We start from the raw sequence: 60,948 nt of genomic DNA on the forward strand, positions 1-60,948 counted from the left end.
TAATACGTCGGAAGCAAGATAAAACCGTCGTCTAGTGAGAGAAGAACAATCGTTTTGTAAATTTTAAACCACGTCGGTTATTATTAATAACCGACGTAGTTTATACACATTTACGTCATGAAATATATAAAACCATCGTCTTATTTCCATTCATGGTCTAAGAGACTGTTTAATAGGACGTCACTTTTTTAGTGTTACCGTCGTTGTTTTTATTATTACATCGTTTATTTTTAATAACCGACGTTGTTTTCCTTGCAGATTAATCAAAAATGGTTTCGAAATCTCAAAACAAGGAAGCTGAAGCGTCAAAGGCCAAATCAGGTTCAATGGCACAAGGGGATGAACCCAAAACAGTTTCAAAGGCTCAAGTGGAAGTTGAAAAATCAACTCAAAGCAAACCCTCGAAGAGGATGAGATTTTCCTCAACCTCAGAGAAAGACTCGAGCACAGCCACATTTGTTGAGGAGCCAAAATCTGGCCGCGGTATCAGCACAATGCGCCGTGTTGTGAAGAGGAAAATTGAGAAGGTTAAGCCTGTGGTTGAGTTCAATAAAGATGGCAAACCACATGGCAAGGCTGCTGTTGAGATGCAGTCTTTCATTGGTGTTTTGGCACGCACCAGAGTCCCTCTTGTGGACAAGAAATGGAAACAATTACCCAAGGACGTGAAGGAGCAGATTTGGGAAGCTGTTCAAATGTCCTATGTTATTGGGGATAGTTACAAGAACTTGGTCTTGTCGTCTGCCGCCAAAAAATGGAAGGATTTCAAGTATAACATAACTAAGCAATATATCCTTCCATTCGCACATGACAAGGAGAAATTAAAAGAAATCCCATTTCTTTATAAGTTCATAGAGAAATCGCAATGGGATGCCTTCGTAGCTTCAAGGTTAACCCCAGATTTTGAGGCTAAGCATGCTGAGCAGAAAGAGAGGAGGGAGAAATTGGAGTACAACCATAGGTTGTCTAGAAAAGGGTATGTTGGTTTGATGGACCAATTGGTAGAAACCATGCCCGAAGTTGAAGAAATCGATCGAGCTGTTCTATGGAAGAAAGCAAGAGAAGATAAAACAGGAAACATCCCTGATCCAAAGGCTGCAGAGAAGGCAAAAATAATCGTAAGTCTCACTAACTCTGTTCTAAATTTGAAAAACATAGTGTTTTATTTTGGTATAGACGTCGTTTATCTTTAAATAAGCGACGTTATAAAATGAACACCACGACGGGCTTAATTTACGGACGTTTAAAAATGAATAGGATGTCGGTTTTTGAATAAAGTAGACGTCTAGATAGAATTAATACGACGGATTAAATTATTCTATGAACTGCATTTTTGTTTTAAGTTTACTCACTCACACACTCTCCCTCTCTATGTCTATTTCACTGAAATTTGTGGTGCACAATTTCTGGAAAAGAATGCATATTTCAATCGAGTTTTTTCACTTCTTCATTAAAACTTACGACGGTTTTATCTTATCTAAACGTTAGAATGCTTATACAACGACGGTAATTTTGTGCAGCCGTATGGAATTGGACATCTACGTCTGTTTGTTTAATAATCCGTCGTCTTACTTTGAATACTACGATGTTCTTTGATTTATGTTTTAATCTGTTTTATTTTGAATATACGACGTATTTTTATATACCGACGTTGTAAATTATAAACAACGACGGTATTTAAGTACAGACGTTTTAAATTAATACCACGTCAGTCATTTAAGAAAAACCGTCGTTGTTTATTATTTACAACGTCGGTTTATTTATCTGTTTTACGCCCTTCTCAGTTTCTAACAATCTCTCTTTCTCTCTTTTAGCATGATTTGCAAAATCAAGTCTCCGAAGGCACTCTGACTGTCTCCGGGACCAATGATATCTTGACTCTGGCTTTGGGAACCCCCGAGCATGGTGGGAGAGTCAGAGGAGCTGGTGCTGGCGTTACCCCAACTCAGTTCTTCAATTTGCCGAAACAGCAGAGATTGAAATTTGGTGACAAATTGAAGGAAAGTGTGAGGGAGGCAGTCAGAGAAGAGACCTTGAGGATTGAGGCGAAGTCAAAGGAAACTATAATGGAAGCAGTCAGAGCAGAGAGGGAGGCTATGTTGGCATATTTCCGTCAACTTTACCCCAATTTTGATCCCAGCCAGATGCTCAAAACCCCAATTTCTCCAATTCCTCCGATTACTTTACCCCCTCAAGGTCAAAGCCCAAAAAATCCAATGTCTGATAAGGCAAGCTGCTCTGGGGCCACTAATATCAGACCCCTAGCTTTGGAATTAGAAGATCCGAAGCCTGAAGCTGATACTGCTGGAAAAGAGAAAGAGGACACGGTAAAATATCTGCTATTTTCTATTTCTGCTTTTTAAATTTTAAATAGATGTTGCTCCTTTTATTAGCCGACGTTAAAATTTAAAATAACGACGGTATATACGTCTGTTTCTTACAAGAAACGTCATGTTTCGTTAAATACCACGACGCTTTTACTTGTTTTGCAAATTATTAGACATTAAAAATAACGACAGTGTTTTCTGCCGTCGTCTAACTCTTTTATAAACCGTCGTCTATTTCATGATTTCATTAACTGTATTTATATTAGACGACCTTTCTATAGTATTGCGACGTTATAAATTGAATACAACGACGGTTATCTATTTACCGATGTGTATAACCTTTCCTCCGTCAGTATTTACTAGAAACCGTCATTTATATTATATACCACGTCTGTTTTTTGAGTTTAGTTAGAGTCGTTTATTTTAGTTCACACACAAACTAACTTATATTTCTTTATTAATTTCTTTTAACAGGATCTCTCAAAGCTAGACATGCCACCTCCTCTGTTAGCCTTATGCCAACATTTCCAGACCAAGTTGTTGCCTGGTAACGAGGCTCTAACAATTCACATGCCCAAGGAAGTGTTTGGCTTTGAGCATGATACCTTCCTCTTCACTGAAGATGTTTTGCAGTTTGGTTCCATGGTTGAGATTGGAACCACAGTGATATCAGTATACATGAGGTAATTCTCCCTAATCCCATTTTGTTTTACATTTTCCTTTCTTTTAAATTAAAATCTCATTTAATTGACTTTCATATATTTAGGTTCCTATTTGACTATTTAAAAATGGCAAATATGGTAAACCTTGTTGGCCTCGTGGACCCTGGGCTAGTGAGCTCTGGAGCTGGATCAATATCAGACCGAATAAAAAACCTGACAAACCGCCTGAATACAGCAGATGAGAATCAATTTTTCTTGGTCCCTTATAATCCAGGGTTAGTACCAGTTAAAGTATTTTCCTGAGCTTCTAATATTTTTCTTTGTAGTACTATTTAACCTATATGAATCATTATGTGCAGGGGTCATTGGGTGATGGTAATTGTGAGACCAGCAACGGAGACCGCCTATTACATGAATTCACTGCCAAAACGCATGGTTGACGACGACATGAGAAATATAGTGAATACGTAAGTTGATTTCTTCTGATTTAAGATTTTTCCTATAAATTATTTAAATAAACGACTATTTTTAATAATACCAACGTTATAATTAAAATATAACGACGGTAAGTTATTACCGACGTGTTAATTTAACTACCACGTCAGTATTTTCTTTAAAACGTCGTTTTAATTTAACTACCACATCGTTTGGGTTTTATTTAAGAACGTTTTAATTTTTTCTGCTCAATTTTTTGTCATACGACGTTTTACTCTTACCGACGTTATAACATTACACAACGACGGTTAGTTTTTACTGCCGTTTTAAACAAAATATCACGTCTTGGTTTAAAAAACTCCGTCGTTTTGACTGATTTACCACAACGGTTACTATTTGTATTTAAATTTTTTGTTTTGTCATTAACACCCTTTGTTTTCTTGTAACAGGTCAATTAAAACGTTTAACATTCATATAAATAAAAATTCACGTAAACAGCGGGCCATTTGGAAAAATCTACACGGCACTCCTGAACAACCAACAAGTGTAGAGTGTGGCTATTACGTGATGCGATTCATGAGAGATATAATTCATGATCCAGACCTAAATTTCGAGAAGAAGGTAAAACGCAACATTTTAGATATACTTTCTTTATTTTACTACGTCATATTTTTGTTTAAAACCGTCGTTTGTATCTTTATAACACGTCGGTTTTTTGGTTTATTTTGCAGTTTGACAAGAAAAAAGATAAACTTCAGTATAAACAAGAGGATATTGACGAAGTTAGGCATGAATGGGCAGAATTCGTGAACAAGCAATTACCGAAGGATAATTGATGTAGATAAATATTTATGAACAATGTTTAGGTTTAATTTAGTTTATTTAAAATGTACATAAATATTTTGTTGTAATCAAGCGAACAAAAATCAAAAAAATTAAATTTTGTTTTAAAACTTGTTTAGTTCCCAAACACCGACGTCTGATTCTACTTTACACGTCTCATACGTGTACACAATGGTCGTCTTGCAGTAACTGGAAATATAACATCGACGGCAATACTTAAAAACGACATGTAATAGCCATAACAACGACGGTTTATAATTAATTCATCCTGAAAAATGAATTTTGTACTTATATACTATGTCGGTTCGTATAACCTTATCGACGTCTTAATAATATACAAAGGTGGATACTCTTAAATATACGCCTTTGTATATTTAAATAACGTCGGTTATATACACTAAAATGACGTGTAATAGTCATAACAACGACGATTTATAATTAATTCATCCTGTATAAATGAATTTGTACACATATACTACGTCGGTTCGTATAACCTTATTGACGTCTTAATACTATACAAAGGCGGATATTCTTAAATATCCGCCTTTGTATATTTAAACAACGTCGGTTATAAAAAGACGTCGTTTTATATTAGTTTTGACGTCAGTTTATTATGTTTAACGTCGTTGTAAAGGGATACAACGTCGGATAGGTCATTTTTAATTTAATTTTTATTGACTTTTATATTTTATTTAATTCCATATTAAATTCAAAACTAAATCCAAAAATTAAACTGAAAACTACCAAGCATTGGAATATTGTCTCTATCCTAAAGCTTTAAAAAATATAATTTTGGAAATATTTTTTTATTGTATTTAATTACTAATATTAATAATATATTTAAAACAAAATCCGAAAAATATACCGGCAAATTCTATGCACTGATTGAGACAATATCTTGCCCGTTAAGGCCTGAAAAATGTAATTTTAGTTTTCAAAGTTCGAATGATAACAAAATTCAAACAAATTTAGAGACAAAGCATGGTACTCCTTATACTTTACATAACATAACCCTAAGGTTTATGTGATCCATTGGTGCCCATAAATTCAAAATTATGAAATCCATATTTTAGCATACTATTGTAGAAGGCAATGTTGTAAGGAATCCATAGCAATTTTCGGTTCATTTTTCTCGTACTTGTGTATCTTTTTAAAATTATTTTAAAATTTAGGGTTTAGGGTTTAGGGTTTTCTGAAACGACGCCGGTTTTCTCCCACTGTTTTTGGTCAACTACATTAACAAAGACTAATTGAATTCGGTTTACGATGTCGGTTATTAAATAGCGACGTCCTTTATGTTTACAACGTCCGTATTTTATAAAAACCGCCGTTGTAAGTAATAATTAGACGTCCGTGTAAGTGTTGACCGTCGTCGTTGAAAAACGCGGTACTTTAAAATTTTTGACCGCGACCTAAAATTTTCAGAATTTCCCTTTAACCCTCAAATAGTTCATTCTCTCTCTTCAACATAAATTTGTCTGAAAGTTTTCGTTCTCCCAGCTCTCTCTCAATATCCATGTAAGTACAACTCTAGTCCCTTTAATCCTAATTCTCACAGCTCTCTCTCAAGCTTTTGTTATATTCTCTCAGCTCTCTCTCAAAGCATTGGGTACTTAGATTCTCCAAGATCTCTCTCAAAGCATTGGGTACGTAGATTCTCCAAGATCTCTCATTGGGTACGTATCCAAGCTCTCTCTCAAAGCATTGGGTACGTAGATTCTCCAAGCTCTCTTTCAAGCAGTTGTTATATTCTCGCAGCTCTCTCTCAATATCCATGTAAGTACAACCCTAATCTCTTCTTAAATCCATAAATGTTTTCGTTGGTAGCTATATTAGGGTTTTGGTGTTTGCAATCTTGTAATAATTGCTCTTTGTTTGGGTTCTTTTATGTTTGTTAGGCCATGGGTTTTTGGAAAAGGAATGGGGATGGGAGATTTAAGCTATTTTTTTTTTTTAACTACCACGACGGTTGAAGGATCAAACCGTCGTCCAAATGTTTATTATACGGCGGTTGTTCATTTACTCCCGTCGTCTGAGTTTGAAGCCGCAACTGGTAGCCTAAAGACGACTGTTTCTCCATTAAACGTCGTCTTTAGGCTACCAGAACACCGTTCAAATTTCTGGGTTTGGGTATCTTAATGACGACGGTGACTATAGATGCCGTCGTCTGAATGTATATTAAACGACGATTATTTTTTTAAACCGTCGTCTTGTACATGTTTTATATTTAATTTTCATTTTGTTCTCTGCTATTTGAATGAGGTAGTGTTTCATTGCTGGTCTTTCCACTTTAATATATATATATATATATATATATTTATATGAATTTGATAGAGTGTGAGATGGATAAGTCATGGATGCATGAGGATAGAAGATCGAAGGCATATGAGTTAGGGATTGAAGGATTTTTGAATTTTGCGTCAGAAAATCTTGGAAATACAACTGAGATTCGTTGTCCATGTGTTAAATGTGGGAATATTCGATTGTTTGGGGTTGGAATTATAAGGGAACACTTATACTTTAATGGAATTGACCAAAGCTATAAGATTTGGAGATGGCACGGAGAACCTTGGGAATGGACTACCAATGCTAGTAGAAATGTGGAAGAAGATGAGCAAAGTAGGTTTAGTTATGTTTCTGAAGAATTAGAGATGGATGATAATGATTTTGCCAATATTGGATCTGATCCTTATGAGTTTGCCAATGTGATTGGGGATAGCGATCAACCCTTGTACCCTGGTTGCAGTAAGTACACGAAGTTGTCGGCTTTGGTGAAGTTATATAATTTGAAAGCAAAACATGGGATGAGTGATGTTTGCTTTACAGAATTATTGATACTTCAAGGAGAATTTCTTCCAGAAGGAAATACACTACCTTCCTCTATGTACGAGGTAAAAAAGACTTTGTCTGCTTTAGGGATGAGTTATGAGAAAATCCACGCATGTCCCAATGACTGCATTTTGTATCGGAAGGAGTATGAGAATGCAACTAATTGTCCTACTTGTGGTATCTCAAGGTGGAAGGAAACCAAGGATGGGTTCTTGAAAGAGGGTGTGACAGCGAAGGTGGTGTGGTATTTTCCTCCAATTCCAAGGTTTAAAAGGATGTTTCAATCACATAAGACAGCTAAGAGTTTGACTTGGCATGCTGCAAGAAAATCAGTTGACGGTTATATGTCTCATCCAGCTGATTCCTCGTCTTGGAAACTTGTTGATGAAAAATGGCCCGAATTTGGTAATGAGCCAAGAAACTTGAGATTGGCTCTCTCATCTGATGGATTCAATCCCCACAGTTCTTTAAGTAGCAGATATAGTTGTTGGCCAGTTATGTTAGTTACATATAATCTCCCACCATGGCTATGCATGAAGCGGAAGTTCATGATGTTGACCTTACTGATTTCCGGTCCTAAACAGCCCGGAAATGATATAGATGTCTACTTAGAGCCTTTGATTGATGATTTGAAATCTCTGTGGGATGGGATTAGAGGAGTGTATGATGCCCACATAGGAGAATACTTTACACTCAGAGCTGCATTACTGTGGACAATTAATGATTTTTCCGCTTATGGAAACTTATATGGTTGTGTTGTTAAAGGATATAAAGCTTGTCCAATATGCGGCGATGATACACCTAGTCACAGGTTGAAAAATGGCCACAAAATTTGTTACATTGGGCATAGAAAGTGGTTACCAATCAATCATCCATATAAGAGGCAACGTGCAACTTTTAATGGGAAACCTGAATATGGCATGCCACCCGAGCCATTAACAGGAGAAGAAGTGCTGCATATGGTTGAAGATATTAATTACATATGGGGCTCGAAAAATGGGGGAAGTGTTGGTGAGAATGATGGTGACAGAGTTTGTTGGAAGAAGAAATCAAAATTCTTTGATCTCGAGTATTAAAAATACCTCCTGTTCGGTTCATTTTTACACATGATTTTTCATGTTATTCACCCACTATTTTGAGTTAGTTCTTGACATTTTATAGCTTTTTACTTCCTTTTTGTGTTTTCTTAGATTTTACCTTGGTTGGGATGAAAATGAGCTAAAAGTGCATTATTAGTTATAAATTCTGTTTTTGTTCATTTTCGTAGGTCAACTTCTTGGCCTGGGATCAACATGCTCTGGTGCTCGGATGAGGTCATGATTTTCATGAGACTTGTTCCAATGGATGTTAACTACAACATATCCAAATTTGAGCTCCATTGGACAAGTATTGCCTATCCAACCAATCCAGCATGTTACCACAGCTCTGGAAATCCGGATTTGGCCAGCTTTTACCTCCTTTGTGTCATCTTAATTTCTTGTTACCATAACTCTTGGTAACAAGGAATTACCTTTGTAAATGAGATATTTTCTGAAGCTTTTGGCATCTTTGTGAAGTCAAAGCTTCATCATGGCAAGGGGACAATGGGCAAAGGCTTTAGAGGAAAGAATGAGTTTTATATTAAAAGTGTGAGCTGGAAATGATGGGCAAAGGAGCAAAGGGAAGTGCAATCTGAAGTGGGAGAGGTTTTGAACGTGGGTAGCCAAGGCATTCTATCATTCCAAACTTTGCAGAGATTTTGAGAGCTAGAGAGCAAGAAGGAGGAGAGCAAGGAGCAACTAAGGGGAGGGAAGAATGGCATAACAATTAGAGAGAACCTTGGGGAGCCTTGAGGCAAGGATCCAAGGGGTTGAAGATGCATTCTCTTTCTCCTCTTTGTTCTTAGTTTCTTTCATTTTATTTGTTTCTTGTAATTTCTTAGTTTCAATGTAACTTCTTATTTAGCTAGGGCTTAGGTTGAAGCCCTAAACATGAAAACCTTATTGTTTTGATGCTTGAGTGTATGAATTTCTAGATATTGTTGATGAATTCCAATTCACCAAATTAATCTATCCTTGATGTGTGTTTTTCCTTGGTTGGCCATCTTTGAAAGCATGCTTCTTGAGGTTGTTGGGATTATGTGTATCTTCATGTTTTCCTAAGCAATAAATGGATGGAGTAAGAACCATCCATGTGAATTGGTTTCTTGAATACCTAATGTAAACACCATGGTATTAGGATTCTTGTGATGTTCATATTCTCTTTGAACTTAATGGGTTTTCCTTGTAATTGAATCGAAGTACGAACCATACCTAGGTTCGGTTATGAGGAGGGCACAAGTATTGTAGCACGAACCATGCACTTTATGTATATTAGAGAGAATCAATGCGTCTTGAGCCACGACCCATGGTCTTGATTGCGAACATCTTCATTAACACGTTTAGAGTTCATCACTTGAGTATTCATGAACATAGGTAGAATTGTTTAGGGTGGATTCCGAAACCCTAGTGTTTGTTACTTGGTACTTTCACATTTTGATAATTCATCTCTGCCATTCTCATTTAAATTCAAAGTCCGTTTACTTTCATGAAATAGAAATAGGTCACTTCAAACAAATCAAACCCCCCCCCCCCCCAATGTGTGTGTGAGTTGCATGTTTGACACGTTATGTGTCTTTGTTACTGAATTTTATTTGTTTCCGTAACTGTTTTTGACATTTGGTTTGCGTTGTGTTCTTCGTTTTTTTGTGCTGAATCCAACCGTATAAAGAACTTGAAATTTGGACAAACGGTTGGAAAGTTATAGGCAAAACACTGGACAGAGGTCGAAACTGGAAAAACAGAGAAACGAATCTGCCCAAAAACGACCGGTCGTTACTGTCCAGGCGACCGGTCACATATGAATCTGTCCCAAAATGACCGGTCATCACTGTTCATGACCGGTCGTACTGTTCATTTTCACTGTTCACGCACTGTTTACAGGTGATAAAAGGGTGATAGAAAGTGTTGTTTCTGTTTTTCTTTGGTTTCTTGTGTTGTTACATTTCTTTACTCATTTTTAGTTTCCAATTTGCATTTGTGCATTTGTGGTGTGTTAAATAAGTGTTCTTTACGTACTCAAATTAGAACTTATAGGAAGCCGACAAGTTCTTCGTGGGATCGACCCCGTACTTACATAATCTATACTTCGATAGATTCGTGCACTTGCGGGTATTTTTAATTGGTTGTTTGCACATTAATTTGTGTCCTTTTAGGAATGCAACACCTCCCTGTGAGGCATGCCCTAGATGTTATGCACATTGAGAAGAATGTTTGCAATAGTATCATTGGTACATTGCTAGAGATCCCTGGAAAAAATAAAGATGGGATTGCTGCTCGGTTAGACTTATTGAACATGGGGGTAAAAATTGACTTGCAACCCGAGTATGGAGAAAGACGTACTCGCTTGCCTCCAGGGCCTTGGAATTTGTCAAGAGCAGAGAAGAGAGCGGTTTGCAATTCTTTTTATGGTATGAAGGTTCCTGAAGGTTATTCTTCAAATATAAAAAATCTTGTATCTTTAAAAGATTCAAGACTTCTTGGCCTTAAATCTCATGATTGTCATACCTTGATGCAACAATTGCTCCCCGTGGCAATTCGTTCTGTTTTGGAGAAGCCTGCAAGGTATGCAATAACTCGATTGTGCTTCTTCTTCAATGCTATATGTGCAAAGACGGTAGATGTTTCCAAGCTAGATAAGTTGGAAGAAGATGTAGTAGTTACTTTGTGTTTGCTTGAGAAGTACTTTCCCCCTTCATTCTTTGATATCATGGTTCATCTAGTAGTACATCTTGTCAGAGAAGTTCGTCTATGTGGGCCAGTATATTTTAGATGGATGTATCCGTTTGAAAGATATATGAAAGTGCTAAAAGGGTATGTTCAGAATCGTACTCGTCCCGAAGGTTGCAATGCTGAGCGGTATATAGCTGAAGAAGCTGTAGAGTTTTGTACCAAGCATTTATCTGATGTTAGTACAGTTGGAGTGCCTTCAAGCCAGAATATGGGAGTTTCAAAGCCATTATCAGGTTGCACAATGAGCTTAGTTGATATGGACTTGTTGAACCAGGCACATCTATATGTCTTGGAGAATACGGAGGAAGTCCTACCTTATATCGAGTACGTATAAGTTTAATTTTTCATATATATGTAGCCATTTTAAATATTATTACTCCTTATGTTTATCTTATATATAAGGGACCGTAATGCGTGTTTTTTTCGTGTCAATTGTAGGGAACATATGATCCACATCAAGACCACTTATCCGAAATTTAGAAAGAGAACAAAGTGGCTACAAGATAAGCACAATAGCACTTTCATTCAATGGCTACGTTTTAGGGTATATATGTTATTGAATGACGTATTGAACTTATTTTAATTTTCTTTCTTTCTATATATATGTTAGATTGAATTAAGATATATGTTTAATTTGCAGGTTCAAAGTGAATTTAATGAGGAAGATTATAATGGCATATCAGAAAATTTGAGGTGGTTAGCAGCTGGTCCAAGCATGGTAGTGCCATCATATAAGAGCTATCTTATTAATGGTGTCAAATTTAGCACCAAGGCACAAGATGATGTGCGAACTGTCCAAAATAGTGGAGTTTATTTACTTGCAAATACTATGCAAGTTGCTAGTGCCAAGGATAAAAACCCTATTGTCTCCAATATGGGTTTTTATGGGGTTATTCAAGAAATTTGGGATCTTGACTACCAAAAGTTTAGAATCCCAGTCTTGAGGTGTGATTGGATAGATAACACTTCGGGCCTTGTAGTTGACGAACTTGGATTTACCCTTGTAGATCTGAGTAAAATTGGACATAGGAATGACCAATTTGTTATGGCTTCTCAAGTCAAACAAGTATTTTATGTTGACGACCCAATGCATCGTGATTGGTCGGTAGTGTTATCAATGCCTAATAGAGAATATAATGATGTTATTGGTGATGATGTGCTAGGTGATATTAGAATTGAGTGTGAGCCATTTTCTAGAGGGATACCAAATGTTGACACATTTGATGACCTAGTGGGTGAGTTTGGGAGTGAGAATGTTAGAGATGGGTGTGAAGATATATGGATTGATTGATTGTTGTAATGTATGACATTAGTTATGCAGTTAATTGTATGACATTAATTCATAGCTCTGTATATCATTTTAATTCCGATCACATTTTCATTCTGCAAGCTTTGGGCACGACAAATCAAAAATTAAAAATAATCGGTTAAAGCTGAAAATACGACGGTCAAGTTACAAAAATCGCAAAAAGAGACGTCTAAAAAACAACCAACGTCGGGTTTTCACAACCGACGTGGAATGACAACGCAAAAATGAAATAAAAACCGCCATTTGAAAAAGAAAACATGTTGGTTAATTATAATTCATTTCAAAACGATTAATATTGTTGTTTTTGACATTTAAAATTATTTAAACGTCTGTGTTTTACTAAAACCGTCGTCTATTATAGTCGAAAGGTCTCTTTTTATGCTTTTATATATCAAATCGACGTCGGTTTTAGTTTTTTTTATGACGTGTAATATATTAACCACGTCGTTTTTTTGTGTTCAAGCCGTCAAAATAATGTTCAACGTCTGTGGTAACCTAAAGGGTCGTGGTTATTATTGTTTTTACGTCAGTACAAGTAAATATATGTCATGTTATATGTTTTAGACGTCAGTTTTTTTGTTTAGTGAACGTAGTATTTATTAACCACGACGGTTTCTAAGTTTTACACGTCGGTTTTGTTTGATTTAGAGACATTGATAAACATATTTACGTCGGTTTTTTAGTTGTTTTTGACATTTAACATTATTTAAACATTTGTGTTTTACTAAAACCGTCGTCTATTATAGTCGAAAGGTCTCTTTTTATGCTTTTATGTATCAAATCGACGTCGGTTTTAGTTTTTTTTATGACGTGTAATATATTAACCACGTCGTTTTTTTTGTGTTCAAGCCGTCAAAATAATGTTCAACGTCTGTGGTAACCTAAAGGGTCGTGGTTATTATTGTTTTTACGTCAGTACAAGTAAATATATGCCATTTTATATGTTTTAGACGTCAGTTTTTTTGTTTAGTGAACGTAGTATTTATTAACCACGACGGTTTCTAAGTTTTACACGTCGGTTTTGTTTGATTTAGAGAAGTTGATAAACATATTTACGTCGGTTTTTTAGTTGTTTTTGACATTTAACATTATTTAAACGTCTGTTTTTTACTAAAACCGTCGTCTATTATAGTCGAAAGGTCTCTTTTTATGCTTTTATGTATCAAATCGACGTCGGTTTTAGGTTTTTTATGACGTGTAATATATTAACCACGTCGTTTTTTTTTGTGTTCAAGCCGTCAAAATAATTTTCAACGTCTGTGGTAACCTAAAGGGTCGTGGTTATTATTGTTTTTACGTCAGTACAAGTAAATATATGCCATGTTATATGTTTTAGACGTTAGTTTTTTTGTTTAGTGAACGTAGTATTTATTAACCACGACGGTTTCTAAGTTTTACACGTCGGTTTTGTTTGATTTAGAGACGTTGATAAACATATTTACGTCGGTTTTTAAGTTGTTTTTGACATTTAACATTATTTAAACGTCTGTTTTTTACTAAAACCGTCGTCTATTATAGTCGAAAGGTCTCTTTTTATGCTTTATGTATCAAATCGACGTCGGTTTTAGGTTTTTTATGACGTGTAATATATTAACCACGTCGTTTTTTTTGTGTTCAAGCCGTCAAAATAATTTTCAACGTCTGTGCTAACCTAAAGGGTCGTGATTATTATTGTTTTTACGTCAGTACAAGTAAATATATGCCATGTTATATGTTTTAGACGTCAGTTTTTTTGTTTAGTGAACGTAGTATTTATTAACCACGACGGTTTCTAAGTTTTACACGTCGGTTTGTTTGATTTAGAGACGTTGATAAACATATTTACGTCGGTTTTTTAGTTGTTTTTGACATTTAACATTATTTAAACATCTGTTTTTTACTAAAACCGTCGTCTATTATAGTCGAACGGTCTCTTTTTATGCTTTTATGTATGAAATCTACGTCGGTTTTAGTTTGTTTACTGACGTGTACTATATTAACCACGTCGGTTATTTGCCGTCGTTATTTCATGTATGAAAAGACAGCGGTCGATTTCTCGTCGGTTGTAAACCATGATACACGACGGTGGATTCCCGTCGTCTATTTCGTTTTTTGTAGTAGTGTTTCCTAATGCTAAGAGGTTAATTAACTCAAATGTTTTATCGAAGTTAGATAAATACTTTAAAATGTAGGTTTTGAGTAAGTGTAATAGTGGCATAGACATTTGAGTTAATTTTGTATTTTTTATATAGTTTTCCTTAAAATATATGTTATTTTAAGTAATTAAGAACAATTAAAAACTAAAATGTAATATTTTTCTTCTTCTTAATAATAAAGCAAGACTTCGTTTCAAATTTGCTAGTAAATCTTTAAAATTTATAGAATGCATATAAACTAGCCAAAAGGTCTTGTCCAATGAAAAATGACATTGAATTGTAGATTAGTGATCTCAAGTTCGAACCCCTATGACACCTTAGTACTTTGTGTGTGTGAGGAATCACCTTCCCTCCTATTGTGGTTTTCATTTTAGATTCAAACAAGAGATAAGTCGTAAATATTTGGCAAACTTGTGTCTATTACACACATAATCCTATATGTTAGCAAACTCATTTTCTGTTAAAAGACAAATTATCAAGTACTATTATGTATCTTCTTGGTTGAAAAGTTATCAAACATCTAATAGTAATTGAGTGTTACTAACTCTTTTTTTTATTTTATATAGAAATATTTTACTTTGGCTGCCTAAAAGTTTTAGCATTATGAGCAACACTTTAATGGGCTCAGCGACGACACCTCTCAAAAATGGAAATTAAAGGCTATTCTAAAAATCTTGTCCAAATTTCTACAATGTCCAACTTCAATTCCCTCGAGATTGCATTCAAGTATTTAAGAAATTAAGTTCATTTTCCCAACTTTTAAGTGGTTAGAATCACACATAATTTTTGAGAAATCATTATGGTAGCAGACGGTTTGGCAATTTCCTCATAATTGTATTTTGGTACTACCTTTAAACAAACTTGAAAATGAAAACAGTTTCAAATATATTTCAATTTTTAATAAGGTAAAAGGGAAAAGGAAATAAATACAATTCTGGTCAAACCGGTATTCCTACAATTACAAATCAATTATAATAAAAGTAATTGTCTATAATTCCTATTATGATTTGGCGGCAAATTCCTACAATTACAAATCAATTATAATAAAAGTAATTGTCTATAATTCCTATTATGATTTGGCGGCAAGCGACGTGTACAGTTTTGGTGTGGTGCTGTTGGAGGTGGCTTGCGGAAGAAAGCCTATTGAGATGGAGGCTGCAGAGGATGAGGTGGTGCTGATTGATTGGGTGAGAGAATTGTATGCAAGAGGGAGGGTACCCCAACCCCGAATATTACAGTTTAGCACCAACCCCACGCAAAGTACAAACTATTCATCACGATATCATGGTTGGCATTGGCAGAAGTGATTCACATCCACAACATCTCTCTTCCCACCATAATTGACCCAGATCTCGTCCTACATCACAGAGAATTTGGAAAGACATTTAAGTCAAGCAAACAAAAAAGAGAAAAATGTTTTCTCAGCAAAGAGATGACAAAATATTACAAGGCAAACCAAGTGAGAAATGAAGTACTTTCTTTTACTACATATATTTCAAATGTTCTCCATTCAAATTTTGATGGCATGTTTGCAAGTGCCTATTAAGGAAGAGCCTTTTAAGTCTTCCCATTTCCTGGATTTAAAATATATCATAAAGATAAATAAAGATGGATTTACCATTCGCTGTAGTAGTGGTCTGATTGCATCTTTGCATCTTTTCTCTGTACCATCCTTATCTTGTTCGGTGAAGAACAGATCTCTTTACTAAAGTAGCGGTGGAGATTACAAACACCCACATGCTTTAGCAGTAGTGGTATTAGAGCTGTCTCTAGTGGAGACTTGCTTTTTAGTAAAGCAACAACTATCAACGGATTTGATATGCCTTTACAAGAACCGTTTGATCTTGGGCTAGATGCAGATTTAAGGTTTCTGCATGAAACTGAGCCATGGGGCTTGAGCTAAAACTCAACTTCATATAGCTTTTGGAGTGCTATACTTCCCTGGAAATAATCGACTTAATATGTCGGCGGTGATAACAGTTGAAGAAGAAGAAGAGAAAAGAGAGAGAATATAGAAAAGAGCTGTGTATATTTTCCTTAATGAGAAAGAGCGTACAGTGCTTTTACTTTATAACAGCCTAACCACTAGATTAGGATAACAACCAATAACAATCTTACACTTGGCACACTATACTAAACTCTTAACTAACAGGCATGTGCTATTCTCACTATCATCCCCCCTCAAGATCAAGTTAGGGTGGCCTAAGCTTGAGATTGCTGCAGTGAAAGTCAAAGGAAGGAGAGCAGAGGCCCTTGGTAAGAATATCTGCAACTTGAAGGGAAGAAGGAACATGCTGCAAGTGCAGCTGACCACAAGTAACCTTTTCTCGGACAAAATGGCAGTCAACTTCTATATGTTTGACGCGAGAGTGAAGGACTGGATTGATGGAAAGTGCCATGGCAGACAGATTGTCACATAAGAGTAAAGGAGGGGAGGACATAGGAAAATGCACATCGCGAAGAAGCTGTTGAAGCCAAGAGAGTTCAGCTGCAGTTGTTGCCATCGCCCTATATTCCGCCTCAGTAGAGGAACGAGATACAGCATGCTGTTTCTTAGATGCCCAAGAAATAGGATTGGAGCCTAGAAACACAACAAAGCCAGAGGTGGAACGACGATCATTGGGATCACCAGCCCAATCAGCGTCAGTGTAAGCCTTCAAATTGAGAGAACCAGGAGAGAATAGGAGACCATAGTCCATAGTGCCCTTAAGATATCGCAGAATGCGTTTAACAGCAAGATAATGTGATTCCAAAGGAGTAGTCATGAATTGACAGACTTAATTAACACTAAAGGAAATGTCAGGTCTTGTAAATGTAAGGTATTGCAGAGCACCAACCAAACTGCGATAATGAGATGGATTAGAAAAGAGGAGGCTACCATCCTTAAGAAGCTTATGATTTGGATGACAGGGTGTGATACAAGGCTTGCAATCCAACATCTGTGCTTTACTCAAAATATCTGTAATGTACTTAGACTGATTAACAAAGATACCACCTGACTGATACTGAATCTGCAGCCTCAGAAAATAATGAAGATCTCCCAAATCTTTCATATCAAACTCCTGAGCAAGCTGAGAAATGACCTCCTTAATAGAGCTCATAGAATTCCCAGTAATGATAATGTCATCAACATATAAGAGAAGCAGAACCAAAGAATCACCCATGGATCGAATAAACAAAGAAGGATCAGCAGCAGAAACTTTAAAATCCAGAGACGGAAGAAATTTAGTAAATCGATCATTCCAAGCACGAGGCGCTTGCTTTAAACCATACAAGGATTTAACCAATTTACAGACATGAGTAGGAGACTTAGAATCAATAAACCCCTTAGGTTGAGTCATATATACCTCTTCATGGAGAATGCCATGTAAAAAGGCATTCTTGACATCCAATTGCTTGAGTTTCCAACCAAAATGAGCAGCTAGAGCAAGAACAAGCCGAACTGTTGTTGGCTTAACCACAGGGCTAAACGTCTCGGAATAGTCAATACCAGCCTCTTGAGAGAAACCTTTGGCAACTAACCGTGCTTTGTAACGAGCCACTGAACCATCAGAATTCTTTTTAATGCGATATACCCATTTGCAGTCCACCAAATTTTTATCAGGAGGTAAAGGGACAAGAGTCCAAGTCCCTTGAGAGTGGAGAGCATCTATTTCTTCCTGCATAGCAGTCTGCCACTGGGAACACTTAGCAGCAGAGGCATATGTAGTAGGTTCAACATCAGGCATAGAAAGAGAAGACTGCTGAGACGGGGCACACAATAAAGCTCGTCGCTTGAAAATACCACTTTTGCTTCTAGTCCGCATAGGATGAATATTCTAAGGAGCAACAGGCAAGACTGCCTGTAAATCCAGGGATTGAGATGAGGAAACAAATAGAGGTAAAGACATAGATGGAGAGGCAGCAACAACAGCTGCACTACTCAGAATAGGAGGAGAAACAGAAGAGGATGCCACAGAGGATGAGGAACCTGACTGAGGAATGAGATGAAGTGAAAAATCATGGGGTGGAAAAGAAAAGGAACCACCAGAAACCGGAGCAGGAGAAACGGTAGGTGGAGACAACGAAGAGACAGACACGGATGCCAGTAATAAAGTGCCGGGAAAAATAGTCTCATCAAAAAGAACATGTCTAGAAACAAGCAATTTCTTGGCCACGGGAAACTTATTGGTAACAGCATACTTCAAAGAAGGATAACAGGCACATCCAAAAATTCGGAGATGAGAGAGATCTGGCGGTGTCTTGAACAACGCCTCAAAAGGAGAGGAGTTGGCAAGATATGAGCATGGCATTCTGTTGATAAGATAGATAGCAATGGCACAGGCATGAAACCAATAGAGATTAGGTAAAGCAGCAGTCTGTAACAAAGTAACAGCAGTAGTAACTAAATGTCTATTCTTCCTCTCAACCAGACCATTCTGCTTTGGTGTATGCGGACAAGATCTATGATGTATCATACCTTTAGAACTCAAGAATTGCTGAAAAAGTGAGCTAATATATTCACCACCACCATCACTTTGAAGAATCTTAATATGAACACCAAACTGAGTGGACACAAAGGCATGAAAGTGAACAAATGTAGAATAAACTTCTGATTTGTATTTTAAAGGAAATAGCCAAGTATACCGAGTACATTCATCAATGAACGTTACATAATACCTATAGCCCTCAAGAGAAACAGTAGGAGCTGGTCCCCAAACATCAGAGTGTATGACTTCAAAGGGGGTATGAGATTTTGACAGGACAGGGGAAAAAGGTAACTTGGTAAATTTGCCTTTCAGACAGGCTTGACATACATGACTGTCTATATCTCTGGAAAAAGAAATGTGAGATTTTGCCAAAGCTAAACTAGTGATAGAATTGGAAGGGTGACCTAATCTGCAATGCCACAAGTCAGAGGTGACTTTATTCCCAAGAAAAGCAGCTTTAGTTGTAGAACTTGCAGAAGAGAGAGCAGGCAGAATATAGAGTCCATTATTGCTGAGTCCTCGAAATAGGGTCTTGCCCGTGATCTTGTCCTGTATACACCAAGAGGAATCATCAAGAATACATCGACACTTGTTTTCCTTGCATAGCTGATTAAGAGATAACAAATTAGCAGATATCTGTGGAACATGTAAGACAGAATTCAATGCAAAAGAATGTGTATGAGTAATAAGAGACGATTTTCCAATATGGGCGATGTGTAGACCTGCCCCATTTGCAGTTGCAATGGTCTCATTAGTGGGATATGGAGCAGCCACAGAGATATTAGAGATATCGGCTGTCATATGGTTGGTTGCACCGGAGTCAGCAATCCAATAACTCTTAACTAACAGGCATGTGCTATTCTCACTATCAGGCGGCTCCATTATCCTTTCCTTTGATATGTTCAAAGACAAATTTAGTTCCATAAGATAATAACTTATCTCGGAAGTTTAACCATATTCGGCTACTAATATCTTCCTTTTCATGGAGTTTGTCATGATATTTGACAATTGCTACGCAATCTGTTCTAATGGTAATTTGGTTTTTGCCCATAATGAATAATTCAAAGGCATTAAGTCCATAGATAATTGCCAGGACTTGTGCTACCATACTTGATAGATTGCTTTTCTCGCGGTATTTGCCGCTAGCATATCTACAGATTTTTTCTGTCTTTTTATCTTTAAATTCAGTGGGCTTTGCTAATAATATAGCTCCCCAACCTTCTTGAGATCCATCCGTTTCTATTACCAGGTAGTCAGATTCAAGAGGTAGCCTTAATGGCTTTATCTTCTGAATTTCTTCCTTTATTTGGGCGACGAGTTTTCTGTCTTCGTCGTTGAATTTTCTCTGGCCATGCTTCCCTAATTTGGAATATAATGGTCCAGCAAGCTTTCCCAAATTTGGAATGAAGCTTCTAGCATAATTTGCTAGTCCCAAGATTTGTAATAATTGATCCGGTGTATTCATACCTTCTGGATCTCTGAGCCTATTCGGCTAGTGGTAATCCACAAATTTCTGTATTCGCTGGGTATTATTATTGCCAATTCTTGCCTTTTTTCAAGGTCTTTTTCTTCTTGCAATCTATTCATTGCGTTCCCTTTCTCTATTAATTGAGATAGGTTGTGTTGTAGCATATTTGCTATGAGTATTATTCTCTCTGTATTCATCTCTGATTTATCTCTCCTTAATCGGGTAGATAGATTGCCTTCTTCAGATCTCGTTCATAAAAGTATAAATAGCTTCTATTGATTTAGTACACACATAATACAGTCCATAGATCTATATTTTTCAGATGCATATGCCACTCATAGATTATTAAGAAACTTAATTGAGATCGTACCTGAGCTTCTAGAATTCTTACCCTTATGGACGGACTTTCCATTAGTAGAGAGATCTCGATGAGCATATCGTACCTTCGGTTCGGCTTTCATACTCTGACGTTTTCCATCCTCGATCGCTCTCGGCTTTTCATATCCATCCCGGCCTTTACCACCTTGAGTCTTACAGCGGGACTTAGGCCCCGTTTGGGATTGCTTTTTTTCGTCAAAAACCTGCTTCACTTTAAAGTTAAGCAGTTTAAGGTGTTTGGTAAAAAGAAAATATCCCGATTATTTTAAAAGCAATGGCCTTTTGACAGCAGCTTTTAAAAGCAGGCTCTGGGTTGCTTTTCAAAGCTGCTTTCAAAAGAAGCAGAGATGAACATTTAATGAATTTTTTTAATTCCCAAAATACCATAATTCATTTTAAAAAATGACACCACCTCCACTTTCACATCCAACTTCACCACTTGCACCACCACATTCACTACCTACACAACCACCGCCACCACATCCTCTTCCTCCTCATCCTCCACCACCACCACCACAACCACCACCTTCTCCTTCACCTCCACCTCCACCTCCACAATGACCACCACCACCACCTCCACAACCAACATCACCACCACCTCCACCACCACCACCACCACCACCACATCCTCCTCCTCATCCTCCGCCACCACCACCTCATCCACCACCTCCACCACCACCTCCTCCTCCAAAACCTCCAAATCCACCACCACCTCCACAACCGCCATCCCCACCACCACCAACTCCACCTTCATCACCACCACCACCTCCACTCCATCACTACAACTACCACCATGCTGCCACTGCCACCACCACCACCACCTCCACAACCGCCATCCCCACAACCACCAACTCCACCTTCATCACTACCACCACCTCCACTCCATCACTACAACTACCACCACATGATTAGTATATAACACTTTTAACATCATGTCTATTTTAGTCATTATTCACAGTTACAACAATTTTATATTAAAATTTACCAAACGCTTTTACACTGCTTTTTGTACTAACAGCACTTTAAAAATATTGTTTACCAAACATGGAGCTGCTTTACTTTACAGCTAATTATTTTCAAAGCACAGCAGAAGCAACTTTTTTTTAAAAGTGACAGCAATCCCAAACTAGGCCTTACAACGGACCCCTTCCTACTATAAAGGCACTTGTACCTATTATAAGATGACAAGTGTCATGTTGTGATTTGTTGAGTTAGTTAGATTGCTTAGTCGAGAAGATTACAATGTAACAATACATAAGAGCAAATCCAGCGGTAAGCTGGGGGGGGGGGATTGGGGGAAAAGTCCAATTTTCAGGGGAGATTCTGCCGAAATTTCGGCCGAAAGTTTCATTTCTTAATAAGTGGGCCCGGCATCGGTGAGATGTCGAAATTTCCACAGAATTTGTCTCGAGTTCCGAGGAATTCGGGGCAGGTCCTGTCAGTGGTTCTAAAGGCATTCTACTGGTATTACTCTTAAAATATCTACTATTTTGGGGATTATATCCTGAATATGATCTTCCGGGTATATTCTTACTACTTTCTTGGGTACCTCCTGTCCTATTATATCTATGGAAAGGAGTTGGCTCTGTAGTCTGCCATTCTTGCTCCTCTTGTTTTATATCTGTTATATTTTACTGGAGTAACTGGCTCTGTAGTTTGCCATTCTTGCTCCTCTTGGCTATGTATTTAGGTCTGTTTCTGATGCGGCTATCATAGCAGAATCTCCTTGATTCCATCTAGAATCAAATATATTAACAAATATTTTAGTTCCTAAACCCATTCTAACTGGACTTTTTACTCCTATGACTACCAGTCCAAAGTGCATCATCTTTGCTCCTGAATTTTTAATCTCTCTATATAATTCATTACTTACTATGGGAAAAGTGGGTGTATGATTATCAGTACATTCTAATATAATTATTTGCTGATCTCTAATAAATCTAGTTCTATCTATCGGATTCCATCTTCTCGAGTATAATTCTCTGGGGTTTAATAATCTTAGTCCATCGGATCTAAATCTGTTTATATCTTCAGACGGAATAAATCTGTTCATAAATTAGTTTTGTAAAAAAGAATAAAAAATTCTTCAAAGTCTCTATTGTTGTATCTTACGAAATAGATGAAGAATACATTCGCTCTTTCTCTGATAAAAAAATAATAATAATTACATTGCGCAAAACAAATAAAATACAAGAAACTAAAAGAAACAAAAAACAAAAGGCACCAAACAGAATAAACCAAAAGTACCTGCAGTTTAAGTATCAGCAGCAGATTTCTTCACGAATTACCAAATACACAGTTACACACTTTTAGAACAAAAGAGATCAAGAGATAATATATACGAAGATGGATGAGTGTGGAAGATGGATGAAACTAATTTATGGGTTTGAGAATTTTGAGTTAACGGAAAAGACTCTAAAACAAAGACTCTGGTAGATAAACAAAACGGAATGCAAATTCCCCAGTCTATACACCAAAGTTACAGAAATTACATAGAAAAAGTAGAATGTTTTTTTATTTATTTTTGGTCAAAATGAAAAGTAGAAGCTGATAATTAAGTTTTGAATCAATAGAGTGTCTGTCTGATTATGTTTGATCCTGACATGGTGTTTTTTAATCTCACTCACATCACACTTGCTTTTGTCCAGCCACATATTATGATTAATTTCACCAATAAATTTTGATGAGGTTGGTCATATTGGTTCTCCCTCATTCTCATCTCATGGAAGTTCAAACGGGCCCTAAGAGCCAAGTGCATGAATTTCCTCATAATTAATATCATTTTAGACCACCAAGTGTGAGAGTCCCTTTTTTTTTAAAATAATGATTAAATAAAAATAATTGTTATATATATATATATATATATATATATATATATATATATATATAGTTTTATGTAATAAATATTTATCTTATTTTATTACATATATTATTCTATTAAGATAAATATCTTATTATATATATATATACAGTTATTCTCTTATCCGGATGTCCGCACGTTATTATCGTGCGGATCCTATTGAAAACTGGCAGGAAAACAGAGAGGGGTAGTACAAAATACACGGCGTCCGCACGATAATAACGTCCGGATGTCCGCATAAGAGAATTTCTGTATATATATATATCTTATTTTATCATAAATATTAGAATATGGAAGATATTTTGTATATCTTACCGTCATTGGTGAGGTAGTTATCCAAAACTTGGATAACAAGTTTGTTGCCAAGCCAATAAGAGAACATTGGTTTGCCGCCTCTTCTTAGTATAAATAGGATAACTATTTCTTGTTTTCATGCATAGAAATGAATGCGAAGAGAGAGAAACAAGAGAGAAAAAGTAGGGCTGAGCACGGGTCGGGTTGGGTCGGTTATGGGCCCAAACAGCACGCCTAACTGAGCCTTGTCGGCAGGCCCAAATGCTAAACCGTGGACCTCCTTTTTAGGCCCATTTTCGACTTAAGTCGAAACCCGATTTGATCGAGCTGGGTTGGTTCGGTTCGGGTATTTGCCAAGGCCCAACAAAGGCAACAATTGAAGGCTTTTTTTTTTTATTTAAGTTTTCCAGGCCCATTCTGTTTTTTTGGTCAGATTTCAACAATTCAAGTTTTGACAGTTTCTGTATAGTTTTTCCAGTTTTGACAAATCTGCATATATGAAGTTTTCATCATTCAAATACTTAAAAAAACCTTAAAACCATAGCAAATCATCATCCACCACACATCTCCAAATACATAAATTAATTATTATTACAGTCCATAACAAATTGTGAGAGTAATCTCAATCACAATTTGCATATTTGCAAAGTTCAAAAGAAAATCCAAATAAAAACAGTTAGTAAACAGATGAATTAATAACAGAGTCAGATTAGATTTGCACCTCTGTCCACCAAAAATCACACCAGAGTCAGATTAGATAAATAGAAAGAATTAACAAAAATTGTCAAATCCCCAAATCACATTATTGAATGATGCAAATTTTCAAAATCCGAAATGAAATCATAAATAACAAATAAAACTACCACAAAAAATAACAAATAAAACTACTGAAAAACACAAATAAATCAAACAACATTGTTCAAAGAAATTCAAGAAAAATCAAGAAATTGGAGAAATCCAGTTGAAGAAAAAAATAGAAATATAACATAAGAAGCCACTAAATTATTCAAACAAATGTTTTATAGAAACCATGCTCAATCTACCACAGTAACGAAAAAAGATAAACTGAGTTTGAAAACTATGGTGAACAGATCACCTCCTACGGAACTTTTTAACTTAAAAAAGGTGCAAAGACATTACTTTCTTTTCTACTTCAAATAACCAAAAAAGAGCCTAATTTATAGCTCCACTTAGACTCATTATGACACATTTTACTTTAGAGAAATAATCAGTGCTTTCTTTTTTATAGAGCAACACAACTTAAAGTTGCTGAAAACCCCATAATGAAAAAAGCAAATTTCCATACAACAGCAGAAGAAGAAGAGAAGAAGAAGAAGAACCCACAGGCTATCTTCCTAGAGAACAAAAAAAAGTTCAAGCTTTTACTCTTCAGAAGGAACAAGAAACCAAAACAGAGAAAGACCTGAAGCTCTTTGAGTAAAACATTGCAGTTGGTGCTTGTACGGACTCTGATGGTAGGACTTCCAAGAGCCAGCATTTTCCACAGATCTCTCTCACTTACTTTCTGTTTCTCTCTCTAGAAATTGAAGTAGAAGCAAGTTTCTTGGTGGGCTTTGAAGTACCCAATAAACCAAGAGAACCCAACAAAAATGAAGCAGAGGTTGGAAGATGCAGAGGTCAAATGAAAAGGCTTACAGATTAGATAAATAGAAAGTGATTGAGAGATCGGGTGAGAGAGAGAGTGACTGAGATCGGGTGAGAAAAATCGTCTGAGAGAAAGAGAGAGAAAACGGGTGAGAAGGAAGAGAAGACAGAGCCGAGAGTGATTGAGGATTGAGAGAGGCAGAGTCGAGAGGGATTGAGAGAGGCAGCGGCGAGAGAGAGTCTGAGAGGAGAAGAGGCGAAATGGAGAAAAAAAAATCGATTCAATGTTTTAGCTTTTAGGGTTTCGCTCTATCCGGTGTAACATAGAGTAGGAAATGATTTTCCCTCGACGAATCATCACTTGACAAGTGTATTGATTATTTTTTTAATAATATAATTATATTACTCGGTCCGGTCCCGTTTTCGCCGGTTTGCAGCTAATTAAAACCGATCCAACCCGATTCTTGGCTGGTTCGGGCGATTTTTTTACCGATTCTCCAATTTTTCAATGTAAAAACCGAACCAAACCACCTTAGGCGGTCCGGTTCGGCCAGTTCGGTGGGGTTTTCGGTTAAAATGCTCACCCCTAAGAAAAAGTAAGAGAGAAATAAGAGAGAGGTGATGAAACTCTTGGAGCTTGCTTTGAGTGATAGTATTTAAAGATAGGTAGATGGGTTGTCTTGCCAATTTATTTTAAGGGCTCTCATTATCGAGGTGAGTGGTTTATGTAATGTGTTCTAAAAGTTCTTATTTTGTTATAAAATATGAAAACCATGAATTGTCGTGGATTTATTCTATTTACAAATATCTCTCTATTTCAAGTCAAGAATGTCTAATTTGGTGCAATCTTTCACACTATATATATATATATATATATATTGATTGGAATATGAAGTATGTATTATTCATGGAACATGAGAACCTCAATTTTGGAGTATCCGAGGGATAGATGTACCACACGGGGACATAGAGCAATGAGGCCAATAGGGGTCACGTGGTTGGTTACATGCTATGAAGGATAACCAAAATATGAAGGGATGATGTGATATGATATGGATTGGTGTATCTTTTTATGATATTTTCTAAAGTGTATAAAGCAGCATTGCTTGACTGACATATTATAGAATCTACTTACTGAGCGGTGGTTGCTCATCCCTCACTATGTTTAATTTTTCAGATGAATTAGTGGGCAAGACAAGGACTAAACTAGTCGATGCTGAATTAGATGAGAGTGTTAGAGCTTTATTTATTAATTGTAAAGTTATTAAGATTTTGGAGCTATTTTTATAAGAAAAGTTTATTTTATGTTTCTGCTTCTTTTTATTTTATTTTACTTTTTATTTTCTCACGCACCGGGCGTGGGATTTCCACCTACCCCCGAGCCCGGGGCGTGACAAAATGGTATCAGAGCATAGGGATTAGACACTCTTGGGAACTGTGGTAGAAGATTAGTGTGACCATATAAGTTTGAATTTAAAGAAGTTAATGACAAAGATCTTTAGGAGTAGATTTTCTTAATTAAGTGCTAGTAAATTTCGAGGACAAAATTTCTTTAAGGAGGATAGATTGTGAGAGTCCCTTCTTTTTTAAATAATGATTAAACAAAAATAATTGTTATATATATATATATAGTTTTATGTAATAAATATTTATCTTATTTTATTACATATATTATTCTATTAAGATAAATATCTTATTATATATATATATATATATATATATATATCTTATTTTATCATAAATATTAGAATATGGAAGATATATTGTATATCTTACCGTCATTGGTGAGGTAGTTATCCAAAACTTGGATAACAAGTTTGTTGCCAATCCAATAAACATTGGTTTGCCGCCTCTTCTTAGTATAAATAGGATAACTATTTCTTGTTTTCATGCATAGAAATGAATGCGAAGAGAGAAAGAAACAGAGAGAAAAAGTAAGAGAGAAAGAAGAGAGATGTGATGAAACTCTTGGAGCTTGCTTTGAGTGATAGTATTTAAAGATAGGTAGATGGGTTGTCTTGCCAATTTATTTTAAGGGCTCTCATTATCGAGGTGAGTGGTTTATGTAATGTGTTCTAAAAGTTCTTATTTTGTTATAAAATATGAAAATCATGAATTATCGTGGATTTATTCTATTTACAAATATCTCTCTATTTCAAGTCAAGCATGTCTAATTTGGTGCAATCTTTCACACTATATATATATTGATTGGAATATGAAGTATGTATTATTCATGGAACATGAGAACTTCAATGTTGGAGTATTCGAGGGATAGATGTACCACACAGGGACATAGGGCAGTGAGGCCAATAGGGGTCACGTGGTTGGTTACATGCTATGAAGGATAACTGAAATATGAAGGGATGATGTGATATGATCTAGATTGGTGTATCTTTTTATGATATTTTCTAAAGTGTGTAAAACAGCATTGCTTGACTGACATATTACATAATCTACTCACTGAGCGGTGGTTGCTCATCCCTCACTCTGTTTAATTTTTCAGATGAATTAGTGGGCAAGACAAGGACTAAACTAGTCGATGCTAAATTAGATGAGAGTGTTAGAGCTTTATTTATTAATTGTAAAGTTATTAAGATTTTGGAGCTATTTTTATAAGAAAAGTTTATTTTATGTTTCGGCTTCTTTTTATTTTATTTTACTTTTTATTTTCTCACGCACCGGGCGTGGGATTTCCACCTACCCCCAGGCCTGGGGCGTGACACCAAGTCTCCTCCAAAGCACGTATGGAGAACACAAATAAGTAAAAGCAGGTAAATAGATGCTTTGTTATATGTATGGTGTCTCCAGTGTTAATATTAGTAGCCGTTTGGTGTCAATATGACCGACTACAATTTCTGGGTATGGAGAAGCTTTTCATCATATATACTATAGTCTCCAACAACAGTTATTTATGTGATGTGATGCATCACATACCACCATTATTACAAATATGGATGCAAGCTGTCCAGCAAAATAAGGACCTAGCATAAAACATGCCCTATTTTACGGTTTAAAGCACAACGGTTGTAGTAGAAGTAGAACTAAGATAAATACATCAATGGCTATAAATTCACATTTGGTTAGTTTAGATATTTATGACAAAGTGATATTCATGAGATAAATACATCAATGGCTATAAATTCATCATTCCCTTAGAGCAATTCCATTAGTTGCCTCTTGCCATGGCAGGGGGGCCGGCTAGGGCAGCCACTATTCATGTAAATAGTGGCTGCCCTTGCAATAAATAATCTTGGTTTCCAACAGCTGCCATGGCAAAGGGCAAACACTATTTATTTTTTTCACAAATTTGTTTACCTAAATAATTAATTTGGACAATATTTTCGGATAAGATTTTTGGGTTCCTACGTGTCAATACTATTCATATCTCATAATTGGATAAAATTTTCGGATAAGATTTTCGGTTTCAAATTTCAAATTTCAGATAAGATTTTCATCCTCTAAAATTGCGCCACGTGTCCTCTTTATCGGCCAAAATTTTTCTATAAAACCAAAGCCTCAGCTCATACCTCTCACACCATATATTCTCTTTATTTTTATTTCTCAAATTTTAGAATTCATACTCCAATGGCAGACATGAACGAGGTCTTGGAGAGGCAAATGCGAGAATTTAGAGAAAGAAGGCGTAGACGAGCTGTAGGCAAAAGGGCGCAGGCAGAACATGATATGCAAATTGTTACAGCAGTGGCTATGCTTGATGAAGAAAACTAGAGCCGCCGTGGTTCACGAGAAGGTCGTGGCCCGAATGTGGACAGACATAGACATTCTTGGGGTAAGAATCTTCTGGAAGATTATTTTATCCCAACTTCTCTGTACTCTGATGTTGATTTTCAAAGGAGATATAGACTGCAACCCTATTTGTTCAATAAAGTCATGCATGATATTTGCAATTATGATGAATATTTTGTTCAAAAGAGAAATACTACTGGAAATTTGGGACTGCTTCCAGAGCAAAAGTTCATAGCTGTTATAAGAATGTTGGCATATGGGTCATCTGCTGATCAGGTGGATGAGATTGCCCGGATGGGGAAGTCTACTACTTTGGAGAGCTTGGTGAGATTTTGTGATGCAGTTGAAACTCTGTATACTATGGACTACTTGCGCAAACCTACGCCCAAGGACCTCCAACGGCTTCTACAAAGAGCCGAAACTTGAGGATTTCCATGAATGATTGGTAGCATCGACTGCATGCACTGGAAGTGGAAGAATTGTCCGACTGCGTGGCAAGGAGATTATGGGAATCGGAAAGGCCAAAAAAGCATCATCCTTGAAGCCGTTGCAGGTTTTGATACGTGGGTTTGACATGCTTTCTTCGGAGTTGCCGGATCTCAAAATAACTTGAACGTCCTGGGTCAATCCCCAGTGTTCAATGATGTTTTGAGAGGTGAAGCCCCAAATATCACCTATCAAATCAACAATACCGTCTACCAAAATGGGTATTATCTAGCTGACGGCATCTACCCGAGGTGGACCGCATTTGTCAAGCCAATTCCACATCCCCAATCCCATAAGCAAAAATTATTTGCTACTGTTGTGTCGATACAGCTGCACCAAAATGGATTCAGTTGCATCCTCAACTTGTGATACTCGCAAGTGCACGAGCCGTTAGGTAGTATAGCATATGTAAGTGCGAGGTCGATCCCACGAGGATTGGTGATTGAATGATCCAATTCATTTCCCTACACAAAACATAAATGAAAACAAAAGGAAATAAATAAAACAAGGAAGAAAGAAATAACTAACTCAAGCAGATAAGTTCCCAAGTTCAATTTAGATTAATGGATTGATTCTAGTTAAAGTATGATTAAGCCATGGTGTGTGGTCATAACCTTGTGTTCCTAATTCCCTAATTTGATCATTTGTTGTCTAACCTAAAATTAAGCATTAGGAACCCATTAAGCATAGAAGAACATTTTAAACAACCAAGTATGTATCTAATCCCTGTTGTCGAATGTCCATACATACTCTTCCTATTCATAGTTCAATTCGAATTAAAGCATGGTGTATACTCTTAATTCAAACCAAGATAGCTAACATGCAAGCCTAAATGGTGATCAATCATTCAAACTAGCATATTAACTTATAAGCATAATGAATAAGAACATGAACCATAATTGAAACTTGGAAACTAATCAAACTTGAAAAACTAAAGAAAAGAATTTACATAACAATGAAAATTAAAGTAGAACTTGGAAAGACTTAAAGGAAAATTTAGTAAAAGGATTTTTGATACAATCAATTGAGAACTAGAAAGGAAAACTAAGAGAATTTGAGGGAGAGAAGGGAAGGGAGCTCTAGAGAAGTGTTTGAGAGCTCCCCCTCTTGGGGTGTGTTTACAAGCTTGGGAAACCTCACTATATATAGGCCTAAGGAAGCTGAAAATCTGAATTAAGTATGGCTAATGCATACAACACTTGTTTTATAAAATCTGAAATGGTTGATGCACTTCACTAATGCATACAACACTTCCATTATAAAATCTGAAATGGTTGATGCACTTCACTAATAAATCCCACCAGCAGCCCTAGCTCATCTTCATGTCACCATGACCAAGCTTCCAACCAGAAATAATAGCTCATCCTGAGGTCAGCATGACCAGCAACTTCAAGGGCTTACGAATTGGGCTTCCCTTAAGCAAATTAAGACTTTAAGCACTCAACCTTGAAGTTCAGAATGTCTTCTTTCCAGCCATATATCATTTGGGCCAATCCAAGGTCGGAGGAGGAAGTTAAGGCCAAAACAAATTGCTAACTCATTTTGCGCGCTGATAAAATCCATCCTGAGCATGGCTCTGTGTTTGCTAGGCAACAGACTCCATATTTATCCAATGGGGCTGAATTTTGGATATGTTATAGTACACACCCATTGGAACAACTTTCATGAAGAATGTGGCCTCATCTGAGCTATGTAGGTTGCTGAAACAAAGCTTGCAATATGACCTACGAAACTGAGCTGGCAGGGGACTGTAGCCAAAATTGAGTTTGTCTTTAAGCTCTTCATCCATTCATCCAAATTAGGCCCTAACATGCTTGAATTGCATGAATTATTATCCTAAGCCCTCATTATTACCTAAAGCTCAATGAACTGAAAGATAAACACAAAAAGGATTAAAAGCACAAGTTTAACTTAAAAACATAACCAAATCATAAGCTAGAAGGGTACAAAATGATATGTAAATATGCACCGATCAGCTACCTATCAAGAGGGGTACAGAAAAGATGTGGAGAGGTGCTTTGGTATCCTCCAAGCCCGATGGGCTATTATTAGGGGTGCGGCACGTATGTTTGATGAGGAGGTGCTGAGGAGCATAATGATGACATGCATCATCCTCCATAACATGATTGTGGAGGATGAGTATGATTACACTTCTGAAGACGTGTACGAACCGGATCCAATGAACACGGTCTTGACACGAATTTATGAAAAACCCATGGGGCCAAATGGAGAACCAGTGCAGCATGAACCGTTGGTTAGCGACGGTCGTGTAATGACCCGTATGATTGATCGATATACGGAGATACAATCGTCTTATATTCATGAACGACGTCAAGTTGACTTGATAGAGCATTTATGGGCGGTGAAAGGCAATGACGGTGAATGAAGTGAAGTGAAGAAGTTTGTTATATTTATTATGTTTATGTTTTATTTTTTGTTATGCTTTCTTGGTTTAATGCTTTGGCTGTGGTTTGTTTATTTTTAATGCTTTGGATGTGGTTTGTTTTTTTTAATGTATGGAATGTATTGAATAAAAAGGTATTTTATTGAATGCATGAATTACAACTAATGTTCAAAATAAAACATTAAAATACAATGAAAATAAAATACATGAATTACAACTAATTTTCAAAATCAAACATTAAAATACAAGGAAAATAAAAGGCAAGCAAACTAACTTAATGGTTTTTATCATTTAACCAATCCGTGTTGCAAGGTCCATCGTCACGAAAAAGTCTTCTTCGTCTCATAACATCCCTTCTTTCTAGCTTCCAAAATTGTTTTGTTTCAGGGGACATATGGCTTGTATCCATGGCCATGGTTTCCCGATCTAGCTTCTCAATGTTTTGCTTGTGTACATAATCCCTTTCTTTTGCACATTCCACATGAAATATCCTCTCATCTTCTTAGTTTTTCCACTCTATTTCAAGTCTCATGGCGCTTACCCTTGCAATTTCCTCCAAAAATTTAGATGAATTAGTAGTAGTATTACTCACTCTCTTCGCCTTCGCCGCCTTTCTCCCAATAGGTCTCGGCTCCTTTTGGATAGGTGAGTCTTCACTCATCGGGGAATCAAGAGGTGAATCCGATGCCGTTGAATTATGGAGTGGCGTCTCGTTCAACACAACGGTCGGATCTGTGGGAATAATTCTGAAACGTTTGCAATCTTTGACTACCTCCGAACATTCATGATGGGAAAAAGATTTTTTTCCTTACCCAGTAGCACCAAACCACATTTGTGCTTGCACAATCTATTTATAAAAAAAAAATATTGGAAATACAAGAAACATTAAAAAATATTGGCAATGCAAGAACTATTAACAAAATATTGGGTATTTATGAACTATTAACAAAATATTGACAATGCAAGAAACATTTATAAAAAAATATTAGGACATTAAAATTAATAAAACAAAAATTACAAATAATTTACCTCATCGGTAAGATTTTCCCCGCTTCTACGGTTGTCGATCACTTTTGTCAAGGCATCTCTCCATTTCCCCAACTCTTTATTGAGAATTTTCCACCTACTAGACAATGCCATTTCCGTATGGTTTGAACTCAATCTTCCACAAAATTCGGAATGAATTTTTTTTCCACATATGACTGAATTTCATCTCATTGCCCGACACGGGACATTGAGAAATTTGGACCCAACACTCACACAACAAAACATCTTCCATGGTGCTCCATGCCCCAACACGATCGATAGAAGAAGCCATAAAGATGATATGGAAATATAAAACTTAAAAATAAATAAAATGTTGAGTAAAAAGTGAATAATAGTATAAGTAGAAGAAAATGTATGAGGATTTGGTGTTGAAAGTGAAGAGTATTGGTAGGTATTTATAGAAAAAAAATTCCAGTATTTTTTGGTATTTTTTAGAATTTTTAATGGATTTTTTTTTCTTCATATTTTTATTGCAAAAATATTGCCTGCCATTGGATTGAAAAGAAAATCACCATCAGAGATGCCAGACGATGACACGTGGCATGCGCCAATGGTAAAAAATTTTAAACTCAGCGCGCTGACGTCAGCCCGCTCTCGTTTTGGACCTAGGGCTAGACATGCCCTTGGCCCAGCCCAATTTGCTGGGTCCCACCTTATGCCCGGGCTGCATTTTGCTGCTGGAAGATGGTTTTTGGCCCAGCCCGCCCACAGCCCCGCCCCCCCCCCCCCCCCCCAAAATCCCTTCTGCTGGAAATGGCCTTACATATTTTTATTAGCTTAAATATTGTTTGGGCCTAAACTCTGCACGCTAGCCCAGGAACAATTTGGCCCGACATGACAGAACAGTCTTTGGGCTTTAGATTTGAAAGAGATTAAGAATCAGCCCAAAGCATTGAAGGAGCCCAGATCAAATCTGGACACTACAGATTAATTCCCATAGTAACAATGGCAGCAGTCACCAGCTTCTCCAACTTCTCCACTACCTACGCTCTCTTTCTCTCTTCACCAAACAACCCTCAGCATTTTTCTATATCCCCAAAAAGCCTCACTCCCACTCTCATTTCCCGCAGTAAAGTCACCATAACTCCCTCCGTCTCATTCACCACCTCCCGCCTCACCCGCTTCTCCTTCATCGCCAGCTCATCCGCCGCATACGGCGGTGGGCCCCCTGCTGGCGGCGGGGTAGGCGGCGGAGGTAACGACAATAACAATCAGGACAACGGTGACGGTGATGACGGCGGTGAGGACCGGGAGCGGAACAAGGTGGAGGCCGTGGCGGCAATAGCGGAGGTGGGGCGGTCGTCGGAGAGCCTGCCCAAGGACTTGGCGGCGGCGATAGAGGCGGGGCGGGTACCGGGGTCTATTGTGAGGAGGTTCTTTGAGCTGGAGAAACGGTGGTGTTCAGGTGGTTGCTTGGGTTTGATGGGTTTAAGGAGCGATTGCTAGCGGATGACTTGTTCTTGACTAAGGTTGCTATAGAGTGTGGTGTTGGAATATTCACAAAGGTCTGTGCTTCTTCTAATTTGCCAATTTGCTAACTTCTAATCTGATAAAGTTATATTTCTTAGAAGAGGTGAAATCTTGACCGTTGATCCATACCTTGGCATCTACAATTCTTATTTGGCACCTCAATGGAAATGGTGTCTCTGTTATGCATTGAATATCTCTTAACTTTTGAATATCGAATACAAATCAGAGTATCTGCTATGTATAGGTAGGTGTAAGCTGAGCTCTTTCCATGTTGCTCATTTTTCAGACTGCTGCAGAGTGGGAGCGGCGCCGCAAAATTTTTACCAAAGAGCTGGATTTTGTTTTTGTGGATGTGGTACGCCTCTCATATAAATAAGATCTTTGATTTTGTTGTGCTGCAGAATGTAAAACTATTGCCTCCAAACTAAGTAATTTTCATTAGCTTCATAGATGAGTAGGTTATACAAGTGATGTTTATAATTGGGCTGAGCGACAGTGTAGCAACCTTATGAATTGGAATCTGGGATATGTCATATGATATAAATATTAAAATTAAATAAGTTAAACTCGAAAATCTGCCTTTCAGTTGAGTTTTGGGTTATGAATTGGAATGGATGCAGAAAACTATCTTTGGGCACATTGAGCTCAATGCCAACTCTTGGTAGCAACCTTATGTGCAATTTGTGCGCTTCCAATTACAGAATCACTAAATGGTATTCGTGTCTTTGGTCATTTTCCTTTGAATAGGAGTTGCTTGATTGTAGGATCCTCAGTTTCCACTCTTGTGTTTTTCTTTCCTTGCATCCTTGCAACTTGATTCTAGGTGTCTTTTTATATTCGTATGATCCTTTTATTTATTTTTGGTTGGCATTTCTGCTATCTGTGCTCTAAAACTGAGCCTGCTCTGCTGGAACTTTAGTTAATTGACTGGTTTAAATTGTTTGCTTCAATTGGAAATTGGACTTAGAATTTGTTAATGGGGTTGCAATGACAATATCAACTGTGTTTCTAAAGTAGAGTTATAAATTGCAGGGATTACTTATCATTTAATTGCATTTTCCTAGTAGGACCTGGTGCAATGTACATCATTTAAATTTGTTTACTCATTTGATTACTCCCCCATACTTACTTTCAGAAGGCTTATTAATCTCAAAGGAAAGTTCCTTTTCTAGTCATAAGCTTTCATATATCTTAAACTTTGTGTTGCTTGGAGTGCAAAAGATCTGCAGCACTTCTTCAACTTCGTAACAACTGGAAGTTTTCCTCAATTTTGATGATAGCTGATGTGTCCCGTTTACCATTTCATGCTATCTATTTCTGCCTTTTTTATCTGTTGGGTTTCTGGTTTCTATTTGTTGCACCTTTTGGCAGCCTTACTGTTAATATGTTTGTTTTTAAATCTCAGGTGATGGCCATTATAGCCGATTTTATGCTTGTTTGGCTTCCTGCTCCTACTGTTTCACTTCGACCTCCTCTTACTGTCAGTGCAGGGCGTCGTCTAAGTTCTTCTATGGGTGTCCTGATAATGCTTTTCAGGTTAGTGCTCGCTTCATTATTTTTGGCCTTTTAAGTTACCACTTTTGTCATATGACCATAACAAGCGAGTCATCACTCCTGTCTGCAGGTAGCTTTGGCTGGAACATCTTACTCACTCTTACAGAGAATAGGTGCAATAGTGGTATGTGCTATCTAACAGTTTAGCAGTCATGTTCATGTCTCATAGTGGTATGTGCATTGGAGTTTTATAGTATTTTGATCTTTTATTCAGAGAAATGGAGCTAAACTATTTGCAGTCGGGACTGGTGCATCTCTGGTGAGTGAAATTTCAGCAATAGCCAAATACTTTCCATACCTATTTTACCCTCTGTAACTAACTCATTATATTATAGAGCATGTACGCTTTAATTTAACGTTGCATCAACCATTACAACATTGATGAACAATTCTATACAGCCCTGGGTTCTTTATATTCTTGTCATATTATTGGGTCTCCAATGCTAACCCTAAAGTATCTTCTGCATGTTGTATTGGAACACTTATACAACATGCATCATAAGCAAGGCTGGATTTTCCTTTTACTTAGCCATAAAAAAATATATATATATATATAATTAATGAGAATATTGTATTTAAAGCCCTGAAGCATCATGCTGTGCAGGAAAAACTATATCAACTTTTGCTCAGCCTCATAAACTAACTCTACTAGCAAATTGTATTGAACACATAGGATACTTATGTAGTATATGTCTATCAAAATGATTCTTTACTAAGCGTTATAATCCTCGACTGTTTCTAATTTAATGATAGTGTACCTTTGGTTGTTTGAGCTTGGCTTATCTAAATTTCAACCTATGCATTTTGGCAAAAAGAAACTACACCATTGGTAGAGCTCCATTGATTTGAATTTTGTATCAACATTCAACAATAATAGAGATGTAAATTTTTTTCTCCAAATAATATACAGAGGCACAAGCTTCTCCAACCAGTCTTATAAATGAATTCTGAGGCTCTAGTGTGCTTTATGGCCATTGAAAGTACATTTCATTTTCAATTTCTGTCTACAATATTATATGCATTTAGTGAAAGAAATGGGAGTATTGGTACATTACTAGATTGTTTTTGTCTCGTGTTATAAGTTTTTCATTGCAGAATGCACATATGAAATCTGCTTCCCACTCATGTGATGGCTATACAGGTGTCATGATGTTATGTGGTTCCCAGTTTGTTATATGCTTGACAGTTTCAGTAGGCTAGTAGCCGTTTGGTGTCATGACTGATTACAATTTTTCAATTTCTTTTCTTTTAGGTTGGTATGGGTGTAACAAATGCATTGATTAATGCACGAAAAGCTATCGATAAATCTTTTGCTGGTGAAGCAGAGGATGTTCCCATAATATCAACTAGTGTAGCCTATGGAGTTTATATGGCAGTTTCTAGCAATCTAAGGTACGGAGGTTTTCTGCAGATTTAAGTAATCTATTTATTATTACTCTAACCTTCATGAACTGTCAGCATAGACCATTACAAACTTTTCAAGACTGACTGAAGAAACTTGGTATTTTAAAGAGTAACTATCATATCCATGGAGAGTAGTATCTATCCAAAAAAACCATTTGTGGCATTTCTGGATGGAACTGGGCCTTTCTAGTTATCGAGAAGCTTTTTATCTAAAGACCATCTCCAGTCATGGGCTATATCCCAAATATAGCCCTAAAATAATGCAAAACCCATCTCCAGCCATGGACTAAATAAAATTTTGGCCAAATTTGGAGGGCTACATTTGGCCCTTTAGCCCTCCAACCAAGCCACATATAGCCCACCTTTAGTCTAAGCCAAATTTTTGTGGGCCCATGCATTTGCTTTTTAAAAGCCAACAGTAAAGCAAGTTGATGTCATAGCTGGATATATATATATTTTTAACAGCCTCTGTTTCAAATGGTGTTGTTGAAGAGAAAAGTATAAAATATGATTGGTCATGAATCAGACCATTGAAACCCATTCTCTCCTCTTTTTTCTTTTTTTCTTTTTAATTTTTTTTTAAATAAATGTGGTGTTTTCAAGTGTTGTTTAAAAAATGTTTTAATTGTGGTCAATTTTAATAAATGTTTTCAAGTGTTGTTAAAAAAAATTATAAAAAACTCTTGGTCATGACCGTTGGAGACCATTGCCACGTGGACGCAAAATCTTATAAGAAATTTTGTTCTTATCAACGTATACGTGTCATATATGGAAGATTGTCTCTAAATAGTATTTTAATTAAATTAAACAATATATAGTTGTGGAATGTATGAGTGTTGTACTATAAATTTTATATATCAATTGTCTACTGTACGGAAATTCCTTTTTAGGCAAGATAATTGATGTTGGTTGGATAAGGGGGATTAAAGAAACATGCATCCCATCTTTAAGAGAAGGACTAGTCAGAAATGATAATAATTTGGCAATGACACTACTATTTAATCATTGCTCATAAATAGTTGAGGCTAGTCAGAAATGATAATAATTTATTTTTGTTACTATTGAAAACATGCATAATGATATACCTTTTGTTTTAAAGGTACCAAGTTCTCGCTGGAGTAATCGAACAACGAATTTTAGAACCCTTGCTACACCAACACAAGATTATACTAAGTGCAATTTGCTTTGCTGTTCGAACAGGCAACACATTCTTGGGGTCCTTGATGTAAGATCTAAGTTCTCCTTGAATCTCATTATGTTAGTTGGTTGTGTTTTCCTCTTCTATTCTCATGATTCTTTATATTGTGGAACAGGTGGGTTGATTATGCACGGTGGGTTGGAATTCAAAAGATGCGAGATTAGAGCATAGGGTAGATTACATGATTGTTGTAAGTAATTTTATTTTTGTGTGGATATTGATTTTGTTTATGGAATTACAATGTGGTAACCTTCTGAGTCTTGATGATAAAAATGCAAGAGATGGGCATTTATAAAATAAACTAGTAACCAAGAGATATCGGCTACATATGCTTCCATCATGGTGGGGTGGACAATCAGATCAGGCATGGTCTTTGCCAATTAACCCACACCGATAGCAGGGACGAGAAATCATTTGAAATTCATTTGTTTTCTTTATTTTCTTTTTGTTTAAATCTTGACATATATGAATTATAATTGACTACACAAATAATTGAACTCTTAGATTCATCCGTCATATATACAATCTCCTATTGATGAACTGTTTACAAATGCCTAGTGAGTTGACATGGCCCAATAAAACAATCCGTCTAGCTCTGAAGGGCAGATCTTTCTTTGAGTCCTTTTTGCACCACTGTCACCTACTGCTGCAAAGGAAGAGGATTCTGCTCTTGAAATTTTGAGCTTGGGCCTATTTGGAGATAACTCCCATTGCTGCTGAAAGTAGCAATGGATGGTTTCAACTCATTCTGCAAAGAGGACAATACCATTGTAGACGTCGCAGTCGAATCAATATCAAGGAGCAAGCAAAACATCTGGAGAGAAAAGGAGCATGAGCCATACGAGTTTACTATTCCCCTGCAGAGGTCTCTTGAGAAGCTTGAAGGGATGGGAGTTTGAAGACTCTTCCGGCACAACATCCGCTTCTGTCATCTGTATATATAGCATCTGAATATTGAAAGCATTCCTGCCAATGCAGAAGCACATTCTTTATACAGAACACGGCAACCTCAATTGTATTTTTCAGCATGATTCACAAGATAATTTGGTAAATCATATAATATCTCAGTGCAAATATCAAGAATTTGTCGATATTTCTGTTTAAAAGAACAAAGAACAACGCTTGGTTATTTGATGTCCTTTAAAAATTGAAGCCCTCCCAACCAAAAAAAAACTAGATCTACAAGTCCTCTAAAGAAAGTAAAGGGGTCAGGGTTCAAATCTTGAGTTAAGATTAAGTAAACCTACTAACTTGAATAAAAGGCAGAGAATTTGGAAAAACTCTGTAGCCAAGCAAACAAAAGAAAAAAAATATATTACAAGGCAAACCAAATGGCAAAATATTAAACAGCTGAAACATGCAACAGAAAGGTAGTGATTTACCATCTTCTGTTGATGTTACCACGATATGAAATGACCTTGTTGCTATCCAGTCCTTTCACAGATCTTCGCCCTGCAGCTCCGAGAGCAAGAGAGGCAGTCCCTTCTTTCAACCCTCTCACACTGGACCGGACATCATGCGAGGACTCCCATTTGCAGCATGGGTCCCGGAGAAATATGTGCCACCCCATTTTATCGAGGTCTTAGAAAGAGTAAATCTCAATGGTAGGTTGGGGATTTCCCAACCGCTCAGTAATTTTCTTTATTTGAGAGTTCATATCGAGATTGAGTTTCAGTTCAGAGAATGAACTCCGCACCTTCTTAGTTATGTTGGCTTGATCACGTCCCTCTATCTGCCGCTTCAACATTTTAGTAGCAAACTTGTCCAGCACGTCTTCCACATCATAAGCCAAGTCTCTGAGATCATCTAGCCACAATTTCACACCATGCTTCGTCAATTTGACGAAGCAAGATATAAGAAATAGGGAGATCGAACGACCCTAAAGTAACAATGTTGGAATCTAACAACAAACTGGAATCCACTAGAACATTGAGTAAACCTCATATATATTTGATTGATAATAAGATGAATAAACTGATTAATACAATGCCATGAGTTGACTTAAATAGAAAAAAAAAAAAACCTAAAATCGTAGGAAACCCTAGGTTCCAGAATATTCCTAAAACTTAACTAAGAAAATAATTAAAATCTTAATTAAAATCATATCAGGAAAATAATATCTTAATTGATAACTTATTCAAAAAATATAAATATGATATAGAATTCTCAAGAAATCAAGCAACCCGAAAATCCCAACGATACATCTTCCTTCTTTCCCAGCGCCATAATTGATGCTCAAGCATGATTTTCTATATTTGAAGCACAATTTTCTGATTTTCAAATTTCCCCCTTTTTCAAATTTCCTTCGTATGAACAAACCCATGATTTGTCCTACATTACAGTTGCTTCTCCTCCGTGTCATTCAACACCGCCAGTTGCAGACAAAATTGACCTAGATATGATCCTACATCACAAAGAATTTGGAAAGACATTGAAGTCAAACAAACGAAAGAAAGAAAAATATGGCTAAAAGTTTTCTCAGCAGAGAGATGACAAAATATTACAAGGCAAACCAAGTGAGAGAAATATATCATAAAGAGAAATAAAGATGGATTTACCATCTCCACGATAAATCGTATTAGTCCGAGTCCTGCTTGAAGCAACTCTAGATGAAAAAGACCCACCTGGGAAACAGACATTGTTGTAAAATCCAACTGAATTGAAGAAAACCAATATGTGAAAAAATAATAAGACATTCTTATTTCATGGTACCCATTAAAGGTTGATAGTGTTTAAAATTTGAACTACCTGGGAGGAGTTCCATCTATCTCGATGCAAGGAATGTGGGATATCTTGGCCAAGTTTCGTCTAAAGATAAAGAACCAAAATAGCTTTGGACACCCAGAGATATAAAATTGCGAAAGTGAAAGAGCCAGGCCCTCCACTGGAATAGATGACAGCTTTGGACAATTCCGGAGTCGAAGAGATTGAAGAGAGGTGAGGAATTGAAAGGCCTTGCTGCTCAGTTTCTTCAGATTTGGGAAGCCCTCAATTGACAGATGAGTGAGAGATTCGGGGAGCAGCATCTCCATATCCATATCCGTGTCACCTTCGAGTGGAAACGACACAACATATGGGTCTTCGCCACTGACGCACAATTCTGTAAGAGAGGTGAGCCTGTGCAACAACCCCCACAGCGCCTTACAATTCTTGATTTCGCGGATTATAAGTGATGTTAGGCTGGGCGGAAAGGAAGTGAAATTTAAACCATCACCGTAATCAATATTCAATTCCTGAAGACAGTTGAGATTGCACATGTCCGGTAACATCTCCAATTTGTTGCAATTTTTGATGTAGATTTGTCTCAAGTTGGTGAGGTGACATAGGCCCTCCGGTAACGATTTCAGATTTGGGCAAGAACCGATGATAATATATTCAAGACAATACTTAGTGTTGTCTTGGGAGAACCCATCGGACGTAATTAACTGCAGCTCTCCACAATGGAATATGTGAAGGTATTTAAGCGCCCTGGGAAACAACTGTTCTCTCAATGATAACGACGTTAGAGATTCACATTCCCATATGTTCAAGTGCTCAAGAGAAATATGAGAAGAAGAGGAAGACGAAGAACTATCCTCCTCGTTCTCTACTAATGATTTCAAACTTTTACACCGACGTATCTCTATTCTTCTTAGATTTGGGGGAATCTGGTATTTTGCAAAATACAGCAACGAATCGCACTCCTTAATGCTTATGACTTCAAGGGAAGGAGGCAGACCAATATCTGGAAAAGAAACCAGACTTGAGCATCCAACTATTTGAAGGTCTTGAAGAGCCGTTAGGTGATGCAACCCTTCTGGTACCTTTGAAAGACTTGCACACTTGTTTAATTCTAGATACTGAAGCTTGCAAGTCAATATTTGCAATTGCAGCAACTCCTCTGCTTCTTTTCCCAGCTTTTGAAGGAGGGAAGAGTTGCCTTCAATAACCAAACGATCAAGAGAAATCAAGTGTTGCAATACTCTATCCTCATTCTTCAGTGAAGATGTCAGCTCCTCACATCCGCCAATCGTCAAATTTGCAACCTTTCTTAATCCTTTGGTGAATTCCCCTGTTTGGAACCTCACCTCTGAAATATTTGAAAGTTCCAAGGAATTTAGTAACTCAAACTCAACGCCACTTGTCTTCACCACTGCTTTGCAACCGTCGATGATGTATAATGCACTAATTTGTTTATATTTGGAAATTGAAATCACCAATTCCTCGCATTTAATAATTGTAAGTGCTTCTAATGAATCAAGGTTCTCGGGCAACTTACCCTCCAATTGAGGACAAAATGTGATTGAAAGCAACTTCAAGCAAGGGAAAACCTGATCTTGTGCCAAAGGAAGCCATTTCTTCCAGTTGTGCATCTCTGAAAACCAAAGATCCTCTAGTACGGGAAAAGGCAAGCTACTCTCTCCATAAAACTCAGGACCAACACTTTCCACTGCAGTCATTCCTGTAATATAAAGCCTTTTGAGTGAAGGCAACTGTCCAAGTGGTGGCAAGATTTTACAGTTCTGACATTTGTTTAAGCTTACATGAACCATAGTAGAGAATAAACGATCTCCAATCCATGCTGAAAACTTTAGTCCAGCATAACCCTTGATGTCCAGAATTTTGAGCATTCTATGAGGTTCTAATCTGTCAAGCACACCTAATTGTGTTTCCTGTGTGTTATCCGACCATTCTAGGACCAATTCATAAAGTCTCTCCTTGCATTTTAAGTTGGCCCTCCGTGCATCCTCAGCATCGATCACATTCTCTAATCTTGAGAGCCGCAATGTCCCTCGGAGATGGAATAGGGACCCTATCTCTCTTATACCTGATTGATCACTACCTTTACCCACAATAAAATTAGACAAAGATTGTAGATTTGTCAACCGACCTAGTTGCGGAGGCATTGCTTTCAATGCATATGCAAATGAGTAGTTGAGATGGCGCAGATTCACTAGATTCCTCAAGTTGATAGGTAGTGCCATCAAATAACGACAACCTTCCAATATCAATGTCTGTAAGTTGTAAAGAGTGGTCGTTGATTCTGGCAAACTCCTTATCCCTGTGCGAGAAAGATCAAGATACCGCAGATACTTCAATTTACCAATTGAATTTGGCAGCTCAGTTACTCGATAGCCATTGAGAGAAAGCACCCGCAAGTATTGCAATTTTTGCAATAAATCAAAAGTAACCTTACGACTTAGATAATTTGAAGGATAATTAACTGAAACTGGTAGGAAGGTTCGCAAATGTTCCACTTCAGAAAATGCCTCAAATCTTCTAACCACATCATACATACCAGAAATGTAGGATGCATGGCGGGCCTTTTTAAAACATCCAAGTTGTATATGATTGCTATTTTGCTTATCCTCCAATCTAAAACAAATATCTCCTGCTGCCCATTGTGCCAAACCAACAAAGAGGTCATGCATTACATAATTTGAATTGTTTTTGCTTGATTTCTGAAATAATGACCTCGATAAGAGCTCCTGAAAATAGTCAGTTCCTAAATCTTCCAATTGCTTATTATGTTCTGGTTGTGGGTGAATCAAACCCTCTGCCATCCACAGAAGAATCAATTGCTGCTCACAAAATTCATAGTCATTTGGAAGTATCGAACAATAGGCAAAGCATCTTTTCAAATGTGAAGGAAGATAGTGATAGCTTAATCGTAATACCGGAAGTATGTCACGCTCATTTGATAGACTCCATAATTTGTTGTTCAATATTTCCTCCCATTCATTCATCTCTATACGAAGTAAAAGGCCGCCAAGAGTCCTAGCAGCCAAAGGCAATCCACTGCATCTTGCAACAATTTTCTCCTTGAGTGACTCAAAATTTGGTGGTATATCTCTGTTAACATTCCTGAATGCATGCTGCTCAAATACTTTAAAACAAACGTCATTTGACATAGGCTCCAAATTATGAACTAGAGTGCCAGCTCCCATCATTTTCGAAACTTCTGCATCACGCGTTGTCACAATTATCTTGCTTCCTGCTGCTCCATCGCGAAAGGGGGACTGCAGTTTCATCCATAGACCGTAGCTACATGTGCCCCAAACATCATCCAAAACAATTAAAAACTTCTTCCCAACTAATTCCTTATGCAGATACTGTTGAACCTGATTGAAATCTTCTGTAGGATAGTGCCGGGATGTGACTGATTCGAGAATTTTCTTTGTCACTCTTTCTAGGTTGAAGTCATCAGACACGCATACCCAAGCAGTCGGTTTAAATTGCTGGGTTGCATCAATTTCATTGAACACTTGTCCAGCAAGTGTTGTCTTTCCGACTCCAGCCATACCAACAATGGCTACTACATCGAAATTGACGGCATGGCGCTCTTGTTTCGACAGAAATTCCACGACCCGCCTTTTGTCTTCCTCCCTTCCAATCACAGGTCCATCTGGTTGACTGGAACTGGGAGTTAAATTTTGACGTGCCTTAGTAGACAACGTCGTCCCAGTAATGATATTCAAACTAAGCTGGTCCTTTCGCTGAGATATCTCTTGTAAACGCTCAGTAATCTTCTGTATTTCTGAGTTCATTTTGTAGTTGAAAACACCATTAGGAACTGAGTTCCAGACCCTTCTTGCGGTGCCGGCATAATGTCCCAGCTTTATCTCCCGTTTGAGCATTTTAGTAGCATATTTGTCCAATACGTCTTCCACGTCATAAGCTAAGTCCCTGAGATCATCCAGCCAAAGCTTCAGCGGCTTGCTCTCGGTGATTAGTTGCCTCTCCTCCGCCTCATTCAGAACCGCTCCAATTGCAGACAAGGTGGCAGTCCATTTATGCAGCTTTTGGTCGACGCCCTTTACGAGTCCAAAGTACTTGAACACCTCACGATGCGCCAACTTGTCAACCAGCACTTGAAGGAATGCCACAAGATAAGCCTCTCCCATAGTTTCTTGAATTAGCAGGTAGAAGAAGCACTGAAAGAGTTCTGAACAGAAACAAGCAATCAAAGAAAACGTAAGGAGATGTCCAAGTCTCTGATTTATATCGCTTGTATTAAAAAATTCTCAGAACAATGTAACTAAAAGCATACACCCAAATAAAACAACTTTGCAAGTGTGGCTTGGGGCTTTATATTGCCACCGTCGATGACAGGGAAAAAAAGAATAAAAATTCCATGAAAATCTCTATTGTCGTAACTTACCAAATGGATGAAGAAAACAGGAATTCTGAGCAGATAAAATAAAATACAAGAAACTAAAAGAAACAAAAAAAGAAGAAGCACCAAACAGAATAAATCAGAAGTACCTGCAGTTTTAAGTATCAACAGCAGATTTCTTTAGGAATTACCAAATACAGAAGGTGTCGCAATGAAGAAGGAAAATTCAAAGGCAATACACAGTAACACACTTTTAGAACCAGGGAGATCAAGAGAGCCAGAACCAAGACATAATATATTCGAAGATGGATGAAACTTATGGGTTTGAGAATTTTGAGTATGAGATGTTACGATGAAAAGATCCCTTTTTTTTTTCTTTGTTGGCGAAAAGACTCTGAAACAAAGTCTACACTACAAAACACAAGAAGAAAATGAAGTTCGTCATCTGATGGATAAGGAAAACGCAATGCAAATTCCCCAAGACTTTTTATCCTGCCGACATGATTCACATAGTCATAAAGGCTATGACATTAATGTCCACCCTTAATTTACTTGTGGAAGAAATTAAGAAAATTTTGTTAGATGTGCAAACGTGGGTTAGGCCAGTTGGCCACAGTAATGTACCTGCTCTCTTGCACCTAAGTTCAGTGTGCCTACTCTCTTGCACGTAAGTTCGATCTCCCTTCTCGTAAATTAGATTAATTTAGAATATTATTTGTCCAAAAAAAAATTTTAGATATTTATGATCAATTTGAAGATTTAGGAGCATAGATGGTCCTTTTTCAACACGGTAGAGAGCCATAGGAAGTTGCCTACATTAAAAAAAGAAAGAAAAGAAAACTGATAACTGAGTTTTCAATCAAGTCTAGTCTTTGTCTAATGCCGCCCAGCTGCAGCTGCTTCTTTCTCACTCTGTTTGATAATGAAATGGTCTTTTTTCAACTCATTCACACTTGCTTTTGTCCAACCCCGTTATGAATTCACCAATAAAATTTATTGAGTATATGAACCCTTTCTTTGGACGACAACGACCATGAAGTTGCGAAAGACCTTAAATTAGTTCGTTCAGGATGCCACTGTAACATGATGGACTTGTGCAATTTTGGTTCATCGAAGTAATTGAGAACTCTGATTTTGTTGAATGCCAAATACTCTTGATAGGTTTTGACTAAGTGTAGTAGTGGCATAGACATTTGAGTTAATTTTGTATTTTTTATGTAGTTTTCCATAAAATACATGTTATTTTAATTAATTAAGAAAAATTAAAACTAAAATATAATTTTTTTTTTACATCTTAATAATAAAGCAAGACTTCATTTCAAATTTGCTAGTACATCTTTAAAATTTATAGAATGCATATAAGCTGCCCAACAGGTCTAGCCCAATGGAAAATGACATTGACTTGCAGATTAGTTATCACAAATTTGAATCCTATGACAGCTTAGTATAGTAGTTTATGTGTGTGAGGAATCACCTCCCCCTTGTAGTGGGTTTGGTTTTAGATTCAGACAAGAGAAAGTTGTAAGTATTTAGCAAACTTGTGTCTATTACACACATAATCCTATATGTTAGCAAACTCATTTTATGTTGAAAAACAAATTAACAAGTACTATTATGTATCTTGATTGAAAAATCAAACATCTAATAGTAATTGAGTGTTACTAACTTTTTTTTATAGAAATATTTTACTTTGGCTGCCTAAATGTTTTAGCATTACGGGCAACACTTTAATGGGCTTAGCGACGACACCTCTCAAAAATGGAAATTAAAGGCTATTCTGTTGTAAAGTCTTGAGTGGAGCCCACATGATTAGAAGGGAATCTCACACACCTTCACGGGTTTTCTATTTACCGAATAGTTAGCCAAAGTTTTGTTTATAAAAACTATGGCTTCATTCTCATTTTGTAAGTGAGATAGATAGAGAATATAGAAAGAAAGAAAGAAATAATGAAAATATCAGAAGAGCATTCCTATCGCTATTTGAATTCTCTAAATTCTTTCACCAAAAAAAAAAAAAAATTCTCTAAATTCTCTCTTCAATTTCTTTAGTTTTATAATCAAAACACTCTGCTTCATTGTTTTTCTTTCTTGGGTTTGATTGAGTTGCTCATGCTCTTTCTGTGTATATCAATACAGCTTCTGTGAAGCTTTGTTCTCACTGTCTCAGCCCTTTTACTCTCTATCTCTCCCTCTGTGTGTCACTCTTCATAGCTTCACAAAGAGCTGTATGTGTCACCTTGAAACAGAGGCAGTCCATGGTGTGAGGACCTGATCCTCCGTGGCACAATCCTCACCGTACACTTCCTCAACACCTCCACCAAACCCTGCCTTGCTTTCAGTATCAGCCACTGAGTGGCCACCGTTCTGCTGCTCTAATTGTGCTTGCTCAAAGGATCACCAAAGTAGCAAAGGTTTGCCAGGGACTTCATGAACAAGAAAGAAAGCAGAGGAAGAAGAAGAAGCAAATCTTCAAACCTTCCAAGGAGAACAGCAAACCCACCGAAAGAATAATCAATAAGCTCTCTGCCCCTTATACTCTCTATTATTTTATTATTAATCCTATAATCATATTGATTATAAAGTAAGTAAAGGTATGCAGGAGAAGCTTGTGCAGGTTCATGTTCATCTACTTTATTTATGAAATTATCAATTAAGGGAGCAGACAAACGGAAGGCAGACTAGCACTATATATTAATATAATAATATTATATCGTTTCTATTTCCTCTAGTTTTGAGAGGAATTCCACCGAAAGGATGAGCTTTCCTTTATCTTTTCAATTATCTTATTATTATTCTATACTACTTAATATTGACATTAGTGCATTTGTGTGCTGGTGGCAGGTGGAAAGTTGAAAAAGACAAGCGTGATATTCATCATGCACTAGTTCCTTTACCTGCATGATTACATATATAAGGCCCATGTAAAATTTCATGGGCTATGAGAACATACTGATTTATTATATCCATACATATATACATAGTAATTCTATGGACGGTTACACTTTGCGGTGGTTTTTAACCCCGCATTTAATTTATTTACTGTATGGTGTAGGTTTATTACCCATACAACAGTATTTATTTAAAAGTGTGGCGCGGGTTTATCGTCCACACAACTGCCTTTACTTTTATTTAAATGTATGGAGCAGAATTAGTGCCCATACCAGCACGTTTACTTTACCGCACATTTACTTTATTATTTAAAGTATGGTGCGGGATTAACGTCCATACATGAGGCAATTTCATTTATGAATTTTACTTTACCGCACATTTACATATATTTAAAGTATGGTGCGGGTTTATCGTCCATACCAGCAATTTATTTACAAGCAATTTATTTTATGAATTAATTGTGCGGTATGATGAGTTTTTACAGAATACAGAGATCAGGACCAGAAGTTCCTTGATCCTCATCATACAACTACATCAGGACTTGAAAGATCCTTGATGATGATAATGATATGAGAGCTGGCAGTCTCTCCGGTACTGTATTTGTAAATAAGAGATCGGATCCTTGATCCTTGACATGTAAATAAGGACTTGGAGTTCCTTGATAATGTAACAGTACCATATTGGTTAATAGTGCCGTACACATGAATAGTAATTGTACTGGCAAATGTATTGTACGCATGAATAGATATGTATTCATGACCTGATGAATAGTACCATATACATGAATAGTGACGTATGCATAAATATTAACCATTTGGGTAAACCATCACTATATACAAAAGGGAACCTGCAATTCCTTAAACTCATGGATGAGTAATTAAATGAGATGCCAGGAGATCCTCATGGACAATTATGTAAAAGACTAAAGTCCTGAAATATGTACAGGAATTTATAAAAATGTCCATACCATGAGAATATGTGATTTTGGCCCGAAGTTCAAATCTAAGAGTATTGAATGTCCACACCATGAGAATATGTGATTTTGGCCTGAAGTTCAAATCTGGCAATATTGAGAACCTGAAGTTCCAACAATTAAATGGACAACCCTTGAGGTATTATTGCAAATTGTGGAACACCACATATTTCTTTGGGCATAAGAAAATGATGAATTTGATAAAGTTCGATTCAGTTACAATCGACACCTCAAGAAAGAAATATATTTTGTGAATTCCGGTTGTTAAGAATACACCGTGAAATGGATAATATCAGGATAAACCTCAAAGGATGAATTGAGGCTCCCCACATATTTTGATCTCGGCCGGAAACCCATGGATCCAAATATATGAGAGATCCCGAACTTGAAGTTTTGGGTATATAGTAGTTAATGCTCCTCACTACTATATTGCAATATTATCATGGCTTTTACTCAATTCATATTTCATGCCCATTTGAAAAAGGCAAATAAATTTTGAAGTCGTGTTTAGCCCTGGGCAGAAGTTCCGGACTCACATGCATAGAAATATGTAATTTGAGGGATTTGTTGTGGTTATTTGAACCTATAAGGCACAAGGTTCCAAACCGTCATTTTGAAAAGACGCAAAAACCACAAGGTGCAAGTTTAAAAATTTGCCCAATTATTATAACAGAAAAGGAGCATACAACAGATATATTTTCTTCACCTGCAAGAAAGGAGCAGGCTCTGTAAAATCTATAAAATTCCATTATGTTCTGGAAGCCTCTGCAGGAAGAGGACGACGCCTCTTAAGCTTAGCCATGAGCCACTCGTGTTCTTCCAGAATCTTTTCATTGGAAATCTGCAGCATGTCAAGCCTTGTCTGCGTATCAGTGGAGTATGAACTCACTAGTTTCAACAAGGCATTATTCTCCTCTTTAAGTTTCTCAACCTCCTGTTGAGACTCCTGAAGCTTTCTCTGAAGAGAAGAATTTTCAGTGTTCAACTCCTGAATCTCATTTGCTCTAGCACGCAAACGATTAGCCATGTTAGAAACAGAAGCAGCACTCTGAATGCTAAAAGCCAATGAGTCATCAATGGCCTCTTCTTCAGACCTCCAGGTTAACAACATGTCATCCATAGGAATAAGGAAATTCCTAGCTACTGTGACAACAGTAGCATCATTCATCATCACAGAATCATCAACTGTGAGATGACGATCTTTGGATGCAAAGGATGGCTGCCATATTTTGATGTCACGAGCTGTTTTGGGGTCAACATTTAAATCAAGATGATTTGGGCGGGAAGAAGAGGAAGCCATTTTTAGAAGGTTTTTGAGGAAAGTTTTAGAAAAATTGGACTTTCAGAGAATAAAAAGGAATTGAGTTGAAACGCAGTTACTCCAATCAGATGTTACATATGCAATATCTATAAGTGGAAATGTGGCACCGTATTCAGGATCCCAATATTTCCCCGGATCCCCATATTCTTTTTCTTTTCCCAGGTTCCAAAACTTCACGCGGTCTCCAGTAATGTCTGTCGGCACTTTCGGCGTTTTTCAGGATTATTTTCATCAAAGCCGATCTTGCTTTGCGGATTTCACGGAGTTACTTTTTCAAAAGCTCCCCGAGAATCTCGCAAATCTCTACGGTTAATTTGAAATTCACCGAATTTACTTATTCCCCTTATTTGTGTATAAATATGTTACTAACGAAATTTTCTTTGCAGAACACACTCAATTTCCTCCAATTTTTCTTCATATCCAATGATGCAATATCCACTTGTTTTTCATATTAGTGAGCCCTCGATGTGCTTGAGAAGCGAGACTATCTCTGATCATCAATTCAGGAAGTGAGACTATCCCTGATCACATTTCAGCAATGTCAGGGAACTGTAAAGGCGACCACATGCTCCAATCTCCTGAAGTTCCTCTAAATCAGGAGAAATGAGAGTTTGTTGTCTGTGCTCATCAGCTTCCTCACCTGATTGCTTACCTTATCCTGCAATTAATATCATAATTTTTGCATTTTTTCTCTTTTTATAACTCTCTGTTCATAAAGGATTTTATTTTGTTTAGAACGAACATCCGAAGAGAGAATCCATGGAATAATCCTAACTCTGAGGGTTATTTGTTTTGAACAGAGAGAAGAATTGTGACTTTTGCTCTTGCAGGATATAAGTAGATCATCAAGTGTCACATCATATTTGCAGGGCCGATACGAGCTTGAATGATACTTGAGAAAAGTTTCTCCCACCTAAGGATGTAAGAAATACTTGTGTTATTTCATGCTTATACTATTATTTTGATATTTTGTACTACATCCTTAAAGGTAACCAAATGAGGAGAAAAGGCCGTTCCGGGATAACGCCGTGCAAATGGCTATTCCAGAAGAGTGGCTTGTATCGTTCTAATATGTATCCATGAATTATTAATGCAAATTTCACAGATTGCAAGTTGGATACATTGACAATACACTGCACAGATTAAAGTCCCATAAGAATAGAATATGGGTATAGCAGTGATCAATATGATGCACGCCTGTTGCGTAGCAAATGATATGGATTGAAGTCCCTAAAGGACAATCCTTTAACATGTCAATGGTAATACAGTGCACGCTTGATGCGTAGCAAATTATATGGTTTCAAGTTCCAGAAGGACAATTAATTGACATGTATGTATTAATCTGTGGCATGCCTGTAGCATGATAGATATATGGGTTCTAAATGTTCCAACTCCTTAAATGGAGATTATCCACGCCCTACTGTAAAATAACGCTCCACTGGAGGTTATGATCCACATTCTCACATAATTCATTCTATAAGATATGTCTGTCTAGAAAGAGACAGTAAAAGCCCCTTGAAGTGGCTCGGGTACCCAAAAGCAAAGAAATGCTTATAATTGATGCATGCGCATGCACATGAGAATGGTGGGATCATGAATTGATGAATGACAATTTTTGGTTTTGGAGTAGCTACTCAAATCATCAATAGGCTGTGTTGATTGGAACCACGTTCTATTATTAAATGTCGACAATATCATTGGCCAAAATGGAAAGAGGCAATTCCATTACAGATGAGAATGAACGTGAAAGAACAAACCCATAGTACGAACCCCAAAAGATGTTATACTGAAAGATATACTTGGGTGTTCAGAATAAATGGGAATATACCCATTTTGTATGACACAATGTTTCTGGCAGAAACAAGGAATGTTGGGTTTCTCCATATTTACAGATGCAATTGTGCTTTCCTATTGCACATCTACTGAGACCAACATATTATCTTTAAGGGTTATTAAATGCACGTAGCATATCGCCAGACGCGATTCCCTAAAGATGTATCAGCAAAACAAATAGCTGGATATAAAGCTATATAATGTGTCATGAAGTATAATCTCTTAAATCCATGAAGGATTGAAATTGCATGAAGCAAGTCCTTGAAGGACGTGTGCCTGAAGCACAAATTTTGTACTCAATACTAATATGTATAAATTGCCTCAGTGAGTACACTAATTACGATATGGTTGCAACCCATTACAGCTCTTAAAGAGTTGATAATTGATCAAAACTCATGAAGAGTTAATACTTGGTTAAAACTCCTGAAAAGTTCAAGTAACATTTGTCTCGGCGTGAAGATCGAGCATTATGCCAACGAGATTCTTGCTTATACTAAGAAAGTATTGAAGCATTTTATGTGGATTATCCGTTGAGCACTTAAATGATTTTCCGGAAATATACTGAACCGGACATTGTATTTTCCAGATTGAGCTCAGCTCCATCACCACCACTTTGGGATGATGTGAGGCATATTTGATGCTATCTCCGCATAACACCATATACGGGCATATTCTTTTCAAGTGAACTTACAAATAGCCCAGGTTTTGTTAGATAAGCGGACTTTGGAAATTTCTATGATTTACATAGATATAGCTCACTGGGAATATATTTACTTACTCAATTACATGAATTATTGGTGGCTACATCATTCATTCAATCCGAAAGATCTTTTCTCTAGAAAGATAGTCATGAAGATATCAGGGGGAGATATTATTCAGGGGGAGCATCCAACAATATTACAAGACTAACTCATAGAAGAAGTGTCAACTATGATATTCAGAAAGATGATCAACAATATGGCTTAAAGATATTTTGCCAAGCATCAGGGGGAGCGTGCTGTCAATAAAGACCTTCACACACTGTACTCTTTTTCCTTCGTCTAGGTTTTTGTCCCACTGGGTTTTTCCTGGCAAGGTTTTAACGAGGCAGTGTCGCACGCACGTCAATATACACAGAATTTTATGTTACACATGGTTATGTACTCTTTTTCCCTTCGACCAGTTTTTGTCCCACTGGGTTTTACTAGCAAGGTTTTAACGAGGCATATTCCATAGTGGTCTCCAAGGGGGAGTGTTGTAAAGTCTTGAGTGGAGCCCACATGATTAGAAGGGAATCTCACACACCTTCACGGGTTTTCTATTTACCGAATAGTTAGCCAAAGTTTTGTTTATAAAAACTATGGCTTCATTCTCATTTTGTAAGTGAGATAGATAGAGAATATAGAAAGAAAGAAAGAAATAATGAAAATATCATAAGAGCATTCCTATCGCTATTTGAATTCTCTAAATTCTCTCTTCAATTTCTTTAGTTTTATAACATATTCTAAAATCTGATTCAAAATCTACAATGTCAAACTTCAATTCCCTTCTCCTCTCGGGTTCTCATGGTCTTCTGTGGCAATGCTGGTAATTTCCCCTCTTTCTCCGTTGCTCTTTTCTTCATTGTTTGTTGGATTAATGACCTAAATGGTCCCGTAATTATTGCTCCAGTATCATTTTGGTCCACCAACTAAAATTTTCAATTTAAACGTCTTTAAACTTTTTATTTTGTACCAAGATGGTCCATCCGTCAAAGTCTGCGTATTATTCCGTGAAATCGAGGGACAACAAACCGTATTTTTAAGTGAGTATCCTCCTATAAAACGACCAAGCCAATGAAGGAATGCATTCCCTCCCATTTATGTTAGAAGACTCAGAGCAATGGAGGAGGAAGGTAGAGTAAAGGAAGAACAATTGAGATATGTGGAAGCAAAAAAAGAAAGAACTGCAGCAGATTGACATGGACGCCTATGAAGCAAAGCATGTAAACACATATAAAAATCTTGATGTGAAATCAAGGAAAAACAAAGCAAACAATTACTTTGGGCCCTCCGCCCAGCTCAATAGATATACATTTGGGAATGGATTAAACTGAATTATAAATGGAAAATAGGCGTTGAACACCTATATTTGGGTGAAATTCTAGAATCTAGTTGAATTGCAGAGCAGATTAACAGAAATAGCTTTAGATATCAACTAAACAAACAAAAACTAGGAACTAAGATAGAGATCTATAGTTCAAGGTTTTCAAACAGATTATCTCTATCTATCAAAGAAACATTCTTCATTAGAATACCAACAGCTAAACAGGCACTATATGTAAGAATCAAGTATCAGAGATATTACATGTATCAAAGCTCAAAGTGCCATGAGCTTGCATCTAAGCAGAAACATTTGCAGAATCTGTAACTTTGCACAGAACAGAGTTGCAGCTAAAGAACAGCAGTCTCAGACCAATATGGATCAAATCCCATGAGTCAAAAGTTGTAGCTGAACAAAACCCAGGTTCTGACAATTTGGAACAGGGAAAGGTTGAGAATGAACAACCACCATAAGAATCCCTTTCAGTCGATGGTAATCGTGGAAAATGAGAGAAACACGCACCAAACTGAGGTATTTTGGTTCTGAAAGATAGAGCTTCTCAAAAAGTCGCAGATACCTTCAAAACTCAATCACATGGCCATCACGTGATTAGAAGTAACGGAATCTGTCACGGATGGACCATCTTGGTACAAAATTAAAAAGTTTAAGTACGTTTAAATTGAAAATTTTCGTTTATGGACCAAAATGATACTGGAGCAAATAGTTAGGGGGCCATTTAGGTCATTAACCTTGTTTGTTTGTAAAGTTATTCCCTTTTGAGAGTTTTAATCCGCAGGTTCTAGAGCTTCTTTCTTTCTCTGCGTTAGTGCTCTGTTTGCGTTGTTTGGTTTGAGAGAAATTCTTAGAAAAAAGATAGAAAATAATTTTTTTGATTTGGGATGTTGGGTTTATTGGATAGTTGTTCTTAGCTAGTGAGTTTCCAAAAAACCTCGTGCTAGATGGAAGTGAGCATGTACATATTAGGCGCATCACCCCTGTGAATGTTATATTTACTCTGTATTTCTAATAATAATAAATAAATAAAAAGTAGAACATTTGGGTGCCAAGAGAATTTCTCATTCGGACACCACTTACTCTGTACGACAATAAAGGGCCCAAAAGCCCTCGGCCTTGAAAACCAACATGAAACTGAGCGCACTTACTTGCCTGCCCTTTCGTTTCTCCCTCTCTCTCTTTCGTAATTTCATATCGCCGACTGTACCCAGCTGAACGCAAATCATCACCAGCAGCAGAAAGAGAAGAGACGATGTTCAGGGACGTGTCAAGCTGCAACACCTACAACTATGGCGACGCCCTCTACTGGGACGCCCGCTACGTCGAAGAAGGAGGCTCCTTCGACTGGTACCAGCGCTACTCTTCTCTCCGTCCTTTTGTCCGAAACTACATACCAACCTCCTCTCGGGTTCTCATGGTCGGCTGTGGCAATGCTGGTAATTTCCCCTCTTTCTTCGTTGCTCTTTTCTTCATTGTTTGTTTGTAAAGCTATTCCCTTTTGAGAGTTTTAATCCGCAGGTTCTAGAGCTTCTTTTTTTCTCTGCATTAGTGCTCTGTTTGCTATGTTTGGTTTGAGAGAAATTCTTAGACTTCAGTGGTTTTGAACATTCATCATTTAATTTTAGCTACTTTTTGGTAATTTTGACCTGTGTTTGAATTATGGAGAAGTTGTGACAAAATCAAAGAAATTGGGTTTTAGGGTTATTGCTGGTTTAATGGTTGGACCTTGTTCTACTCCAATTTCCCACCCACCACCCCCCCCCCCCCCCCCCCCCCCCCCACCCCCCTTGTTATTTCTGGGCAGTTGTGCTAGAGCTTGAATTCCCCTAATTAAGGTTCTCTCTTACTCCTGCCCGCATTCTCTCTGATAGTTCCATCTGTTTTGGTGTATGGATACATGAATCACCAGAGGGGATGCATTCTGTCTACGCCCTAGAATGAAACTAAGTAACAATATATCATTTGCTCTCACACTAATTAGACAATTGATGTCGAAAGTAATAATGTACCTGATGCAATTAGGGTGCTTTGGCGTCCCTAAACATGGCATTGCCCTTGCCATCTATAGACGAAGAACTGTTGATGTAAAAATGATTCATTTTCTAATCAGGAAGGTCCTAATATCAATCATTTCATTGGCTTTAGATATTTACTATCTACTTGTTGATTGAAATTCTGATGGAAAAATCTTCTCTCGTAGTTATGTCTGAGGACATGGTTGCGGATGGATATGAAGACATAATGAACATTGACATTTCATCAGTGGCCATTGACATGATGAAAAGAAAATATGAGCACATACCTCAGCTGAAATGTATCCTTTTGAAAACTTACTTCATTAAAATTACCAGTACAATTTTGTACTGCATTATCTTTAGTAAATATTGCAGACTCTAGGCATGTTTCCTATACAATTAGACATGCAAATGGATGTTAGGGATATGAGTGTCTTCCCAGATGAATCATTTGAAGGTGTCATTGATAAAGGTATGTATCATTTCTTTGTTTTAGTCATTTTAGAATACACAATACCGTAGACTAATTTTTTCTTTTGTCTTAATGAAACTGTGTTGCTGTCACCACTTTTTGCACCTGTGGTCTGTCAAAGGAACTCTTGATTCACTGATGGTATGATGTCTGTCGTGATGTTCTTATGACTCCTCTTAGTCATTACTTGAACACACTCTAATTCTCTTATTTGTTCTTATATTTCTAGTGTGGCAATGATGCTCCAATTAGTGCTGCTCAAATGCTAGGGGAAGTGAGTAGGTTGTAGACTTTAAGACTCAATTGACAGCTGCAATTTTTCATATTACTGGATCAGTACACAACTTTTTTCTATTTAAAATTTATTCTTTATTGTTTACTTTTATATTCCGTCAATAATCACAGTTGTTATTTTGCTTGTAGGCTTCTTAAACCTGGAGGGATCTATTTGTTGGTAACTGTGCACCCTTAGATGAGGCTTTATATTTTACATTGTTCTTTCTTTTATTGAAATCTCAAAATACATAATCTGTTCTTCAACTGCCACATAGCAGATAACCTATGGTGATCCTACAGTAAGGATGCCTCATTTGATCCGGCCAGTGTACAATTGGAAAGTTAATTTGTACATTATACGTAAGTTTAGTTTTCATATCATATTAGTTCGTCCATTTCCCTATTCAAATATCTATCATTTTTCAATTCATTTTCCAGAAGTGATTTTGCTTCCACCTTGTTATTTGATTCACACGTAAAATCTTTTGAAGTTGTTGATTTTAGTCCATTCTAAACTACGTCTCTACCCACCTTCGGGGGATCTTGTTTTGGATAATCAACAGAGACGATGATGCTATGATTTTGCTTGGTCCTGTTTCTTGTACGTTTTCTTTTAATTCATTAATTGTTGTTACAATTGATGATTGAGGCGCCTTATTTGTTTTGTTATCCTTTTGATTATCTTTTCACAGCCAGACCAGGATTCCAAAGGCCTGAAGGTTGTAGTTCATCAATAAAGTCATATTTGGAACCTATTCCTATCACCGAGAAGGGCTTACTTCCAGCTGAGTTTGTTTTGGAAGATCCAGATTGTCACTTTATATATGTGTGTAAAAAGGATGATATGGAGCTAAGTAGTGCAACAACTTATGGATTGACAGTTGATCTCTTACAGTGATTACTTGCAGTTGGAGCACTGATGAAGGTATAATGGTCATCCTTGGGTGTCTGACGGACAAAGGATTCTGTTCAATGTATCTGCCTGGATTTTAGGGATGAAAATCTAAAACAAAAAACCCAATAAAATAAAATCCTCCTGAGAAACCATAGACACATTATCCCCATCTTTGATTTCTTTTATTGTATCAGTAAGTAGCTACCAAAACAATTACAAAAATAGATCTGTGATATTAAGTTCATGGAGATGTGATGGTTGTTTTGGCATGCTGGTTGCTAGAATGCATCATTGTGTCGATCCTCCAGTTTGTTCAAGTTTACAACCAGTTTTTATTGAAAATTCTTTCAATCGTGGACTTGTTTGTATATCAATCAGGATGCTCGGAATGAAGGGCATAGGAGATTGAAACATAAGCTTGTATATTCCAATGAAGGTGGTTGCCCCTGCGCGTATTTGTGTTTGTTGGTTTGATCCATGTTTATGTTAATGGAGAAAACGTTGGCATTGGGTAGGGGAGGGCTATGATGCCAGCCAGCATCGAGCCCAACGTATTGTCTGAGATGGGAGGTTACAAAGCAGAGACTTTTTTTTTATGTTGTTGATAAAAAAGCGATAGAAGTTTATTAGATCAAATGGACAAAAAGAGTACAAAGGAAAAGACAGTAAAGGGAGCCATCCCAATAGCAGTACGGTGACATGGGCAAAAGGGTCCTAGGGCTAGTTTGGTATTGCTGTGCTTTTTTTAAAAACTGCTTCTGCTGTGCTGTGACAATAAACAGCTGTGAAAAAAAACAACTAGGCGTTTGGTAAACTATATTAGAAAAAGTGCTGTGAAGAGTCGAAGTGTTTGGTAAATTTTTATTAGAAGTGCTTTTAGTATGTATAATGACCAATAAGGACGTGATGATGAAATTGTTACTTATTTTGCTGCAAATTCTAGAATTTTAAAGTAACAAAATTAGTTCCAATTCTAAATATTGTGACCAAAAATATATAAAAATAAAATAAAATAAAAAATTAGAAAAGTAACCTAAAAAAACCCCATCCCACGGTACCCACCTGTATCTCTCTCTCTCTCCATTGCCCCAAAACACCAAGAGAAAAAACCCAGATCAAGAATTTCAAGAACCAAAAACTCAACCCAAACCCAAATAAAAACTGTGTCGTCATCAAAGAAAACAACAAGAAGGAAATCAAGTCCAAATGAAAATTTTGTTTTCCTGTGGTTTTGATTTGAGTTTCAACTTTCCCTTGATTTTGGTTTCCAAGAGAAGGTCAACGAATTGTTGATGGGTTCAAGAATCCATTTTTTGTGAAAATCATTGATGAAGGAGGGTAGATGCTTGTGTTGCTATCGATTTTGGTCCTCCACAATTAGCATACAGATGTTTGAAGATATATTTGGGGTTTGGATCTTTTGTGGTTGGAGTGGATATCACAGACTGGGGGGCTGGGGTTGAGTTTTTTTTAAGATGTGGTTTGGATTTTTGTGGCTGGAGTGGAGAGCTAGGGGCTGGGTTTTTTTTTTTGGTCGGAGGGGAAGAAGATGAATCGAGTTGCAGATAGAAGTCGAGTTGCCAGAGAGAAGAAGAAGAATCGAGTTGCAGTACCTTAACGTAGAATAGAAAGTGAGGATAACGGATGTCATTTGCTAAAATAAATGGGGGTATTATAGGTATTTTGAATGTTTCATTAATTGCTCCGCCTGCTTCCATCCGCAGCAGTTTTGAGAAGCACCTCTTGAGCTGCTTCTGAAATCTGCTGTGAGTCATAGCAATTTTAAAAAAAAGCAGCCTTATCTTGATTTACCAAACACTTTTTCATTCAAAACTTAAAAAATAAGCTGCTTCTTTTAAAAGTTAAGCAACCCCAAACTAAGCCCTAGTGACATGAGCTAGCCAAAAAACTAATATAGAGAGAATCACTCCCAAAAATAATTTTTCTAAAACCCCTATTTACCGCTATAGTTGTCTTGAATCTAGTCTAATTACATCAAGGATAAATTCGGCCACTAACCTGTTGGTTTTAAAACATTTTTAAGAAGTTCATTTGAATATTAAACATGCATTTAATCAAATTAATCGCAGCGGAAGAATATGGTGGTTGTTTAAATTCAAAAACAAACTTCTTCCAAGTATCTTAAGCCATGAACATTGATATGTTTTTCATAAATGAAAATTCAAGAGAAAGGATAAGATCTAATTACCCTTGAAGCAATTATATGAACCAAGTTGTGTTTTGGTCTTCTCTTGATGATTTTCCTTTGTTGATCTCCTCTTGATCTTTCTCCTCCTTGTGAGCCACAAAAGTATATGGCCTCTAAGTCTCCACACCAATGAAACCTTGAGATGAGAAGAGGTATCTTG

At 37.0% G+C, this 60,948-nt stretch overlaps 3 protein-coding genes and 1 pseudogene across 5 annotated transcripts; 2 read left to right on the top strand and 2 right to left on the bottom strand.

Annotated features, from left to right (window-relative positions):
• Positions 1–34,037: 34,037 nt before the first annotated feature.
• LOC110746059 (protein RETICULATA-RELATED 4, chloroplastic-like) lies at positions 34,038–39,034 on the top strand (annotated as a pseudogene). The gene is made up of 8 exons (XR_015833434.1): positions 34,038–34,612; positions 34,864–34,932; positions 35,983–36,113; positions 36,202–36,255; positions 36,346–36,390; positions 37,384–37,523; positions 38,635–38,760; positions 38,849–39,034. The product of XR_015833434.1 is annotated as a protein RETICULATA-RELATED 4, chloroplastic-like (transcript).
• Positions 39,035–39,162: 128 nt separating this feature from the next.
• On the bottom strand, positions 39,163–40,501 carry LOC148296251 (uncharacterized). The gene is made up of 3 exons (XM_088247848.1): positions 40,116–40,501; positions 39,576–39,699; positions 39,163–39,481 (listed from the first exon to the last, which is right to left on the bottom strand). Exons 1-3 carry the CDS (start codon positions 40,301–40,303, stop codon positions 39,374–39,376), a joined length of 420 nt encoding a protein of 139 aa, XP_088103974.1. The 5' UTR covers positions 40,304–40,501; the 3' UTR covers positions 39,163–39,373.
• A 149-nt stretch (positions 40,502–40,650) lies between these two features.
• On the bottom strand, positions 40,651–46,288 carry LOC110746058 (putative disease resistance RPP13-like protein 1). The gene is made up of 4 exons (XM_088247847.1): positions 45,979–46,288; positions 41,482–45,658; positions 41,292–41,357; positions 40,651–41,137 (listed from the first exon to the last, which is right to left on the bottom strand). Exons 2-3 carry the CDS (start codon positions 45,615–45,617, stop codon positions 41,339–41,341), a joined length of 4,155 nt encoding a protein of 1,384 aa, XP_088103973.1. The 5' UTR covers positions 45,618–45,658; positions 45,979–46,288; the 3' UTR covers positions 40,651–41,137; positions 41,292–41,338.
• Positions 46,289–56,015: 9,727 nt separating this feature from the next.
• On the top strand, positions 56,016–58,823 carry LOC110763235 (S-adenosyl-L-methionine-dependent methyltransferases superfamily protein). Of its 2 annotated transcripts, none has more exons than XM_088247768.1 (8): positions 56,016–56,357; positions 57,122–57,235; positions 57,340–57,408; positions 57,530–57,549; positions 57,638–57,690; positions 57,832–57,862; positions 57,960–58,044; positions 58,377–58,823. In XM_088247768.1, the coding sequence occupies exons 1-8, from the start codon at positions 56,174–56,176 to the stop codon at positions 58,580–58,582; spliced, it is 762 nt and encodes a 253-aa protein (XP_088103894.1). In that variant the 5' UTR covers positions 56,016–56,173; the 3' UTR covers positions 58,583–58,823. The 2 variants fall into 2 exon arrangements, with proteins under 2 accessions (XP_088103894.1, XP_088103895.1); XM_088247769.1 differs by having other exon boundaries at positions 56,018–56,357; positions 57,963–58,044.
• The last annotated feature ends 2,125 nt before the right edge of the window (positions 58,824–60,948 follow it).

Source organism: Prunus avium, chromosome 2 (assembly GCF_965620075.1).
Source record: "Prunus avium chromosome 2, drPruAviu1.hap1.1, whole genome shotgun sequence".
Lineage (NCBI taxonomy): Eukaryota > Viridiplantae > Streptophyta > Magnoliopsida > Rosales > Rosaceae > Prunus > Prunus avium.

Bases quoted from the DNA above. Each gene is read 5' to 3' on its own strand.
- LOC148296251 (XM_088247848.1), bottom strand. From the start codon at position 40,303: ATGGGGTGGCACATATTTCTCCGGGACCCATGCTGCAAATGGGAGTCC. The intron at 39,700-40,115 runs GTAAATCACTAC...CTGCATTGGCAG, and splicing joins GGTAACATCAACAGAAGATG to GAATGCTTTCAATATTCAGA. The intron at 39,482-39,575 runs GTATGGCTCATG...TCCTCTTTGCAG, and splicing joins TGCAGGGGAATAGTAAACTC to AATGAGTTGAAACCATCCAT.
- LOC110746058 (XM_088247847.1), bottom strand. From the start codon at position 45,617: ATGGGAGAGGCTTATCTTGTGGCATTCCTTCAAGTGCTGGTTGACAAG.
- LOC110763235 (XM_088247768.1), top strand. From the start codon at position 56,174: ATGTTCAGGGACGTGTCAAGCTGCAACACCTACAACTATGGCGACGCC. The intron at 57,409-57,529 runs GTATGTATCATT...GGTCTGTCAAAG, and splicing joins TGAAGGTGTCATTGATAAAG to GAACTCTTGATTCACTGATG. The intron at 57,550-57,637 runs GTATGATGTCTG...TTATATTTCTAG, and splicing joins GAACTCTTGATTCACTGATG to TGTGGCAATGATGCTCCAAT.